General features: G+C 48.7%; 2 protein-coding genes across 9 annotated transcripts; one reads left to right on the top strand and one right to left on the bottom strand.

The window, feature by feature from the left end:
• Window positions 1–30,528: 30,528 nt before the first annotated feature.
• SEPTIN8 (septin 8) lies at window positions 30,529–57,506 on the top strand. Of its 8 annotated transcripts, none has more exons than XM_031010838.3 (10): window positions 30,529–30,819; window positions 42,211–42,331; window positions 43,320–43,515; window positions 43,853–44,033; window positions 45,093–45,254; window positions 45,842–45,938; window positions 46,113–46,281; window positions 46,475–46,607; window positions 46,748–46,938; window positions 56,142–57,506. In XM_031010838.3, the coding sequence occupies exons 1-10, from the start codon at window positions 30,790–30,792 to the stop codon at window positions 56,305–56,307; spliced, it is 1,446 nt and encodes a 481-aa protein (XP_030866698.1). In that variant the 5' UTR covers window positions 30,529–30,789; the 3' UTR covers window positions 56,308–57,506. The 8 variants fall into 8 exon arrangements, with proteins under 8 accessions (XP_030866698.1, XP_030866697.1, XP_030866700.1 ...); XM_031010837.3 differs by having other exon boundaries at window positions 43,847–44,033; window positions 56,145–57,506; XM_031010840.3 differs by lacking the exon at window positions 56,142–57,506 and adding an exon at window positions 49,774–52,323.
• CCNI2 (cyclin I family member 2) lies at window positions 57,261–60,935 on the bottom strand. Its single transcript, XM_055387091.2, has 4 exons — window positions 60,410–60,935; window positions 59,859–59,990; window positions 58,871–58,984; window positions 57,261–57,473 (listed from the first exon to the last, which is right to left on the bottom strand). Exons 1-4 carry the CDS (start codon window positions 60,836–60,838, stop codon window positions 57,261–57,263), a joined length of 888 nt encoding a protein of 295 aa, XP_055243066.1. The 5' UTR covers window positions 60,839–60,935.
• Window positions 60,936–61,145: the final 210 nt, after the last annotated feature.

The raw sequence follows: 61,145 nt of genomic DNA, 5'->3' as shown, positions 1-61,145 counted from the left end.
TTATATTATTATTATTTTTGAGACAAAGTCTCACTCTTGTCCCCCAGGCTGGAGTGCGATGGCACGATCTTGGCTCACTGCAACCTCTGCTTCCTGGGTTCAAGTGATTCTCCTGCCTCAGCCTCCTGAGTAGCTGGGATTACAGATGCCTGCCAATGGTATTTTTGTGTTTTTAGTAGAGACAGGGTTTCACCATGTTGTTCAGGCTGGTCTCAAACTCCTGACCTCAGGTGATCCGCCCATCTTGGCCTCCCAAAGTGCTGGGATTATAGGCGTGAGCCATCGCGCCTGGCCTGTATTCTGTTCTGTTCTATTCCTTATTCCAATCCACACTACCCTCTGAACCCCATGCCTAGGCCCCACCAAGAGCTGTAGCGGATGCTTAATGTTTGTAAATGTCTTCTCCCCTACCATGGCAGAGCAAATCAGTTCCTTCCATTGCGTTTATCCAACGCAGCCTGCCACCTCTGCCCCCTGGTGTCTCACCAATACATCTCATCTGTAAAGAAGAGTTCCTCCGGTCCCAGGAGGCAGGAGCTCCAGGGACTTGAGGGGGATGGGCTGCCCAGCAGTGGCTGTAAAGGGACTTTGCCCAGATATCAAGCTTTTGCGGTCAACTTCCGGAACAAATCGTGCTTTGTTCTTGCTTCCAGCCCAGGGGAAGCAAAAGGGACCTCTCTCATGCCTGCAGCTTGTTAAGCCCACTTCTCTCTAAGGTCAAAAGAACTTTATTTCTAAATCTTGAGTGAAAGTGTCAGCTCACGTGTTTCTGCTGTAGACTGAGTTTTTGACTCTGCAGTTCATTTTTCAGGCTGCTGCTTCTCTGATTGCTCAGACTATTGCTTGGTTGCTAAGTAGGGAGCCACAGACCTGGTCCACGGAGACTTGGAAAGCTGTGTCCTGGCTTCATGAATCTCCAGCAGTTGGTGCCCTTTGCTACCCATCTTTAATCATCCCTTTCAGTCCCTTGCCTTCTCAGGTATGAGGTGTTTTTTGTTTGTGGTTTTTTTGAGACAGAGTCTCGCTCTGTTGCCAGGCCGGAGTGCAGTGGCACAGTCTCAGCTCACTGCAACTTCTGCCTCCTGGGTTCAAGGGATTCTCCTGCCTCAGCCTCCAAGTAGTTAGGACTACAGGCGCGTACTACCATGCCCGGCTAATTTTTTGTATTTTAGTAGAGACGGGGTTTCACCATGTTGGCCAGGATGGTCTTGAACTCCTGACCTCGTGATCCGCCTGCCTCGGCCTCCCAAAGTGCTGGGATTATAGGCGTGAGCCACCATGCCCGGCCTGAGTTTTTATTTAAAAGAGTATACCTGCTCCCCTACCCCTGGGACATTTGGGGGGTCAGTTTTTCTTTTTCTTTCTTTCTTTTTTTTTCTTTTAATGGGCAACACTTCATTCCATAAAATAGAATACGTGTTCCCTGGGGTCAGCTTTTCTTTCATGTGGGACACTGTCTGAATTAGGAAGGGCCTAATCTGAGAGGCCTGCAAAATGCTAGTCTTTTATTGTTGTTGTTGTTGTTGTTTGAGACAGAGTCTTGCTATGTTGCCTGGGCTTGTCTGGAACTGCTGGGCTGAAGTGATCCCCTGCCTCAGCCTTCCAAGTTGCTGAGATGACAGGCAGTTGTCAATGTGCCTGGCTCAAAGTGCTGTTTATTTTTATTTTTATTTTTGTTTTTTATACTTTAAGTTCTAGGGTACATGTGCACAACGTGCAGGTTTGTTACATAGGTATACATGTGTCATGTTGGTTTGCTGCACCCATTAACTCGTCATTTACATTAGGTATTTCTCCTAATGCTATCCCTCCCCCTGTCCCCCACCCTCTGACAGGCCCCGGTATGTGATGATGTTCCCCACCCTGTGTCCAAGTGTTCTCATTGTTCAGTTTCCACCTGTGAGTGAGGACATGTGGTATTTGGTTTTCCGTCCTTGTGATAGTTTGCTCAGAATGATGGTTTCCAGCTTCATCCATGTCCCTGCAAAGGACATGAACGTATCCTTTTTTATGGCTGCATAATATTCCATGGTGTATATATGCCACATTTTCTTAATCCAGTCTATCCTTGTTGGACATTTGGGTTGGTTCCAAGTCTTTGCTATTGTGAATAGTGTCACAATAAACATACATGTGCATGTGTCTTTATAGTAGCATGATTTATAATTCTTTGGGTGTACACCCAGTAATGGGATGGCTGGGTCAAATGGTATTTCTAGTTCTAGATCCCTGAGGAATCGCCACACTGACTTCCACAATGGTTGAACTAGTTTACAGTCCCACCAACAGTGTAAAAGTGTTCCTATTTCTCCACATCCTCTCCAGCATCTGTTGTTTCCTGACTTTTTAATGATCGCCATTCTAACTGGCGTGAGATGGTATCTCATTGTGGTTTTGATTTGCATTTCTCTGATGACCAGTGATGATGAGCATTTTTTCATGTGTCTGTTGGTTGCATAAATGTCTTCTTTTGAGAAGTATCTGTTCATATCCTTTGCTCACTTTTTGATGGGGTTGTTTTTTTCTTGTAAATTAAATTCTTTGTAGATTCTGGATATTAGCCCTTTATCAGATGGGTAGATTGCAAAAATTTTCCCCATTCTGTAGGTTGCCTGTTCACTCTGATGGTAGTTTCTTTTGCCGTGCAGAAGCTCTTTAGTTTAATTAGATCCCATTTGTCTATTTTGGTTTTTGTTGCCATTGCTTTTGGTGTTTTGGACATGAAGTCCTTGCCATGCCTATGTCCTGAATGGTATTGCCTAGATTTTCTTCTAGTGTTTTTATGGTTTTAGGTCTAACATTTAAGTCTTTAATCCATTTTGAATTAGTTTTTGTATAAGGTGTAAGGAAGGGATCCAGTTTCAGCTTTCTACATATGGCTAGCCAGTTTTTCCAGCACCATTTATTAAATAGGGAATCCTTTCCTCATTTCTGGTTTTTGTTAGGTTTGTCAAAAATCAGATGGCTGTAGATGTGTGGTGTTATTTCTGAGGGCTCTGTTCTGTTCCATTGGTCTATATCTCTGTTTTGGTACCAGTACCATGCTGTTTTGGTTACTGTAGCCTTGTAGTATAGTTTGAAGTCAGGTAGCATGATGCCTCCAGCTTTGTTTGTTTTGCTTAGGATTGTCTTGGCAATGTGGGCTCTTTTTTGGTTCCATATGAAGTTCAAAGTACTTTTTTCTAATTCTGTGAAGAAAGTCATTGGTAGCTTGATGGGGATGCCATTGAATCTATAGATTACCTAATATTGATTCTACTATCCATGAGCATGGAATATTCTTCCATTTTTTTGTGTCCTCCTTTATTTCATTGAGCAGTGGTTTGTAGTTCTCCTTGAAAAGGTCCTTCACATCCCTTGTAAGTTGGATTCCTAGATATTTTATTCTCTTTGTAGCAATTGTGAATGGGAGTTCACTCATGATTTGGCTCTCTGTTTGTCTGTTATTGGTGTATAGGAATGCTTGTGATTTTTGCACATTGATTTTGTATCCTGAGACTTTGCTGAAGTTGCTTACCAGTTAAAGGAGATTTTGGGCTGAGATGATGGAGTTTTCTAAATATACAATCATGTCATCTGCAAACAGGGACAATTTCACTTCCTCTTTTCCTAATTGAATACCCTTTATTTCTTTCTCTTGCCTGATGGTCCTGGCCAGAACTTCCAACACTATGTTGAATAGGAGTGGCAAGAGAGGGCATCCCTGTCTTGTGCCAGTTTTCAAAGGGAATGCTTCCAGTTTTTGCCCATTCAGTATGATATTGGCTGTGGGTTTGTCATAAACAGCTCTTATTATTTTGAGATACGTTCCATCAGTACCTAGTTTATTGAGAGTTTTTAGCATGAAGCACTGTTGAATTTTGTCAAAGGCCTTTTCTGCATCTGTTGAGATAATCATGTGGTTTTTGTCGTTGGTTCTGTTTATGTGATGGATTATGTTTATTGATTTGCATATGTTGAACCAGCCTTGCATCCCAGGGATGAAGCCGACTTGATCATGGTGGATAAGCTTTTTGATGTGCTGCTGGATTTGGTTTGCCAGTATTTTATTGAGGATTTTTCGCATCAATATTCATCAGGAATTTTGGTCTAAAATTCTCTTTTTTTGTTGTGTCTCTGCCAGGCTTTGGTATCAGGATGATGCTGAGCCTCATAAAATGAGTTAGGGAGGATTCCCTCTTTTTCTATTGATTGGAATAGTTTCAGAAGGACTGGTACCAGCTCCTCTTTGTACCTCTGGTCCTCAGCAAATGTAAAAGGACAGAAATCGCAACAAACTTCTCTCAGACCACAGTGCAATCAAATTAGAACTCAGGATTAAGAAATTCACTCAAAACCGCACAACTACATGGAAACTGGACAACCTGCTCCTGAATGACTACTGGATAAATAACGAAGTGAAGGCAGAAATAAAGATATTCTTTGAAACCAATGAGAACAAAGACGCAATGTACCAGAATCTTTGGGACACATTTAAAGCAGTGTGTATAGGGAAGTTTATAGCACTAAATGCCCACAAGAGAAAGCAGGAAAGATCTAAAATCGACACCCTAACATCACAATTAGAAGAACTAGAGAAGCAAGAGCAAACAAATTCAAAAGCTAGCAGAAATAACTAAGATCAGAGCAGAACTGAAGAAGATAGAGACACAAAAAACCCTTCAAAAAGCAATGAATCCACGAGTTGGTTTTTTGAAAAGATCAACAAAATTGATAGACCACTAGCAAGACTAATAAAGAAGAAAAGACAGAAGAATCAAATAGACACAATAAAAAATGATAAAAGGGATATCACCACCAATCCCACAGAAAACAAAGTGCTGTTTTAACCATTTCTTTAGTTATGAAATGGAGTCCCTGCTTGGTCAAGGTGGATGAATTAGCAGCTCAGAGGTCAGACTTGTATTCCATGCAGCTTCCCATTGTATTAGTCTGTTATCACTCTGCTGATAAACACATACCCAAGACTGGGTAATTTATAAAGAAAAAGAAGTTTAATGGACTTACAGTTCCACGTGGCTAGGGAGGCCTCACAATCATGGTGGAAGGTAAAAGGCATGTCTCACCTGGAGGCAGGCAAGAGGAAACTTGTGCAAGGAAACACCCCTTTATAAAACTATCAGATCTCGCGAAACTAATTCACAATCACAAAAACAGCACAGGAAAGACCCACTCCCATGATTCAATTACCTCCCACGGGGTGCCTCCCATGACACATGGGAATTTTGGGAGCTACAATTTAAGATGAGATTTGGGTGGGGACACAGCCAAACCATATCACCCATGCAGATGGGCTTGGAGATTACAGCACCAAATGTCTGGAAATGTGAAATCCACCAACAGCATTCCTCGTTGAAACAACCTTGTCCTGGCTTTAGAGATGACAGGTAGAAATAACTCAATTATCCCCTAAACTCTTGTTGTACTAGTGTACCATGTTTGCTTGTCTTTAGAAATGGAATCTTACTATGTTGCCCAGGCTGGGTTTGGAACTCCTGGGCTCAAGTGATTCTCCGGCCTCAGCCTCTCAACTAGCTGGCACTACGGGCATGTGTCACTGCACCAGGCTTAGTATACCATGTTTAATTTGCCCTCTATTTAGCAACTTGGTTAAAGGTAGGAAAAAATCCTTAAACATCAGCTTATCGGGTTTCCTATTCAATGATTCTAAGAGCTAATTCACAGAGAGCTTAAAATAATTTGAAGTAAGCAGTAGTAAAAGACTGAATGTCAGGTGTTGATTGAGAATCTCCTTTCTAGAGGGGAGGTGTTTCGGGGAGGAGTCAAGCTAGGTCTGTGTGGTGGAGGGAGCAGGACATGAGGTGGGCGGCAGGGTGGGTAGGCAGCCAGATGGTCTAGAGATTCTCAGAAGATCTGCTTGCTTGCCACTTTGAGACCATCAGCTATGTAAATATTGGAGAGTTTTATTTATAGCCTTCAGAGGAATAATTTGTGATACTGAACAACGAGCAAGAAACAGGAAGGTGAACTCTACCTTTGAGGGTGTGTGGTCTGGGGAAGAAGTCATTGATAGTACTGATTTTACTTACCTAACTAAGCATCAATGAAATATTGGCAATGCTAAATGAAAACAGGGATGAATACAGGTCTCCTTTCAGCTACCTATTCCCCGGGTGGCCCAAGTTCCAAAGAGTAAGAGTCTATGTCCTCATGAGTTGGGGTATAGCTCTAAATATTTGATAAATATTTACAATGATTAAATGGCAAGAATTTGTCACATAGTAGTGACTGTTGTCACTTTTTTTTTTTTTCCAGAATGAGGTCCCAGGTTACTGTCTATGTACCTTATGTTCAATAACTATTGATAATGACAAAACAGTAACAATTCTTCACATGGCAGTGACTCTCATTGTATCAGAAGGCAGCTAGGCACACCACCGTAACCACTATAACCATTACGCCACCAACGCCACTCTCATCACTTGGATTTTTCCTTTTCAAAGTGGGATCAGAGGTTACTGTCTACATACCTGACTCTCAGCCTAGGGTGAGAGTCAATTAACACCTTGGATATGTTACAGTAGGTTGAAGTGGTTTGAGTCTCATGATTTCAGGAGCTAGAAGTGGGGCCGTGGAGAGGGATGTTTTTCTGGAAGTTTTCAGAATGTAAACTTCTGGTTACCTGTTACCTTCCCAGATGTTGATGAATGGAAGTAAGCATAGCACAGTTAGCCTCACAAACATTTTCACTACTAACCTTTAGGCAGGGAAGGATTCTCCCCTAGAGCCCTCAGAGGGAGTGGGACCCTGTTGACACCTTAATTGGGGACCTCTGGTCTCCACAACTGTAACAGAGTAAGTTTCTGTTGTTTTAAGCTACTCGGTTTGCAGGAATTTATTATGGCAGCTACGGGACTTCAGTTCCAGATAAAAATGGCTGGAGCAAGAGCAAGGAACAGCAACAACAACAAAACACAGATTATGCTGGGGGCACTCAGCAGGAGGAAAGACTCTGCTTCCCCCAGAATAAGTTTCTGTCTCTAAAACACAAGCTCTTGAGCATTTGTTTATTAGTGGTAAGAGGCTAGAGGCTGCAGCTTGGTTATTTATGCATGGCACTGTGTTTCTTCCTCTCTTCTTCCTTCTCCAATCTTTGTCTTCATTAGCAATGATGATAGAATTTCCTGGGCAAAATAATCCTTTATTTTTTAACTGGAAAATTTTGGCAAAATGTCACAATGTTCTAGTGTCCTAAAAGCTGAACATACTGGGGCTTAGGAACTTTCCAGGGGAGAGACAATAAGACCACAGTCTGCACAGAGCCTTCTGTGTGGCTGTGACAGCGAGGACAAAAACAGTCACATTAATGTTGTTCGTTAGGATGGGGCTTTTTTGCTGCTGCTTTTTCGTGGTAGTTTTTCACTATTCAGTCTAAATTTGTAAAGACCATTGTTTGTTTCCATTAAGAGAAACTGTTTATGTCTCAAAGTTAACCCATCCTAGGTACTATTTGTTATTTTCCATTCAGAAGATGTAGTGAGTTAGATGGTAGCCCCCTAAAGATATGTCTATGTCTTAGAACCTGTTAATGTGACCTTATTTGGAAAAAAAGATCTTTGTAGATGTCATTAAATTAAGGATCTTGAGGTAAGAATATCCTAGATTATCCAGGCAGGCCCTAAATCCAATGACAAGTGTCTTATAAGAGACAGAAGAGGAGGGCCAGGCACAGTGGCTCACACCTGTAATCCCAGCACTTTGGGAGGCCGAGGCAGGCAGATTATTTGAGGCCAGGAGTTCGAGACCAGCTTGGCTCACATGGTGGAACCCCATCTCTACTAAGAATACAAAAATTAGCCAGGTGGTAGTGGCGCACGCCTGTAATCCCAGCTACTCAGGAGGCTGAGGTAGGAGAATCGCTTGAGCCTGGGAGGTGGAGGTTGCAGTGAGCCGAGACTGCACCATTGCACTCTAGCCTGGGCGACAGAGTGAGACCCTGTTTCAAAAGAAAAAAAAAAAAAAAGAGAGAAGACACAGTGGGAGAAACGGAGAAGGCCAAATGAAGATGGAGGCAGAGATGGGAGCGATGCTGCCAAGAAAGCCCAGGAACATCTGCAGCCACGTAAACCTGGAAGTATTGAGGAGGGATTCTCCCCCAGAGCCTTCCGAGGGACCGAGACCCTGCTGATACCTTGATGTTGGACTCCTGGCCCCAGAACTGTGAGAGAATAATTTTCTGTTGTATTAAGTTACCCAGTTTTCAGTATTTTGTTATGGCAGCTACAGGAAACAAATACCGAAGGTTAGAAGGAAATGGTTGGTTTACTCAAATCTTGCTGGAATGGAAGATTCTATCCTGAAATATGAGTGGCATTCCTCAGGCCTTTGAACTCAGATGACCTGAGGCTGTGAGGAGATCTGGCCCAGGCATGTCTCAACTAAAGCTATGGCTTTGGCTGCATGTTGGAGAGTCTTGATGTGTGGATCACATTTTAGGAGCAAAACTTCCCTATAGCATAAAGGTATTCAGACTCCAAGGAAGGCTCCTCATTCTACAAGGTATTTTATGTGATAAGACAGGCCAGCAGTCACCTTTTTTTTTTTTTTTTCTGAGGCAGAGTTTCACTTTTGTTGCCCAGGCTGGAATGCAATGGTGCGATCTCAGTTCACTGCAACCTCTGCCTCCCGGGTTCAAACGATTCTCCTGGCTCAGCCTCCTGAGTAGCTGGGACTACAGGTGCATGCCACCACGTCCAGCTAATTTTTTGTGTTTTTAGTAGAGATGGGGGTTTCACCGTGTTGGTCAGACTGGTCTCGAACTCCTGACCTCAGGTGATCCACCTGCCTCAGCCTCCCAGAGTTCTGGGATTACAGGCGTGAGCCACCACACCCGGCCCAGCAGTCGCTTTTTACAGCCCTTGGGAGGGGCGTTTCTTGTTAGTTCCTTTGAAAAACTCCTGGTCCCTGCCTCCTCCTTCACCCATGCACTTTCTGGCACCCCACTACCACTCTGCATGGCCTGCATCTTTCTGGAATCATCTTCCATGTGGCATTCCAGGTAGCCATCACCAAGCTGATAGAGTTGACAAGATGAAACACCTTAGTACTTCCAGTTCAGAGCTAAAAATACAAAGGATAATAGGTGGCAGCTCTTGTTTTCTGTAAAACCATTTCCTGATGGAGAAGATACATATATAAACAGAGATCTGCGGGAAGATGTGCTCATGGATAGACAGTAGGGTTGGTGGGGGTGCAGTGGCTCATTCCTGTAATCCTGGCACTTTGGGAGGCCAAGGCAGGTGGATCACTTGAGGACAGGAGTTCGAGACCAGCCTGGCCAACATGGTGAAAGCTCGTCTCTATTAAAAATATAAAACTTAGCTGGGCGTGGTGGTATGCACCTGTAATCCCAGCTACTTGGGAGGCTGAGGCAGGAGAATTGCTTGAACCTGGGAGGCAGAGGTTGCAGTGAGCTGAGATCACACCACTGTACTCCAGCCTGGGTGACAGAGCAAGACTCTGCCTCAAAAAAAAAAAAAAAAAGAAAAAAAAAAAAAGGATAGATGGGGGATCTTTTAGCTGTCTGGGACACCCAGAGAAGGAGCCCTTTTCCTTGGGAGAGTCTGAAAGCACTTTGAGAAGACATGACCTTGAAGCTGAGACCAGGAGCTCTGCAAGCTGAGATGGGGGAGGAAATCATTCCTGGCAGAGGAGCATAAGCAAAGGCATATAGTGTGTTTGTGGAACAGCGAGAAGTACAGGGTAACAGACCAGGGATGAGGATTGGGGGTGAGTGAGTGCAGAAACAGGTTGAAGAGGGTGGTTGGTGCCAGACCATTAAGGGCCTTACACATCCTTGATGACTCAAGCTGAACGTGTCCCAGCTGAACTGGTTATCTTCTTCCCTAACCCTCCTTTCCCTCCCCCAGGGTTCCCCAGCTCAAAAAAAGGCACCATCACCCACCCAATCTGGGTCTGGCAGAGACCTGGGCATCTGTCATGATTCTTCTTCACCCTCTTTAGTACCTCCTGAATTCCTCCTGCTCTCTCCATTCTTATGCCAGGCCATAATCAACTCAGCCTGGACATCTGCTGCAGTCCTCCCTCCCCTCTCCCTGTTGTACCCAATCTCCTTGCTCCCAGTCTGGCTTGCCTCCACACTCTGTTTTCTGCTTACAGCCGGAGCATTCCATTTAGAAAACAGATTTAACCATATCACTTGGCTGTCTGTGTAAAACTCCGTAAGCTACTTTCAATGGCTCACAATGCCCTCTATGATATAGCTTCTGATCAAAACAATGCATGCACAGAGGAGCTTGGAATGAAAAGTGGTAGTGTCCTGACACTGTGATCCCCACTTCCAGGCTTCCTCCCCTAGGACTTCTTTTGGCCAGTTCTGTGTTTTAGTACTCCTGGTGATGATCTCCATATCCTCCAATAGTAATACTGATGTTTGTTGATTTATCAACCTTGGATAGCCTACTCTAACAAATAAGGGTTTTTGTCTCCCTTTTTTTTTTTTTTTTGAGAAGGGTCTCTCTCTGTCATCCAGGCTGGAGTGCAGTGGTGCAGTCAAGGCTCACTGCAACTTCAAACTCCTGGGCTCAAGTGTTCCTTCCCTGCCTCAGCCTCCCAAGTAGCTGATAGAGGCGCACGTGATGATGCCTGGCTGATTTTTAAAATTTTTTTAGAGATGCTGTCTTGCTGTGTTTTCCAGGCTGGTCTTCTCTGGCCTCAAGTGACCTTCCCACTTTGGCTTCCCAAAGTGTTGGGATTATATGCATGAGCTATCATGCTTGGCTTTGTCTCTCCAGAGGATTCCTGGTTCCTCCTCAGGTCTCTTCTCAAATTTAAAAAAATATACTTAAACCTCAATGTCTGTCTTCATCAGTCTTGAACTTCTGACTTACCATTTTGTAAGATGGAAACTTTAGAGCTCCTACCCTCCCTTCCACCTTCTGTGACCCAACCATTCCTTGTCTATATCTTGGCATACATTATGGAGTTCAATAACATTTACATTTCGTTTAGCTATAGTAAAATCCTCCGTAAGTTCTTCCTAAGTTGATTCCGAAAGAAAAAAAAGTTAACTTTGTAATAACCATGAAAAATGGTGTTGGCTGGGTACGGTGGCTCATGCCTGTAATCCCAGCACTTTGGGAGGCCAAGGCGGTGGATCACTTGAGGTCAAGGGTTCGAGACCAGCCTGGCTAACATGGTGAAACCCCTTCTCTACTAAAAATACAAAAATTAGCAGGGTGTGGTGGTGCATGCCTGCAGTCCCAGCTACTTGGGAGGCTGAGGCAGGAGAATCGCTTGGACCCAGGAGACTGAGGTTGCGGTGAGCTGAGATCGCGCCACTACACTCCAGCCTGGGCAACAGAGCAAGACTCCATCTAAAAAAAAAACAAAGAAAAGAAAATAAAATTGGTGTTTACTCCAACCACCTCTGTGCTGTGTTTCGGTTTGCTTCATGTTTGGGTTTGGCCTTTCTTGTCTATTTTGTTTTTCTGGGAGTGCAATTAATTGCCTTTCTTCTTTTTTTGCATTCTATAAATTTGCCAGGCCATCAGTTGTACTATCTATTCTGTTGAATGCTCTGCCCCAACTCCTCACCTCTCTCCAAGAGCCTTGGAGACAGTCTGGCCGGGTTGCTCTCTTGACTTGCTGCACAGCTCTCAGCTCTCCTCCTGGGATTTCCTATAACTGCTGTCCTGGGTTGGATGCACTGTTTCTGAATGATGTGTCTTTTTCTTTTGCTTTGGTAACTTTAAAGCATGCTATCAAGTAACTTCCTAAGAAAAGGTCCTTAGGGAATAATTTTTTTTAACCTTTTTGTTATAGAAAACTTCAGCCCAGGCACATCCCAGCACTTTGGGAGGCCAAGGCAGGAGGATCTCTTGACCCCAGGAGTTTTTATTTTTTATTTTTTAGACCGAGTTTCGCTCTTGTTGCCCAGGCTGGAATGCAATGGCGTGATCTTGGCTCACCGCAACCTCTGCCTCCCAGGTTCAAGCAATTCTCCCACCTCAGCCTCCCGAGTAGCTGGGATTACAGGTATGCACCAACACACGTGGCTAATTTTGTATTTTTCGTAGAGATGAGGTTTCCCCATGTTGGTCAGGCTGGTCTTGAGCTCCAGACCTCAAGTGATCTGCCTGCCTCAGCCTTCCAAAGTGCTGGGATTACAAGTGTGAGCCACTGCACCTGGCTGAGCCCAGGAGTTTGAGACCAGCCTAGGCAACATAGTGAGACCTCATCTTTACAGATAATTTAAAAATTAGCTGGGCATGGTGGCACGCACCTGTGGTCCCAGCTACTCAGGAGGCTGAGATGGAAGGATGGCTTAAGCCTGGGGGATGGAGGCTAAAGTGAGTCGTGATTGACCACTGCACTCCAGCCTGAGCAACAGAGTGAGACCCTGTCTTGAAAAAAAAAAAAAAAAAGAATTTCAAACATCTATAAAAGGAGATAAAACTATACCGTAATGAACCCTTATATATCTATCCACCATTCCAATAATTATCAACTCTCAGCCAACCTTATTTCACCCACACTCCTAGCCACTGCTCACCTCTCCTGGATTATTTTTCCCCCAGATATCATATCACCAGAAAATATTCAAGTATATGTCCCAGAAAGATAAAGACTCTTATAAAAAAACATAATAAATATACCATTAACACACCTAAAAATTCTCAATGATTTAATGTCATCAAATAACTGATCAGTGTTCAAATTTCCCTGATATATATATAAACATTTGCTTGTGTGAATTGGAGCCAGTTGCAATTGTTCGATATGTCTCTTGAGTCTCTTTTAATTTATGGTTCCTTCATCTCATTTTTTCCCTTGCAGTTTATTTGTTGAAAGAAACTGGGTTTTTTTTGTTTTGTCTTGTAAAGTTTCCCAGAGTCTGGGTTTTGCTGATTGCATTCCTGCTGTGACATATGGCATAGTCCTTTATTCCCTATAGTTCCTGTGAGTTAACAATGAAATCTAGAGTATTGATCAGATTATGTTGTGTTATTTTGGGAGTACCTTCATAGGTAGTATTGTGTGCTCCCAAAAGGATGCACATCATGTCTACTTCTCTCTTTTTTATGATGTGAGCAGCCATTGATTGTCCTTGTATAGATCCATTGTTTTATTAATGATTATGACAAGGTGATGTTCTAGTTATGTTATCACTCATTTATTAGCTGCAGGATTCCTATGTTAGAGAGAAATTTCCCATTATTTACTATTTAGTTATCTTGAAGTCCCTATGGGAAAGGTAGAATAAATGCTTGATTCTTTCCCTTTATTTACCATTTTAAAAAATAATGAGTCCCTATCTCTTCCAAAGGCAAACTGTGAATTTTAAAATTTTTTCTCAATGTTTATCTCTTCTTTTGCTAGTGGAAACATTTTTTAGTTGACTCCAAGCCTCCTGCCTCAACTCTTCTTTGATATCTGAAACTTTAAGATGTCCCACTTCTGTTTTTAATATTTTCCATTGTAGACCTGGAATAAAGTCATTGCTCTCATTTGTTTCTCATTGTTACTGGGTTCGTCATTTTTCTAGGCCTTTTCAGTAGACTGAGCTAGAAATGCATTTCTTTAAAGATAAGATATATCATTAACTCCTACAAAACTTCTAAATCAAATTGAAAACTAAGGAATTTTACTTAACCTCATGGATCTTATTTTTCTTTTCTCTCACACTCAAACATGAGGTAAGCTTTATACCTTTTAAGATGTCTGAGCAGGCTGGGCGCGGTGGCTCACACCTGCAATCCCAACACTCTAGGAGACCAAGCTGGGCGGATCACCTGAGGTCAGGAGTTTGAGACCAGCCTGGTCAACATGGTAAAACCCCATCTCTACTAAAAACACAAAAATTAGCTGGGTGTGGTGGTGAGTGCCTATAGTCCCAGCTGGTTGGGAGGCTGAGGTGGGAGAATCGCTTGAACCGAGGAGGCAGAGGTTGCAGTGAGCCGAGATCACCCCGTTGCACTCAGCCTGGACGACAGAGTGAGACATTGTCTCAAAAATTAAAAAAAAAAAATAATAATAATATAAAATAAAATGTCCGAACATTTCATTATTCTCCCTTATGAATTGATGGCTTGGTGTAGAATTCTGGGTTGAAAATAGTTTTCTCTGGGAACTTTTAAACCGTTGCTCCATTTTCTTCTAAGTAACCAACGTTACTAATGAGAAGTCTAATGCCATTCTGAGTTTTGTTTTTCTTGTATGTGGCCTCCTTTTTTTTGTTTTGTTTATTTCCACTTGAGGGAGCTTTTAGGATCTTCTGTTTATCTTGCAGTTCTGAAATTTCACCATGGCATGTTTAGGTGTGGGTTTCTTAAAAATAACTGTGAGGCCAGGCTGGATACAGTGGTTCATACCTATAATCCTAGCAACTTTGGAGGCTGAGGTGGGAAGATTGCTTGAGCCTGGGAGGCAGTGGTTGCAGTGAGCTGAGATTGCACCACTATACTCCAGCCTGGGCGACAGAGAGAGACTCTGTCTCAAAATAAATACAAATAAATTAAAGAGCATTAACCCTGATCTACTCCTAGTCGGGGAGATATAAGGGAGAATATTCAATATGTGGGCAGTCAATTCACCTCTTTCTGTTCAGTCCCCTTCTGCTGCCGGGTCTCCATGGCATCTGTGGTCTCTGCATGCAGAGGGAGGGGTGTCTGAATGGGTGGATACAGCCTCTCTGTGAGGGTTCTGAGCTCCACCCAATCTGCTTTAACCATGAATAGTCACCTTTCCACTTTCTATCTCCTAGAAACCTGTTGTAATCCTTTATCTTCAGATCTCTTCTCTTCTTTTCTGCACTATTGCAAAAAGGAATATACTTTAGAAGTTTTCCTAGCAATGTCTGTCATGGCATCTTGGAAAGACAGGAGATGATCCTGAGCTGGGAGGCCCTGGCCCTGTCTCTCAGTACTCATCCTCTACCCTTAGCTCTTCTCACTTCCTGGAATGGGTCTCCTTTTCTCTTACATTGGGACCTTCTCAAATTCTGTTCCTTCATCTTGAAATAGTTCTCCTTTCCCACCTCCCATTCCATACAGACTTTGTGCCTGGTTAACGCCTGCTGCAGTCTGTGCCCCTTCTTCAAGGGGTCTCCTCTGAGCCTCCACTAGATCAAGTCCCTCCTTATGTGTGCTTCCATCACATTCTCTACTTTCCACATCACCATGCCTCCAGCTATTGCAGCTACTTGCTCAGTGCCTCTCTGCAGACTCTCAGCACCTTGAAGGCAGGATCTCACCTGCCTTGTTCAGGGCTATACTCCTGATTTGAAGGAACTCTATGTAGTCAGCCAGGAGTCAATCTGTGGCTGACTCAGCTTCTAGGAAGCTCCTGGTGGCAATGTGGGTGATGAACAGGAGAGATCCATGTCAGGGAGACCTCTGAGGAAGTACTGCTGGAGTCCATAGGAGATGAAAAAGTCCTGGATGAGGGTAGTGCCGGGAGGGGTGGGGGAGAGAAGAGAGCCTGGCTCAGGAGATGTTTCTAAGAGCACAATCAGGAGTTGGTGACCCTTCACAGATGGATGAGGGAAAGTGAGTATCCAAAAATGACTCCATAGTTTTTGACTTGTGAGAAGAGGAAAACTGTTTCTGTTTGTCAAGATAGGAAAGATAAAAGAAGGAGAAGGTACAAGCTGAGTTTGGACAAGTTAAGTTTCTAAGGTAAGAGGGGTATTTGTGGATCACCTGAAAAGAAGCTTCCCGTGAGGGTCTGGAGCTCAAGAGAGACATCTGGGCTGGAGCCATGGGGAGTCCTGAGCTTTCAGTTGGTGGCCAACTAGGGGGAAGGTGTAGCAAGGGCCAGAAGGGACAGGAAGAACCCTGAGGAATCCCAGTCCCAAAAAGGCAGGCGAAGGAATATCCATGGAGCGGAGGAGGAAGGAATGGGCCTCTGTAGAGGCAGAAAAGCCAAGGGAGGAAATAATTTCAAGATCTAAGGAAGGGCTAAACTGTGCTATGGCCACCCCTGCGGGACACATGAGGAAGAGCTGTATGTACTGACAAGGAGGAAAGTCCATGCATGAGGTTTTCTAAATAAACCCAGCAACTTCATTCATTTGCCTTATGTTTATTGAGGGCCTTCTAGTGCTGGGCACTGTTCTAGGCCCTGGGGATTTATTAGTGAGCAAAACAGCAAAATCCCTGTCCTCATGGAGCTCACAATATAGTAGGGAAGACAGAAATAAGATAAATGAAATACACGGTACATTAGAAGGTGACAAGTGGTGGCCGGGCACAGTAGCTCACACCTGTCATCCCAGAACTTTGGGAGGCAAAGGCGGGCAGATCACCTGAGGTCAGGAGTTTGCTATCAGCTTGGCCAACATGGCGAAACCCTGTCTCTACTAAAAATACCAAAATTAACTGGGCATGTGATGTGTGCCTGTAATCCCAGCTACTCAGGAGGCTGAGGCAGGAGAATCACTTGAACCGGGGAGGCGAAGGCTGCAGTGAGCCGAGATCGTACCATTGCACTACAGAGCAAGACTCTGTTAAAAAAAAAAAAAAGAAAGAAAAAAGAAAAAAAAGAAGGTGAAAGTGGTAAGGAGAAAAAAATAAAGCAAACAAAAAAGAGATGAAATGCAGGGAGGGTTGAGATTTCACATAGGGTGGCAGGGAAGGCCTCACTGAGAAGGTGACTTTTTTTTTTTTTTTTTGAGACAGGGTCTTGCTCTGTTGCCCAGGCTGGAGTGCGGCGGTACAATTCTAGCTCACTGCAACCTCAACCTCCTGAGTTCAAGCAATCTTCCCACCTCAGCCTCCCGAGTAAGCTGGGACTACAGGTACGTGCCACCATGCCTGGCTAATTTTTCTATTTTTTTTTTTTTTTTAGAGAGGTGGGGTCTCACTGTGTTGCCCAGGCTGGTCTCAAACTCATGGGCTCAAGTGATCACCCACCTTGGCCATCCAAAGTGCTGGGATTATAGATGTGAGCCACTATGCCTCGCCTATAAAATTTTTTTTTAAATTAGCTGAATGTGGTGGCATGCACCTGTGGTCCTAGCTACTCAAGAGGCTGAGGTAGGAGGATTGCTTGAGCCTAGGAGGTCAGGAGATTGAGGCTGAGGCTGCAGTGAGCTATGATTGCCCCACTAAACCATAGCCTGGGTGACAGAGTGAGACCCTGTCTCAAAAAAAAAAAAAAAAAAAGAAAGAAAGAAAGAAAAAAGCCAGGATGAAGAGGTTGTTTGTGGCCTCAACAAAAACAGTTTCCTTGGAGTTGTGGAGACAAAAGAAAACTGACAACTGATAACTGACAAGCATCTTACTTGAGAGAGTTGAAAGTAAATAACTGTTTCGATTAGGACAGGAAAGGGAAGGAGAGATAAGGAGGACCCATCAGGGGAAGAGGCCTCCAGACTTTTTTAGATGGAGGATACTTGATGGTGTTGGCCAGATAAGAGGGTAACTGAAGGAGGAGAGAGAGTTATTAAGATGTGGAAAATAGAAAAAAAAAATCACTAAGACTGTTAAAGGGAATGCCCAGGGAAAGAGTTGGGCACTTCTTGGAGCCCAGAGGGAAGGTTGTCCAGGCAGAGCTGTTGGCACTTGGCTGGGTGAGGGCTGGGGGAAGGGCTTTGGAGGCTGGCCAGTGCCCAGCGGCTTCAGTTACAGAGTAGCCAGCTTGTCCTGGTATCATGACCATCTGTACTTTTCTGAATTCCCACTATACTGTGAGGGCAAGAACCACACCTGATTTATCCCCCTGGTGCTAGCACACAGTAGGTCTTTAATGTTTTTTTGAACCAATAAATAGGTTTTCTTTGTAATAAAAGAGATCAAGGCCGGGTGCAGTGGCTCACACCTCTAATCCCAGCACTTTGGGCGGCTGAGGCAGGAGGATCATTTGAGGTCAGGGGTTCGAGACCAGTCTGGCCAACATGGTGAAATCGCGTCTCTACTAAAAATTAGCTAGGCGTGATGGTGGGTGCCTTTAATCCCAGCTACTCAGGAGGCTGAGGCAGGATAATTGCTTCAACCCAGGAGGCAGAGGGTGCAGTGAGCTGAGATCGTGTCACTGCCCTCCAGCCTGGGCGACAGAGTGAGACTGTCTCAGAAAAAAAAAAAAAAAAAGAGGACAAAGCATCAGCTGAATGTGAAGGGGGCTGGAGGCAGGGGGAGTGGTTAATATTTGGGGCTGCTGCTGTGGAGAAGGGACAGGATGGTGGCCAGAAACAAGTGCAGGATTTCCAGGCAGCTCTGGGAGGCCTGCTGAGCAGGGAAGCATCAGGATGTAGTGCTGTCAGGCACCAGGGCTGGTGATACTTTTTTTTTCTCATGAAACTCTGGGCAGCTCAGGAGCATGCCGAGAAAGCAGATGGGTTTCGTGTAATGTGAGTTGACCTGCTGTCATTCTCTCAGCGGTGGCCTGGAAGAGCTAATGTAGCTCCCCAAGGCCCTGGCTTCATTCCTGGAGAGTGTCTTTGCCTTGGGTGGGCTCATCTTTTGTGTTTGAAACTGCTGCTGACCAGAGCAAATTAGTATTTAAGCCTCAGCCCAAATGTCATCTCCAGGGAAGATCTCCCTCCTCTCATTCTCCCCTGGATCCCTGGCAGGGGGTACCAGGCCAGTGTGCTTCCTGATTTGTGATGGTCTGGGTCCCACCAAGACAGCCTGGGCTGGGGGCGAAGTATTTGCTCGAGCAGAGCACACGCTGGGAGGGTGAGAGCCAGGTTGAGCCATCAGGTATCCACCAGTATGCTTTCAGTAGGATTGCTGAGGCAAGGAGAGCAAGAACAATGGGGATGGCCAAGACACAGGGTTCTGGAGGCCAGCAGAAAACTAAAGGAATGTCACCCTGGGCAGGCAAGGTGAGTGAGGTGAGAACAAGGGAGAACTAGGTAAAAGTTGGCAGTGAGAGACCGGAGCGGGCTGCTGGTACCAGGTGGCTCAGGATTTGGGCTTTGTAACGCTGGTATTTTGCCATTTTATCTTACTCTTAGCATATTTTGCTTGACTGAGGGCAGATTTCTTAAAGGGGTGGTCAAGTTGGTCTGTGTATTATTATAAATAATACTTTTTATGTGTGCTTGCCTGTTGAACTCTGAACTCTGGCAGGCAGCATCCATGCCTTCTTTACCTTCATGCCCATGGCACACTGTAAGCGCTCAGTAAATCTTTGTTGTGTAAATGACCCCAGTGTTCAATTGTTGAGGAACTTCGATAGTCATAACCTGGGCCAGCAGGATCCTGAGAAGTGAGCCAGCCCTTCCCCTCCCCTCCAAGTGGGACTTCACAGATAAGAACAAATTCTACAGGCCCCAAATCCATAATTCATCAGAAAAACAGACACTTTCCTTTATCTAAAATGAACTCAGCCTGCCTGACCTGGAGTCAGAAGGCCAGACTAAGTGAACTCTTGTGCCTTCAGGCACCTACCCAACAGCCATTCTCTTTCTTTTCTAACAGACTCCAGTTTTTTCAGATAGCAATGTGCCCAGCCCTAGAGGCAAATCATTGTTTTGTCATGTGGGAAATTATCTTAATGCAATGTAGCTTCCAAGTACCCTATCAGGTAAGCTGTCTGGAGATCATGAACAGAAAGACTCACAGACCAATTTAAGATACTTAAGTCACCCTGCTTATTGATCCAATTTAAAGCGTACAGTGAGAAGCTAGGGGAAAGAGGTGGGGTAGGTTAACCCAGTTAGGGTATGGGGTAAGCAAGTTGGAGGGAGCACACTGCCTGAATCCTGTGTTCCAGGGTTCACATACTATCCCTCTATATCACCCCCAACCTCTCTCTCTCTCTCTCTCTCTCCCCCCCCCCCCCATTATCTGTCCACACTGACAATGTGATTATAAAAACAAGAAAATAAGAGTTAGCTGGGCGCGGTGGCTCAAACCTGTTATCCCAGCACTTTGGCAGGCCGAGGTGGGAGGACTGCTTGGGCCCAGGAGTTAGAGACCAGCCTAGGCAACATGGTGAAACTTCCTCTCTACCAAAAAGATATAAATTAGCCAGGCCTGGTGCACACACCTGTAGTCCCAGCTACTTGGGAGGCTGAGAAGGGAGGATTGATTAAGCCCAGGAGGTCGAGTCTGCAGCAGTGAGCTGTGATCACATCACTGCACCCCAGCCTGGGTGACTGATGGAGACCCTGTCTGAAAAAAATAAATAAATAAGTAAAGTGAGAAAGATAAAAGAAAACAAGAGTTAAGGTTGAACAAAGGGGCTCAGCAAACAAGGTGCCTAGAGCTAACAGGCTTTATCAAAGAAGCCTAGGGGCAAATACACTGGCTAGACCCATAGCATATAATTTACCTGCCAAGCAGCTGGGAAAGAGTACAGGAGGGACCAGGATGGGATCAAAGTGGGGGTCTCTAAGGGGACCAATTTGAGGATGACAGTTGTCCGTCTGGAATTAGCATGATCCTTGCCTTATAACTGGGGGTTTCCATCCCTTTCTATCTCCAAGTAATACTCTTGTGTGTTCTATCCTTTTAAATCTAAGCCTGACACCCATATGTTTCATGTATTCTATGTCTAGCATGTCTCTCAAGTTACCAACTTACTATCTATTCTTAACACAGCTTTTGAATTTTGCCTACTGTTTTTTGTTTTTTCTTGCCTGCTACAGTAAATTTAAATATTCTCAGTAATACAGCCAACACACATTCCATTAGTCCAGGCCAACCTTTGGCAATCCTTTATATTCTGTGTGGTCAAATGACTCAGTTCTGGTCACTGAGCTCTCAGGGGGCATTTTTAGTGGGGGATCTGGAAAGATTTTCTTCCTTGATGAAAGGAAGAGCAATGCAAGGAAGAAGACCTTTGTCCCCTTTCCTCTCTTCCTATGTCTTCCACATCTGAACCAGTGGCTGGCACATAACAGACACTCAACAAAGTATTTGTTGTGTGAATGATGGATGCTGGTGCCTAGTCTTAACAGCTGTGACATTGAACTTGTGCTTCATCTGCTGATCAAGCTTCATTTCTGGGTCCAGGGTTGGGAAGGTGAAAGCAGGGTGGTGGAAATAAATCTTGTGATGGTAATTTATTATAATAATAATAATAATATTAGCAGCAGTTAACATTTATTGAAAAGCTTCCTCTGTGTCAGAAATAGTTTTAAGCACTTCACATGTAATCTTCACAATAACCATATGAGGTAGAAATTATTATTATCCTCATTTTGCACATGAGGAAACTGAGCACAGAATATAAGTTTACTTACCTGAGATCCCTCAGCTGGCAAGTGATGGCCCTGGAATTAGAATTCAGACAACTGAGTTCAGAGAGCACACCCTTAGACACAGTGCCATTTGTATTAGGGTTCTATTGCTGCCACAAACGTTGTGGCTTAAAACAGCACAAATTCATTGTCTTACAGTTCTGGAGGTCAGCAGTCCCACAGTCTTCCTGGGCTGAGATCGGGGTATTGGCAGGACTATGCTCCTTCTAGAGGCTGTAGGGTAGAATTCGTTTCCTTGCCATTTTCCGTTCTAGAAGCTGCCCAAATTCCTTGGCTGGTGGCTGCATCACTCTGATCTCTGCTTCTCTCATCACATCTCCTTCTCCGACTCTTCTGCTTCCCTATTATAACGCAGCCCTATTACAAGGGCCCTTGGGATTTCACTGGGCCCACCTGAATAATCAGGGATAATCTCTCCATTTAAAAATCCTCAATTCAATCATATTTGCAAAATGCCCTTTGCCATGTAAGGTAAGATATTCACAGGCTGTGGGGATTAGGAAGTGGACGTCTTGTGGGGGGCCACTATTCTGACCACCATACCATCTTGCCTGTGGGTATGGGTCCCATAACCCATACCGCGCTAGGTCCTGGATCAACAAGTCCCAAGTCCTGCAGCAGAAGTTCTGCCATGAATGGAGGTGTATTCCCTTCAACCTTCTTCCACTTCCCCAAAGGCTTCTGCCTGGTTACCACTCCTTCACAATCCAGCCCCCCTGCTCCCCACCCCAGCAGGCAAGGAACACTTAATAAACAGGTGATATGAACCAAGCAGATGAGTGCTGGGCCTTGGCCTCTTGTTCATGAGTTCATCTAGACTGGATTCTGTATGTTAATCAGGTCCTTAGCTTTCTCCATTTTCATTCCCCAGTCAGATGGCCTCAGCCTTGTGGTGTATGTTTTCTTTATTGTGAATTTACCGTCATTTCTACTTCTAATTCAACTTAGAGTAATTTCTCTTAGCTCCCTTGAATCCTTTCTTCCAATCTCCCTGGCCAACCCCTTGGTTCTAGGTAAAACTCTACCTCTCAGCTGTCTGAACTCGGACTCAGTGGTTTCCCTGGATTCCTCCCAGCAGCAGCCTTTTCCAGACCCATTTTGTCTGTATGAATACATTTCCCCCAGAGAGGTGGTTTGTCAGACTTATTTTTAGCTGCGGAAAAACCCTTTGTTGAAATGAAAGCCTTATATATGAAGCAGGCGGAATGGCGCTGTTTGGGGAGGTTGTAGAGCTCCACCAGATGAGTGTTTGTCCCCCATGGCCCCTTTTGACCCAGTTTGAAAAGCATTGCTCTGCAGACCCCTTCGTTTTAAGTCTTGCCTTGCTGATTTGCCTGTCCTTAGTTAACTGTCTCCTTTCCTGATGGCTTCTTCTAGCGCCTTAAACAGCATGAAGCATTCTTTCTCTCTCTCCACTTCCCTCATGCCCTCTGAAGGTCACATTTTTCCGAAAAAGCAAAACACTTTAACTTCCTCATCTCTGCCTAGTGGTGTCACCATGTGGGGCTTCCTCTCACCTGCTTGTATCCCACCTGTTCATGGCTGCAGAGATGGAGACCATGCTGATATGAGCTGGAGCTGGGTGGCCTCTCTGTAATGGGAGCATCTTGAAGTCCTCCACTTCTATAGATTGTAGCTGTTTGGTTACTGGACAGTTGACATATTTTTTTTCCAGATAATTTTTTTTCTTTTTAAGATGGAGTTTCACTCTGTCACCAGGCTGGAGTGCAGTGGCGGGATCCATGCTTACTGCAACCTCCACCTCCCAGGTTCAAGCAATTCTCCTGCCTCAGCCTCCAGAGTAGCTGAGATTACAGGTACACACCACCATGCCCAGCTAATTTTGTATTTTTAGTAGAGATGGGGTTTTGCCATATTGGCCAAGCTGGTCCCGAACTCCCGATCTCAGGTGATCTGCCTACCTCAGCCTCCAGAAGTGCTGGGATTACATCCATGAGCCACCGTGCCTGGCCCCCCTTTTTTTTTTTTTTTTTTTTTAAGAGACGGGGTCTCACCCTGTACCCAGGCTGGAGTGCAGTGGCTTGATCATAGCTCACTTCCGTTTCAATCTCTCAGGCTCAAGTGATTCTCCTGCCTCAGCTTCTTGAGTAGCTGTGGCTACAGGAGTGCACCACTATACCCAGCTAATTTTTAAAATTTTTAGTAGAGATGAGATATCTTTATGTCTTCTGGGCTGGTCTAGAACTCCTGGGCTCAAGCCATCTTTCTGCCTTGGCCTCTGAAAGTGCTAGGATTACAAGTATGAGCCACTGCACCTGGCCCAGAGAATTCTTTTTGGCCACAACTACGTTAAAAGAGCAGAATGCTTCCACCTGGGAGAGGCCCAGGGTTCTAGGGGAGGCCATGGGCAGAATCTTTGAATAAGTTTCGTGGAGCTCCTTGTAAAGCTGCTGTCAATGCCCTGTCCTTAGACCCTCCGGGCCAGGCTTGGAGTGGGGTCTGCTCCCCTGCTGGCAGCTCTGGACCATAGAGTTGCTGCAGGGATCCCTGTGGACTCAGGGACTGGAGACCTGTGGGTGTCTCTGGCCCATTCCCTGAGGGCACCCTGGACCTCATGAAACTTGAGGCTTACATTTCCAGGTCACTCACTTGCTTGTGTCCCTTCTAAGTCCTGTTCTTTTCTCATTCTAAATAAGTAATTACGTCCATATCTAATTTTGTCTTTATAACTGTGTATTCTTTTAAATTAAAAAAAATTTTTTTTGAGACAGGGTCTTGCTTTGCCACCCTGGCTGGAGTGCAGCGGCAAAATCTCAGCTTGCTGCAGCCTGGATCTCCTGGGCTCAAGTGATCCTCCCACCTCAGCCTCCCAAGTAGCTGGGGCTACAGACCTGTGCCACCACACCCGGCTAAGTTTTTAATTTTTCATAGAGATGGGGGTCTCACTATGTCGCCCAGGCTGGTCTCGAACCCCTGGGCTCAAGCAATCCTCCCACCATGGCATCCCAAAGTGCTGGGATTACACATGTGAGCCACCATGCCCTGCCCGTGTATTCTTTTCCTAAAAGAAAGCCTTCCAAATCCCACAAGCTTCAGGCTCCACAAAACCTGGCTGCATCCCTGAGAACCCTGGATTCAGGACTGTCTCAGGGAACTCAGGGACTCGTGGGCTAGGCGTGCCTCTTCTATGAAAAAAGGCAGAGGTTCTCATCTCCAGGGCTTTCCAAGGTGTCCCTGGTGCTCTGTCTCCAGGACATCCATGCTAAATGCTCTGGTAGAAGGCAGGGAGGCATCCTGCAGCATGAGGGTACACTGTGGAATTCCAAGGCACAGGACAGCTATAAACCCATGAGGCCAGGGAAGGGCTGCTTTCTGCTGGCTGTTCCTTCTGTGCCACATGGCTCCCTGTACCCAGCCTCAGTACAAACTCTTGCCAATCTTTCTGGCAGGCATAAGAAAATTGTTCCTTCTCTCTAGGCTAACTTTTCCATCAGGCCAGGACTCCTGATCTAGGCCTCAACCTGGCAGCACTGCCATGAGACTGTAATTCCTCAATCTGGCTTTTAAGAATTCTGGTTTTCAAAATGGGAGAGTTTGCCTGCCAGCTGAGACATCTCGGGACTTTGGAATTCAGTAGGCTCTTCGAGTCTGTTCTTGTTTTGTATTGTTTTGGCAGTCCTTGGGACAAGTCAGACCTCAAAGCCAGAAGTAACATGTGCTGCTTTAAAAATGTGCAGAAAGCCAGGCATGGTGGCTCACGCCTGTAATCCCAGCACTTTGGGAGGCCGAGGTGGGCAGATCACTTGAGATCAGGAGCTCAAGACCAGCCTGGTGAACATGGTGAAACCCCGTCTCTATTAAAAATACAAAAATTAGCTGGGCATGGTGGCGGGTGCCTGTAATCCCAGCTACTTGGGAGGCTGAGGCAGAAGAATTGCTTGAATCTGGGAGGCAGAGGTTGCAGTGAGCCGAGCTCAAGCCACTGCACTCCAGCCTGGGCAACATAGTGAGACTCTGTCTCAATAAATAGATAAATAATAAAAATAAAAATGTGTAGGGACACTGCTGCTTACAGATTATGGATGAATGCTTCCCCACAGAACTTCTCTTTCTCAATTCCTAACAAAATCAAAGAAAGTAAATAAAAAACAAGGGATTAAAATCTATTATCAGCAACCAACACAATAAACTTCCAAATTGACATCTAAAGAAAGACATAGAGGATTCTGGAGTGGCAAGGAATGGCACCACACGTCTCTGCTCCCTACCCTGTCCCGAGTGCCCAGAAATGGACCAAAACCTGAACATTCTTCCTATGGCTCCTGAATCTGAAAGGAAGCAGATGTGAGTCATGCCCTGTCTTCTTCCTCTTCTGAATGAGCTGTATTAAAAAGCATGCCGGGGGGAGATGGGGAAGCAGGGAGCACGAGCCGCCAAGCTGACTTGGCTGATGGAAATAAAGTCTCCAGAACAACACTCCCCATGGGGAAACTGATCCTGAGTTCTGCCCCTTCCTCAGAAAAGGTGTATAGAGTCCTGCTTTCCACCCCAATTAGGTGGCATGAGCCCGTACAGGACATTAAAAAGGCTCGCAGGACAGGAGCATTCTGAGGCATTCCAACAAAGACCGCAGGCTGCTTCAGCTCAGCTGTCCCATCCAGACTGCCAAAAAGTGTAGAGAACCTAAATACTCAGCCTTCTGCTTAGCTCAGAGGGAAAAATAGGGTCTCAAACAGTGGGGAGACGTCAGTAAGCTCTTCTTCCTGCTGCTGTGTTACAGTGGCATAAAGAAGGTCTGGACAGAGCCACCAAACCAGAAAGAAAAGAAATGGATGCAAACACATGGCAGCAAAATATTAATGATAAATATGGGGAAAAACAGAGAGCGAAAGATGAGGGCTCCTCCCCACCCCTAAAAAAATCTTAAGGAATTTCTTGCAACTGCTTCATATTATGAAGTGATTTAAGAATGTGAATTTAATAAAGTGGGGGCTCAACGATAGGATGCTAGAACACAAGAATGGGATGGAAAGGCAACAAGTTGAGGACAAAAACATATTATTATAGACAAACAAATTAGAACTAACAAGAAAGAGAATGGGCCCCATTGAAACTCAAATTACTGAATTAGGGCAGCTAAACTAGGCAAAGAGATTAAAGCAATTAGAATTAGTAGAAATGAAAGACAGACAAAGCTGATCTGATGTAAAAATTAATTAAAATCCCTGAAGAAGGAAAACCAGAAACAGAACCAAAAGAGAATTCCTTTAATGGAGAAACAAACAAGTAAATTTCAAAACTAAAGCTGCAGATTGAAAGAACACACTATATTCCAGAAAAGCTTGATTTGAAATGTTTACTACTAAGACATCTTAGTTAAGTTATTGAACCTAAAAAAAAAGATGAAGAGTGACTTCTTTAGGCATTCAAGCAGAAAAAAATGTCTCCTATAAAGGGGAAAATTCAGGCTGGCCTTAGGCTTCTTCCCAGAAGAAAAAGAGGCAAAACCTACCACATTCAGTGGGAAAGATGAGACTCAAGGATATTATACCCAGCCAAGATATGGTTCCAGTATTGAGGCACAGACAGATACTGTTAAACATCGAAAATACTTCCTGGAAAAACAGCTTAACGATTAATTTAGTCCATGAAGAGATGAACAAAAATAAAGAACTTGCAAATGGAAAAAAAAGCCTTGGTAAGAAGACTAACGATGACCATTGAATTCATTTTAATTCAGAATATTTATCAACTAACTATGAAGTTATGTTTACAAAACAGAATATGAGTGTTATAAACATGGATAATGTAACAATAATATGTAACTAAACTTAGGAAGCAGGTCAGTCAGAGATGGAAAGAATCACGAGAGCTAATTTTTCAAAGCAATGAACACACTGAACACACATACACACATACACACACACTCATATGTCACTGAAATGTGCATTTTAAGAAAATAACTCTAACCTCAGTGTTTTTTACAATTTTTGTTTAACCTCAGAGGTATCTTTTAGGAAGTAATATCTCTTGTGGTCAAGAAACATTCTTTGAAGTTCAACTCTTTCTTCAGTTTCAACTTCTTTGTCTTCTTTTAAATTCAAGTAAAATTAAGTACTTTTAATTTAAATAGCATCTGTATTATGGCCCAGATTCCTATAAAGTATCTCTATTATCTTTCCTCCTATCAGTAAATATACATAGAAAGTTTTCTGGAATTATATAAATGTAGTGTTCATGATGGTGATTTCTGAGTGGTGGGATTGGGATAATTTAAACTTCTCTGTATTGTTCAAATTATTTAAAATGTACATATATCACTTAAAAACATGAAATTTTTCTTTAAAAGGGGTGGAAGGCTAAGAAATTATCTGTGGCTGATTCTGTTGGTGTATGGCTGATTATTTTCTTGCTTGTCATTTTTTATATTTTAACAAAAATTTCATAGTATTAGAAAAAAAGATTTTCAGGCATCTCACTGGAACGGATAGTCCAGAAACAGACTTGGCAGAGATGGCTGCAGCCTCCCAACATCTGCTCTCCTCTAACATTTTATGGACTTTTTAGCTGTGCACATGATAGCCAGAATAAAGACCCCATTTTCCAGCTCTGGCCAATAGCATGTAAGCAGAAGTGCCACATGGCAGCTTCTGGAATCCTCTGAGAGTTGGCTCATTTGCACTGTATTACTATCATTGCCTCTTGCTGCCTGGAATGCAGATATCACCATATTGGACCATGAGAGCAAGACCATGTAAGGCCAAGCAACAAGAAGAAAGTGTGCGTAGAGAGTCACATAAGCCCTGGACTACCTACCTGGACAATGTAAGAAAGGAAGACATTTCTATCTTGTTGAAGCAGCTGAACATAATCCTAACTGATGCACAACCTGCACACACATACAGAAATGTCGTCTGTGATACCATTTGCATTGTACATCAGAGGGGAAAGATGAAACAACTGGTTTGGCATACACATACACAAATTGCCTAGATGTGAAGGAGTTAAAAAAAAGTTTTTAAAGAAAATTTATTCTTTTCTCACAAACACAATATCTTTGTGAAGTTAGGGAAGGGTCTTTATTTTTAGAAGCCAAAGTAAAAATAATAAATAAAATAACAAGTACACTTGACAACATCAAAAATTTAAACTTCTACATGACAAAAGAAAGTATAAACAAAAGTAAAAGACAAGCAAGAGGCCTGGAGGGCAGCATTTCCTGAAGCGAAGTCTTGTCATGTTCAAGTTCAGCGTGGTGCTGGGTATGTATGCAGGGTAGAGACAAGGGGCAACAAAGTGTGGGTAGAGCTGTATATTCCCCTTTCTTTTGCACAGAAAATGCATATTAGCTGATCAGAAGCTCTGAGGACTTCTACAGAACCCTGCCTGTGTATGGAACTCAGCATTCCCCAGTTATTTGATGGTGGGACCAATCTTTTTGTGGTAAAATCTATGAACTAACCTCTAGGTGTATACGAAACACTCAGAAATGCTGCCATAAGAAATAACACTTTGCCATGTGAGAAATGATCGTTATATTCACCTTTTGAGCCCTCATAGATAATTCTCACTCTTTTATAAGTTCCGATCAGCAGCAGCATAAAATGAGAGAAATTTCGGCACTGTGGAATAGGAGGAAATTCTCCTGTTTACTCCTACAGAGTAGAGTGAATATATCCCAAAAGAAGGAAGTCACCTGTACTCTGAGCTTTTCCTTCTGATAGCCACTGGCCGGGACTGTAAGAAGTACATGTTTTGAAATATTTCCGATTATAGATAAAAGACCATTTTAAAGATAATTTAGGGCTAGTCCCAGAGAGTTGTAATGCAGAACTGCCATACGGATGGCAGTTGGTCGTGATTTCTTGTTAGTTATAGGGAAAGAAAAAGGAAACAGTAGATACAGTCTAGGATGATCAATTCAGTATTGACCACACATTCTCTGGGCTCTGACATTAAGGCCCTTGTAGTCTAGAGAGGGAGATTTTATTTAATATTATATTTTAAGTACAACTTAAAGCCCTTTACTTATGTTATTTAATCCTGTAACATAGGTGCTATACTTGTTCTCATTTTTAGGACGAGGGAAGGGAGGCATATTTAAGTAACTTGCCTAGCTAAGGTTAAAAAGCTAGCAGGATTCCACCAGGAAGGTTTGCCATAGATCCAGCTTCCCTAACCACTGCTCTTTATTTCTTGTAGATAACTTTAATATAGCATGGGAAACAGCAACATAGAGAGAGGAGCAAAGTGAAAACATTGTCAGGAAGTTCCAGCGGGAAGTCAGTCCACCTTGGGGACAAGCTACAGTTTGCCTGGGAGAGTGAGGAGGGGAAAGCCAAATCAGGGTGACAAGGTCAAACAGCAGAGAGGGGGCTCCTCTTAAGCCAGGTGTGCTAAGTCGAACGTGGTCTTTAGGCACCTCCAGTCAGCACAAGTTTCTGAGTAGGAGAAACAGGTCAGGTTGCTTCTCAGCATACTGGGGTGAGGGGTGTGTGTGGAGGGTGGACCAACCTGGGATGAGGCCAGTGGGGGGTAGGGGGCAAACCTTGCCACATTCCCAGAAAGAGCAGAGAGAAAGGCAGAGGGAAGAGAAAGAAACGGGGTTTCAGAGGATTTGGGAGCTGCTTTTGTATAGATTGTCAGTGAGAAGGATACAGAACCTCCTGAGGCCTCCGACCCTGGCGTAAGTGTTAATTTTCTGAACGTTTTGAGCAGTGACATTAGCGGAGAGAACGTGCACGCATTGGGAGCGGTCATCCTCTTTGCACAATGATGGGACTCCATTAAGACGTTGTCCCAAGCCCTTGGGACAGGCAGGGTGATGGACACTTGCAATCTGATGCCTTGACCGTCGAGCTCCGCTTTTCTATTGCAGGAATCCCAGCCTAAACTGCGCATCCTGCTCGTTGGTTGCACAAGGAGCCGAAGGCTGGTCCCTTGCTCGGGAAGGCCGCCTGGCCGGACGCGCGGGTCCCGCCGGGGTTCCCGTCCTAGCTCCGGCCGGAGCATCAGGTGGTGCCCAAGGCACCCGCAGACTAGGCTGCCGCGGCCTCTCCCGGATCCGACGGGTCTCCCGCAGCTTGTCCACACTCTGGTTGGTGGTCCCAGCACATTTGCAGGCTCCAGCGGGTGGAGACGGCTTGGTGGGGGAGATCTCTAGGGCGCACGCCGTGCCCCACTTCCCCCTTACGGGAAAGGCTTCCCAGCGCGCGGACCCACGAGACTCTCACCTAGGCTCGGCCCCAGGCTCCAGGGGACACGCAGAGGCCCGCCGGGCACCAGCCCCGAGCCCCCCGACGCTGCCGTCCCGGTCCCCCAACGCGCGGACTACAAGTCCCAGCAGTCCCCGCAGCTGGCACCTCCCGCCTCGCCGCGGAGACCCCCGGCCGTCCAAGCGGCGGGGATCCGGCTGCGCTCGTGGCCGGGCCGGGCGGGGAGGCCGGTCCCGCGGGCGGGGGCAGGGGCGGCTCCGCGGCTTCTCCCGCCGCCGCCGCCAAGGGGAGTTTCCAGGAAGTGGCCATATTGGATCCATTCAGCCGCAGCCGCCCGGGCGGAGCGCGTCCCGCAGCCGGCTGGTCCCTGTCGCTGCCCCTGCGCTCGTCCCAGCCCACCCGCCCGGTGCGGAGCTCGCCATGGCGGCCACCGACCTGGAGCGCTTCTCGGTGAGGGCCCCGCTGGGCCACGGCGCGCGCGGGAGGCGCGGGGCGCAGGAGGGGCCGCCCTGCAGCTGGCGGGGGGCGCGAGGCGGGCTGTCAGCGCCTCACGGCCGGGCCTCGACACCGGGCCAGCTCGAGGACCCCGGCGCGGGCTCTCGGCCGCGCTATCGGGGGGTCCCGGAGCGTCGGGCGGCCTGCCTTGCCGGGCGGCTGGTCGGGGTCGCTTCCTGGGGCGCAGGCAAGGCAAACCCCTTTCGCGGGAAGGAGCGAAGACCCGCCTGGCTCCGGGCAGGTGCGAAGATAGAGTGGCGCCCGCGGGGCCGCAGGTGAGGGTCCGGGACACTCCGGACCCTATCGCCCAGGGCGTTTCTTTCTGCACACTTGGGGAAGAGTCCTAGCCGCACAGGTGCTGCGGGATAGGTACAGCCGGGGAGGATGGAGGCCCCAGGATCCGAGGGAGTCTCCCACACGAGCCCAGGACAGTTGCAGACTTGAGTCCTGAAGACCCTTGGCCTGCTTTTCCTTCCTCCCCCGCTCCCCTCTTCCCCGCTCCCCACGCCGGAATCCTGGGTGCGACTCCAGGCAGGTCAGGCCTCAGTGGTCGGGTCTGCGGCAGCCATTCGCCAGGAGCTGGAGGTATTCCAGACTCAGCCCAGTGGGCGTTTATTTGGGCTCCAGTCCAGGTCCTCAGAAGGTTGACGTCCCTGGTGGTCCCTGCAGGGGTCTCACTGGGCCTGAGCCTGCCGACAGCCAACTTACTAAAGGTTTTCATAATTCACTCGCGGGAGGGAGGCCTTTGGGGGGTTGTATCTGGACATCCCCTGCTGTCTAAGTCTGGATCTGGGTGTGTCTGGGAGGCTAGGCTGTGACAGTGAAGGAAGCTGTGTCCTCTTGCCAGCATGTGAGGCCCTGGTCGGCTGGAAGGGGGAGGAGGGGGAGAAGGAGGAGGAGGAGGAGAGAGGCCCAGGGCTGTTGGAGGGAAGGGGGAATTCTGAATATGTGAACGATAACGAATTGGTTCTGGGGCTAAATAAGGGAGCCAGGACTTATGTAATTAATGCTATAAATACTGTCATCCCAATTTATATATGTAAATTTTCCATTTAATCTGAAAATACATTTCTTATTCTACTTTGGAAATGTGCATGACTAAAGCAGGAGCTCTTGGTTTCATAATTTCTAGACTCGGGTGTTTTATTCCCATTGGAGAGGGGGCCGTATGTCAGTTAAGTAAGTTTAAATACATGAGGAACAGATTCAGAGGCTGGGCTACTCAGAGATTCACTTCGCCCCGTATTATAAATTGGAATTTATGTACCGGAGGAGGGCAGTGCCTGAATCCTAACAGACCTGCTGATTAGCTGGAGGCCAAGAGACCCGTGAGTGCCTGGGTGTCTCTGCATGTGTGTCTGTGTGCATTTTCTGTGCCCAGCTGACCAGAAAGTTATGTCTGGGTCTTGTCTGTGGCCAGAGGTTTAACAGTTGATCTTGCAGGTGGGAGAGGTATGTAGAGAAACCAGAATCAGACAGCCTGATAGGAATCCTAGACACTCCTTGTTGGCCATGTGACCTTGGGCAGGTTATTTAAACCCTTGGTGCTCTCATGCGTATAATGGGATAGAAATATTTCTTCCCTCCTAGGGGTATTGTGAGGATTCAACAAGAGAATCCAGGGGAGGTACTTAGCGCTGTGTCTGGCACCTGGTAAGGACACAATAAATAATATATGCTACCTATTGTCCATGTGGATGTGAGGACTGGCCCCCTATGTAAGAAGGGAGCAGAGGATGCATTTGCCCTGTTCATGGCACTCTCTGTAGAGCTTCCATCCCTGCTCGTCCAGAGATGGTCCTCAGAGGGTTAGCTGAGAGGCCAGGCTGTGGGCTGGTCAAGCCTTCCCCTGGGGTCCTGTGTTTGCTCTCGGACCATTCCTGTGAGGAGTTTTGGTATTAGCTGCGGGGTGGCCAGGGCACAGAGAGGGGACTGACTCAGGCAAGGGCGTAGAGCCTGAGCGCAGGGCCTTGGTTGCTATGCCAGCTTCAGCTGGAGGGATGGACACCTTCCACACCCTCTGCACTTTGGGCTGTCAGCCTCCTGGAAGGGCTTGGATAGGGTTGGATTTGGGTGGAGACCTTGGGTGGAGTTTGGCCTGAATTTAAGTCTGGACTCCATTCACTCTTCCTGGCTTGTCATCTTGGGAAAATCATTTCTGCCTTTATCTTGCTGTAAAATGGGCAGAGCCACACTGGTTCCTCAGAGAGTTTATGGAGGGTTAACTGCAGTCCGTGGCATGTTTGGAAATATGCTGAGGTGTCTCACAAGCCCCAGGATGTGATGGAGCCATGACAGGTCTCACTGTCCCTCTGGCCAGCTCAGTGGTCAGTCTAGCCCTGCAGGCCTGAGAATTGTCCTGACCTGGAGCTTAGACAGCATACAGAGTTGTACTTTGAGATGGATGTGTGCTGGGTTCCTGTGTCCTCACATAGCATGGTGTACACACCACAGGCCAACAGCCTTGGCATCCTGACTGGGCTCTGCTCCACCCTAGATCAGTATTGGGGTAAGGGTTGGCATCCTCTGTGTGTGGGTGTGTGGAGCAGCCCTCTGAGGAGGGTGTGTTGCCCCTTGCCTTCCTCGGGCAGCCAGATTCCTGTCCACTCTTGCTGTGCCCCTCCTCCTAACTGGAACCTTGACTCTGGGGCTCAGCCCTTCCTTCCCCGAGGGCCAGCTCCGGTGTTTTCTCCTGCTAGAATCTCACAGGTTCAGACCCCGTGGTGAGCAACCCTTTAGGGCTTGGGGAAAGTGAAGCTGAGGGGGAGAGGAAGAAACGTGCAGCACGCAGCCTCACACTGGCGTTCTTCCCAGCCAGTCACTTACCCCCATCTCTGCTTTATCCCCAGCACCATCTGTCACTTCCGTTGTCACCCCCGCAATCTTGATACTTCCCCAAGAAGCGGGCTCTTCAGGGAGTACCTAGTCCCTCCTGAAGCAGGAATTGAGAGCCCGCACCCAAGTGGGGTTCAAGGTCTCTGTCAGAGTGATATCTCCCCATCTTGTAAAAACGGCCAGTAGCCTCCTTGGTGAGCCATGCCGAAGAAAAACGGGAGCTGAGCAAGAGATGCCCGTGCAGCTCCCAGGGCACATGTGAGCACCATCTGCAGAGCTGCAGCTCTGCCCTCTCCCCCAGGAGGTGAGTCTGCCTGCCCTCCCTCCCTCTTGGGCATCAGACCATGCTATGTGTGCCCACCTTAGGAAGGTCTGCTTGGGGTCTTGATTGCAGTGGGTCAGAGCTGCGGGGCTGATGGGAAGCATTGGTCATCCCAGGGAGCACATGCTAAAAGACTGACCATGATAGGAACAGAGAGGATGGCAAGGAGGAGACCAAGCTCAGGGCCAAGGAGGAGGGAGACTGGATGGAGCCTGGGAACCCAGGGTCTGACTTGTGTCAAAAACCTTGGATGGCAAGGAGGGCAGTGGGTGCTTTGAGTGCATTATCTTGTTGATGCCAACAGCCCAAGGTTGGGTGAGGATGCAGACTTTGGTCATTGGCTAGCAAAGGTAGGGGGAACAAGATCCAAATTCCAATACCAGAGATGACAGACAGGGTGGATACCTTGGCGTTTTGAGCCCTCGGATGGGCTAGGTGGAAGCATATATTATATTTGGGGCAGTAACTACCACGAATGTCTCTGTGGCTCAAGTCCAGCTACCAGAGGCGAGCAGCTGCAGGATGATAGAGCAAAGGGCCTGAGGGCCAGCTGGCCTCTGTGTGTCCCTTGCAGCCTCCCCAGCCTTCCTGCCTCTGTGCTGCCAGCTTGGGTTTCAGGATCACCAGGCATGGCCCCCAAGGCAAAAGCTTTGCCAGATAACCAGATGCAGTGCTATGCATGCAGGAGGGAGACACATCTGCCTGGGGAGGAGACGCCCTCCCAAGGTCTCCATGCCCTTGTGGTAGAGCTGGGGCACTCTGTTGGCTTCTTTTGGAGCCATCTGAACCTTCAGAGCTCCTGAAAGAACTGGGGCTGGGAAGAGGCAGCGGAGGATGGGGCAGGGGGCATCTTGGCTCTGCGTGCAGTTGCCCTACATGTTCTTGGGGCAAATTAGATATTCTCCTCAGGATACATGGCTTTCAGGTGTTCCCTATCCTAGAGGTCAGATTAGAGGGACAGAACCAGCAGAGGAAGGTACAGGGGCCCATGTCTGCTGGCAGGTGGCTGGCTGTTTTCTGAGGGGGCTCCAGGGCTTGGGCTGCCTGATGCTTGGGGTTCAGGAGGGGCTGTGGGTATGGACCCAAGCCCACTTGCCAGACATGGTTCTTGGGCCTGGGTACAAACCTGACATTCTGCCTGGTGTTGGAGTGAATGGACAAGCAGCAGAGAAGTATAGCAGTGCCACCCCCATACCTCTGCCAACCCGTATTGGTGCCCATGCATTCCTCCGTCCCTTTCCAGCACTGGCATCCATCCTGGGGTTGGACAGAAGGCGGGGCACCTTTGCTGCCCACATTCTCCCTCCAAGGGTTTCATTTGCTGTGAAACAGAGGCTGCCTTCTCCCGCCAGTGATACCCAGACCACTCGTGGCTTTCCCTGTTACAAGGCAGTGGTGGCTGCCACTGGAGTCCCTGAGCTAAGTAAGAAAATATGAATGCCTGGAGTTCTAGTACATTCTGCAGCCCAGAGCGCCTTCCCCATCTCCTCTGTGGTGGGATAGACCACTCCCTCTCAGGCAGCACAATAAAGGCCAAGAATGTGTCTGTCCTAGGCCTGGGGGTTGGGGTGGCGAGTACTGGCCCAGCTACCAGTAACTGTGCTCTTAGCTTCCTGGAAATCTGATTTTGATGGGAAAAGCTTGAAACACACTATCCCAAATTAATAAGCTCCAGCCTGGCTGGCTGTGTGCAGAAAGGAAAGACAGTGCCTCTTAGTGAGACAGAGAAACAGAGAGAATGGAGTATTGGGGTCAGGGGATGGTTTTGCTCCCAAAATTCCTTCTCTTCCCAGGATGGGTGGAGTAGGACTGGCTTTGTGAGGATGATTGGCTTCCTGTTACCTTGACTGCCATCATGTTGGGACCATGGAGGGTGATCCTTGCTTGAATCTTCTCTCAAGTTTTCTGTTGTCACTGTAGGAGAAAGATGCTTTGGCTCCCAGGTGTCCTCTTGATTTGGGACAGGTATATCCTGCCTCTATTCTTCCTTCCTGGCCCCGGGTAGCAGCATCCCACCCCCACCCTCCCACATATGTCTCCTTGGTTATTTCCCGTAACCTCTGACCTAGGCTTAGAGGCTTGCTGTGGAATCCTGGGACCAGAGCCGAAGCCTTTCCTGGGAAAATTCCTAGGATTCCTCTCAGGCTCAAGGACAGTTGTGCTTATGACCGCGACCACGGGTTCTGGCTAGGGGCCTCTGCTCTGGCTATTTAAGGCCCAGGCTCCTGGGAGGAGCTGGAGCCGGGGCTAGCATAGTTTGTGCCAGAAACATGGGTGGAGAAAGCTTCCAGTGGTCCATTGACTCCTGGGTCCATTGCTCAGTTACTTAATAGGGCCACCCCCAGGGCTGGAGCTCCCCTGGGGAGTGGGCTTCCTGTCTGCCTGACTGGGTGTACAGGTGAGTGGGTGCTAGGCATGGGAGCCCAGAGGAAGAAAAGCATCCAAAGTCCAAGGCACTGGAGAACTCTGGAAGGCCTGAGGTCTGGGGGCTGCTCTTTGTCCATTACTCAGTAGCCAATCCACTTATGGCGGGGTATCCTTTCTACTCCCACTGCAACAACCAGCCTAGTTTGGGGGTTTGGATCACAGGGGTCTTTATTTACCCACAGCTTCCCCGGCTCTGTTGGTTTAGAGATTCAGTAGATTTCCAGTTCCTTCTGGATAAAAAACCTGTTTTTGTGTGTGGGCAACCATGAGATGCAGTTTCTTCCCAGATCCCACCTTGTTTCATGGTAAAAGGGACAGCTTCTCTTGGCTGGTGATGAGGGCTGCTCTAGGAGGCTCAGACAGAGCATTTCCTATCAGGAAAAGGGCGTCCTAGTTATCCACTGGGCTGCGTAACAAAATGCTGTTCTCTACTTTGTCTTGGACGGCTGGGCATGGAGGCATGCAGCAGGCCTGAGAAGTTATTATTTTGGTTGTTGTCTTTGATGTGCCAAAGAAATGATGACACAGAAGCCTGGGGCCTGGCTCAGGAGCCAAAAGCTTGTTAGTGATTAGAGAGGGGATAACGGCCCCATGGAGTTTCTCATTGCATATGTAGAGCTCAGAGCTGCCAACTCTCTCTATCCTGGGACTTTGAAGACATATACAACGCTCACCCCTGTGTGAGCACCTCAGGGAGCTGGGTGTGTGGAATGAGCCAGAGGCTTTGGGTCCACCTCTCTCTGGGGTCCAAGTTAAGTTGTCCTGCCTGAAGACTCCTCCCCACAGAGCAGTCTGCCATGGGGCTTCCTGACTTGAGAATGGAGCCTGGCTGCAGGGTCCGTCCAGCTCACCCTCCCACCAGAGCCAGCTTACAGACCAGCAGGCCTTTGGCCCACGCCAGCCCCCTGACATGTTGTATTGGGCCCTCATGGTATTCTCAGTTTGTATTGGTTGTCAATCTTTAAAAATTACAGAATTTCACATAAAAATATAGATTTCTGGGCCAGGCATGGTGGCTCACACCTGTAATCCCAGCACTTTGGGAGGCCAACGCAGGTGGATCACTTGAGGTCAGGAGTTCAAGACCGACCTGGCCAACATAGTGAAACCCCGTCTCTACTAAAAATACAAAAATCAGCCAGGCGTGGTGGTTGCGTGCCTGTAATCCCAGCTACTGGGGAGTCTGAGGCATGAGAATTGCTTGTACCTAGGAGGCGGAGGTTACAGTGAGCTGAGATCACACCACTCCAGCCTGGGTGACAGAGCCAGACTGTGTCTCAAAAAATACATACATACATATATATATATGTGTGTGTATATATATATAGAGAGAGAGATTTTTGGGTTCTCTTTAAAAATGGGAAGATTTGGCAACACTAGATCTGTGTTCCCACAGTTGGCTGGCGTTGTGGAACTGCGGCCACCATGGATTGAGCATAAGCACAGGCTCTCCAGTTCTCTGCCATTCCCACCTCTCCCCGGGAACCCCCACGCTTGGCCAAGTTAGCGGCTGTCTTTCATCCAGCAGGCAGGGAGTGATGTGACTAGAAGTGTGGGTTTCACAGTCATGTTGTCTCCATTCAGATCCTGGCTTTGCTCTCCTGAGCACTGTGGTCTTGGGCAAATTACACACTCTCTTGATGCCTCTATTGTCTCATCTAGACAATGGGGAGGCTGCTACGGCCTATGTCATAGGGCTGATGTGTGGACTAAATTAGATTAAATTAGGGTTGCGCAAAGCAAGCATGCAATACATGTTAGTTATGTCTGTTGTTGTTGCCATTGTTATTAAGGTGCTGCTCCCCTTCACCTATATATGTTACCTGCCTGGCTTCTAAAGGCATTTGAGTTTAGGCTTAGCCCTCTGAGGTCAAGGATCTGATGTCCTCATCTTTTCATTGGCAGCCATCTCAGTTCCTGGCACACAGCAGACATGTCCAGTGCGTGTGTGTTGAGTGACTGAATGAATGAGTTGGAAGCCTGCTAAGAACAGGGGAGGCAATGTAGCAGAGTGGTTTGGGACAAGAGCTTGGTCTGTTCTCAGGTTCCTGCTCTGCCCTGGTTAGTTCCCTAGCTTCTGTGTGCTTCAGTTTCCTCCCCTGTAAAATGGGGATAATCATGGAGTCTGTCATCCACAGTGAGGAAGGACCAAGTGAGAGCCTGGGTGTAAATCACTTGGCTTAGTTCACACATGGTGGTCCTCAGTGAGGTGTTGGTATCATCCCAGACGTCCATTCCTTCCTTTGGTTGTGAATACTGAGATGTTTTACCTTCCACACTGTCCCTCCTTTCCTGGCTCTCCTCGCTTTCTCCCTGTTCCTCTGCATCCAAAGAGTTTTACTTTGGATCCTATGGCACTGAAGATGTTTCAGTTGCAAGTAATAGATAATACCACTCAACTAGCCTCAGCAATAAAGAGGATATGGCCAGGGGGAAGGGGAAAAGCCCAGAGATAGGGCAGACTCTGGCTCCCTCTTTTCTCTGTGATTTTCTTGGCTCTGCCATCCTGTGAGTAGACTGCAGCCTTAGGCTAGCTCCCCTAATGGTCTCAAGATGGTCATAAAGGCTCAACCTGCATCACTTGCCTGTACCTGCACCGATCATGGCATCACGCTGATGGGCTCCCACCCTGGGAGTTGGAGCTGTGGTCTCACCCACCAAATTGCAGGGCTGGTAGCCACTGGGACACCTGACTTTATTTCTGAGTCATGGTAGCTGAGATGTGCAGGAGGTACTTCAGGGACTGCTGGTTCCTCCTAGGCTGTAACCCCACTCAGGTTGGTAGAGATGCCTGGAGCAGGCACCCTGGAGTGAGCAATGCAACTTAGATCACATGTCGATGCCAAATCTATGATCAGGGAGTTGGCATTAGTGAGAGTTACCCCTCGGTAAAGCCTGGAGGTCAGATCAGTCTCCTGGGACCAGGTAACAACACTGCCTCCATCAGGGCCAGTGGCCATTCTGTGTGTGTACGTGTGTGTGTGTATGCATGCTCCATAGACTCATACCCCTGACTGGTCCCCGGGGCTCCTAAACAGGTATTGCCCCAGATGTGTGGCCCCTGCAATAACAGAGTGTAGCCTGGGCAACAACTTAGGGATGATGACCTCCCTGTACCCCACACTTCCACAGAGAGAGCCAAGCTGTGTGAGAGGAGGCCACTCTGCAGTTGCTGTGTGTGGATAGGTGGTTTATGTGAGACCCACCCCAACAACCCCCAGTGCTACACTTAGCCTCTGGAGCCTAGAACTGTAAGAAAGTGGGGGAAAACAGGAATGGAATGGCCTCTGCTTCTCAGTAAGTGCTCTGCGGCTGCATGTGTGTGTGTGTGTGTGTGTGTGTGTGTGGTTTCCAGACACAGCTGACTTGGTGGGGTTTGGCGGCAGACTACAGGATGTTGGATTGCATCCTGATTGTGTCACCCCTTGGAAGAAGAGGATGAATAAACACATAGCCTTCTCTGCAAGCACAGCACGCCTTAAATTTTGGAGATTTTCAGTCTTGCCTGAAAAGAAAAAAGCTCTAGACCGACTGTTGTGTCCTCCATTTGATCCTCAAGCTGCCACAAGGAGGTGGAACAGAGACTAAATAATGAAGCCCTGTGTAAGGTGGGCAGGTGCTCTGATGCCATAGCAGTTGGAGGCTGTGTTCAGTAACTTATAAATGGTAGCATTGTCCAGCATGTTGGGCATAGTAATGGGAGGGAAGGAAGAATAGAAAACCTGACCTCCCCAACCCGCAGCCAACATCTAAAAGCTTATAGAATAGGTGGAGAATCAAGACGCATTAAAAAAGGATAACCAGTAGTACTAGGAAACAGGATAACTGCCAAGTGAGGGGTCTGGAACGTAAGTGCTTGGGGGCCAGGTGAGAGTGGGTGCCAAGGAAAAAGTAGAGTAGCTGTAGAGCCCAGGGGAGGGGCAGAGTTTGAAAAGAGAGCTCAGAGTTACCAGCTGGGCTGGAACCAGGCCAGTGAGGAAGGCCTGGAACACCATGCTAAGGGCTTTGGACCTGACCCAGCACCTCCTAGGCTTCATTAACTACTTTTATGTGGGCACCAATGAGAGGAAACTGCCTTTGGGACCTCCTTTTCCAATTATGTTTGCAGCCCTAAGGAGATCTGGGCTTGAGTGGGGAGATTGGGACATGATGCTTTGGGGCTAGGTGATGGGGAGAAAGGGTCAGCTATAAGAAAAGAGGCTCCGTTGAGAGAGAGTCATGGGAGAAAGCAGGTTTAGGGGTAGCCCTGACTTGTTTGAGGGGATGGTACAACTGCCCAGAGGGGCCATGTGGGGTCTAGGTTGCCAGCACCCACACTTGGGAGTCATTGATGCAAGGCTGCTGTGGGGAGGTAGACATCAGTTGTGCAGAAGGTTGGGTTTGAGTGCCAAGGTTCTCTGGTTGGGAGGGAAGGATGGCCAGAGGGGTTCAGGCCAAGGCAGTGGGCTGCGGCACAGGTCAGATGCTCAGGTGCTGAGGAGATGCTTCTGTGGGGCAGGAGTCAGGGCCCCGTCCGTTCCTGACCCCGAGCCTGTATCCACATCTGCACAAGGGCTGCCACTGGCCCTATCTCCTGGGCTGTCCTTAGCTGGACCTGCTTCACCACCCTGCGGCTATGGGCGGGAGAGACTCTGAATCTGCTGCCCCTTCCTCTCCTTCCTCTTTCTAGCTGTCTCAGGGCAGTAGGGCTCAGGAATGGAGGAGGCATGACTCTGCACAACATGGAGCTGCCTAAGGTCTGCCCTCCAGAGGGGCTGAGCCTGGGAACCTTCCCTCGGGCAGCATTTTACCCCATTCCAGGGAGTCAGAGAAACCAGCCACACAAGTTGGAGTGTGACCATGACCCTCTGCTTTGGGTCCTCGTGGTTTCTTTTTATAGAGCGGTGGGCCAGCTCCAGTGGCCCCAGCTCACTCAGGGCCTGCCGCTCAGCTCTCTGCTAAGGCCAGGCCTCCACATTCTTGCCCGGAACCTTTTGTCTAGACAACCAGGGCTGAGATGGGGGTGGAAGGGTGGCAGGAGTCAGGAGCCAGGATCTGGGGGTCTCTAGAGAATACCACTGAGGCAGAAGGGAGGAGGCCTCAGAGTCTCAGTCCCTTTGGAACCCACCCCTGAGCCCCACGGGGGGGTTGTGTGAGTGAGGGCCGGCTCCTTTAGCAGGGTCCATGCATGAGTCCCACACGTGGGTGTGTGAGGAGCAGGGGTGAACATGGAGGGCCACGAGCCCAGCTGATAGAGAAGGCTCCTCTGAGGGAGCATGCTTGTGAGGGGGTTGGACCAGACGTGGCCCTGCTTGAGTCCTGCCTCAGTGGGAGGGCTTGGGAGGACTAGGCAGGGGCAGCATCCCCCCTCTCCTAGAGCTGGCTGCAGGAACAGACACACTTTCCAATCTGGTCCTCTGGGACCATCTGGGGCCTCCTCCTGAGTAGGAAAACAGGTGGGCCCTTATGGGTAGCAACCACAGCCCCTGGGGCCACCTATGCCAGGAGACATGGAGCCCTCAGCCCAGGCATCCCTGGCCATCCCAGGTGGAGCAAAGCTACAGAGTGGAAGGGCCTTTCCCCCTGGGGGCATCGGGCTCCCTCTGGGGAAACTTGGCCTGGGGTTGGTGCTCGGGTTTACTCAGGGTGTGTCTGAGATTTGTTGAGAATTCAGACATCGGGTGGGGCTGCTTCACTGTTTTAACTCAGATTTAGCGCCCGCCCCGCAGCTTGACCTTTCTTCCCCAGTGGGCTCATGTCTTGCTTTATTTCTCTCTTGGCAGAATGCAGAGCCAGAGCCCCGGAGCCTCTCCCTGGGCGGCCATGTGGGTTTCGACAGCCTCCCCGACCAGCTGGTCAGCAAGTCGGTCACTCAGGGCTTCAGCTTCAACATCCTCTGTGTGGGTGAGTGTCAGGGCCTGGCCTCAGACAGAGGGTGGGTGAGAACCTCCTGGGAGAGGGGGTGCTTCTGGCCCCCAGTTGAGCTGCAAGGGGGCTTCCCAGGCAGAGTGAAACTTTGGAGGTGTCAGGACGAGGATTTGGTTGGTGTCTCTGCCAGAGTCAAGGATAGAGTTAGAGCCAGGGCCTGACGCAGCATTGTCATGAAGAGTAAACCGGATCGGGCACATGAAAGTGCTTTGTAAACTGTGGGTGTTTATCACAGAGATTTAGGTTCATTTATTCATTTGTTTGTTCATTTAAAAAACATGTACTCATTTACTGCTTCCCACCCTGTGTCAAGGATGTTATGGTAAACAGCTCTGCCCCTCATCACCATATCCTATGGTAAGTGCTCCAGCACGCATGTGAACAAATACAGCCCCAAGCAGAGAGGCTCTTGGAGGTTCCCTGGGACTCCCAGAAGGACACAAAGTGCTCTTCTGGTCCCTCTGCAGGTGCCCTTCGGGAAGCAGCCCATCCTGAGTTCCCCCAGCTAAAGCCATGTGGAGCTAGGGCTGTCCGGGGTGCATGGGTTGAGCCACTGGTGGCTTTAGACCCTGGCCCTCTTGGTCCCATGACCACCCTGGTCCCGGGAGGGGTGTTGTGTAGAGCAGGTTATGTGTGAGGTGATTGGGTCTGCAGTGGTGTCTACACAGCTGCCTGGCTCTGCCTCTTCCCTGCTCCCTGAGGAAATACATCACATATCACACACAGCTATGTCTTCTGTCCAAGTCCACCTTTTGGCTCTTCCTTCCACAGGTTATTTCTGAGGCCACAGGAAAAGATAGTTCCTGGGGAATGGGGGTGATGAGGGATGGGGTGGGCGGCCTGCCCCTTTCTCTTATCCAGGGGCCATGGATGCCTGAGCCCTGCCTGGCCTAGCCACCAGTCAAGGACAGCCCATTTCCAGCCTATGACACCCACTTCTTCCCCTCCTGTCCTCACCGCCCAGGGGAGACCGGCATTGGCAAATCCACACTGATGAACACACTCTTCAACACGACCTTCGAGACTGAGGAAGCCAGTCACCATGAGGCATGCGTGCGCCTGCGGCCCCAGACCTACGACCTCCAGGAGAGCAACGTGCAGCTCAAGCTGACCATTGTGGATGCCGTGGGCTTTGGGGATCAGATCAATAAGGATGAGAGGCAAGAGGCGGGAAGGGCGGCCCCACCCAGCCTCCTCCCACCCCACCTACATTGGCCCCCATACCAGTAGCCCAGCCCTCACACTGCAGGGGGCCAGGGAGGGCCTCTTGGGGAATATCTGAGGCTCTGTGGTCACCAACAGACCAGTTACTCCTTTAGGTGTCTGGAGAAGGGGTCAGCTGCCTGTATCCAGTCAGGGATCTCAGGCAGAAGCTGTTCCCAGAAAGAAAAGGCCAGGGGGCAGCCTGGCTTGGCCCCGAGCCCTGAGCCCCCCAAGCCCCAAGCCCCTGATCTCAGCTGGCAGCCTCCTGGGTGATGGAGCTGTCTGTAGTTACAGGCCCATAGTTGACTACATCGATGCGCAGTTTGAAAATTATCTGCAGGAGGAGCTGAAGATCCGCCGCTCGCTCTTCGACTACCATGACACAAGGATCCACGTTTGCCTCTACTTCATCACGCCCACAGGGCACTCCCTGAAGTCTCTAGATCTAGTGACCATGAAGAAACTAGACAGCAAGGTATCCCTGTCCCCACCTGCTGTCACAGGCTCCATAGTCTTCTGCTGCGATGCGATGTGGTGGCTGCCTCATGCCTGAACACCATGGTCCTCAGGGACCTGGTCGGGGGCTTGTGGGTGGCCCCCCATTGGCTCGGTCCTCTCTCTGTCTTGCGTCTGTCCCTCCTGCTCCAGTGGCCCCCAATGCTCTGGGCTCGTTCTCCAGAGTCCTGTGCCCTGGGTCTGACCCTGAGCCCCTTGCTTGCAGCTGAATCATTCTCATTCTCAGCCCCTCCCGCTCCCGATAGTGTTTGTTCCCCTTCACTCCAGGGAACCTCCCTTCCCATCTCAGCCTCTTCTCTGCTCATTTTCTATCTCTCAATTCCTAATTTCTAGCTCCTCCTTTCACTTCCCCCTTCCTCCCTGACATAAATGTCCTTTGGCTCCTTCTGAGCCCATCAGGGAGAGGAGAGTTAAGGCCCAGAATTGGGATGTGAATGAGGGGTGGGTACTGTAGGGGTAGAGAAGGGAGGCAGCTTCATGGGAAGGACTGGAAGTGCTGTGCATCTTGAAGGGCATGTGACCCCACATCCCTTGTCAGCTCTCACGTGACTGCCCTCCCATCTCAGGAGTTCATTTTTATTGTGAAAAATGGGATAGCCTGGGCCTGGGAGATTTTGGGATCTTCTTATGGCTACTGCTGATGGGTCCTTTTACCTGCTTAGTGGGGAGCATAGCCCCCCACCACTCCTTCTGTCAGGCCCCAGGCCAATTAGGACCTTCAAAGGATTCTGGGTCAAAACTGGGTATGCCTAGGGGGACCAGTTTTGGGGCTGGATGGCGATTTGCGGGAACCAGAGCTGTAAGAAGCATTGCAGCCAATTGTTGAAACTCATCAGAATGGCCACAGGTGGCTGGGTTTGCACTATGGCTGCCCGTGGGAGTGGCTCCATCTCTCTGGCCTCCTTCCCCCTGCCCAGGGATATGGCCTGGGCATGGCTATCCATATGCTGGGCATGGCATGGGAACCACTGCTCAAAAGAGCCAACCAGCCTGCTGTCCCCTCCCCTGATCCTGGCAGGTGAACATTATTCCCATCATCGCCAAGGCTGACACCATCTCCAAGAGCGAGCTCCACAAGTTCAAGATCAAGATCATGGGCGAGTTGGTCAGCAACGGGGTCCAGATCTACCAGTTTCCCACGGATGACGAGGCTGTTGCAGAGATTAACGCAGTCATGAATGTGAGCGTTGGGCGAGGGCCTCAGGGCCCTGGGGCCAGAGGGCAAGGAGCCGGCACAGATCTGACACAGCCCCAGGAGACTCTTGTTCCCCAGGATTCCAGCCTTAGCTTCTCCAGGACAGAAGGGTGGGCATCTGGAGCTGGCCAGTCCTACATCTGTGGGCAGGGGACAGGAGGAATCTGATAGTGGGCCTACACTGGGGACCCCAGGTTTGGGTGTCATAAGATCTGGACTCATGGAGGAGCCTGGAAATGGAAGGAGTTGAGCAGGCTTAAGGGTTTGGGAACCTGGAAGGGAGCCAGGCTCACAGGTCCTTTCAGGGAGCTCTAATGGCCCCTGGGAGGCCCGAGTGCTGAAAGAACAGCCTGGAGAATCAGGAGCACCAGGGAGGGGGCTGAGGGTTCAGCCCACTCCCCTGTTTGGAGTTCTGGGACATTTCTCCAGAAGAGAGTCAGGAAGTAAGCATCTGGCCCTGGAGCCTTTGTTCAGGTCTGGCTGCCCCTCCCTAGGACCCAGGGGCAGGGAGGGAGAGTCTGCCATTAGTCTGTGTCAGCTCAGGGCTTACGCATACCCGGGCCCCTTTCCAGGCACATCTGCCCTTTGCCGTGGTGGGCAGCACCGAGGAGGTGAAGGTGGGGAACAAGCTGGTCCGAGCACGGCAGTACCCCTGGGGAGTGGTGCAGGGTGAGTGTGGACGGGAAATGCATCCTGGGGGGTAGAACTGAGTTCCCTGGCCTGCCCTGCTGCCTGTAGTACCCTGTGCTGTTTCCTCCTCATGCCCACCTGCGTGCCTACCCTGACTCTGGAGTGTGCCCGCCTGCATGCCTGCCTGATACCCCACCGGCCCTCTGCTTTCAGTGGAGAATGAGAATCACTGCGACTTCGTGAAGCTGCGGGAGATGTTGATCCGGGTGAACATGGAAGACCTCCGCGAGCAGACCCACAGCCGGCACTACGAGCTCTACCGGCGCTGCAAGTTGGAGGAGATGGGCTTTCAGGACAGCGATGGTGACAGCCAGCCCTTCAGGTGACAGCCTGAGCCAGAGTGAGCCTGTCTTCACAGCTGTGGCCAGACACACCACCCTGGCATCTGTTCCCTGAGGGACCCCAGCATCCTCTTACTCCTCGCGCCCACATGATTCTACTTCTCTGGCTCTGCCCTGCCCTACCCCATTCCGTCATAATCCCATCCTTGGCCTCTCTTCTCTGGGTCTCCACAGCCTACAAGAGACATACGAGGCCAAGAGGAAGGAGTTCCTAAGTGAGCTGCAGAGGAAGGAGGAAGAGATGAGGCAGATGTTTGTCAACAAAGTGAAGGAGACAGAGCTGGAGCTGAAGGAGAAGGAAAGGGAGGTATGTGCCAGGCTGGGGGCTGGGATGGGGAAGCTGAGGGAGGGAAGGCCTGGCTGAGGGTAGAGGTGGGGGTGCCTTCCTGGCCCAGGCTCAAGCCCTCCTCTTGCTCCCCGCATCTTCTGCCCCCTTTCTGATGCCAGCTCCATGAGAAGTTTGAGCACCTGAAGCGGGTCCACCAGGAGGAGAAGCGCAAGGTGGAGGAAAAGCGCCGGGAACTGGAGGAGGAGACCAACGCCTTCAATCGCCGGAAGGCTGCGGTGGAGGCCCTGCAGTCGCAGGCCTTGCACGCCACCTCGCAGCAGCCCCTGAGGAAGGACAAGGACAAGAAGAAGTAGGTGGCAGGCCGCGCCTGCGCTGGCTCCTCTTGCTCCTGTGGGCTCTTGCTTTCGTTCTTGTCCCTCACCTCCCTTCTCGCTCTCTTGCTCGCCCTCTCTTACCCCTTTCCTGTTTGGTTTTCCCTCATCTTCAGTGGCTCTCCCCCCAGCTTTCTTGGTTGCCTTTCTTTTTCTTTCACTAGTGATCCAGTGTCTCGCCGTCTGGATTGCTCTGATACTCATGCAGTCTCGCTTGCACAGGCAATCTTGTGCTCCCCCTCCCTCTCCCTTCTCCCTTTTTCTCTCCTTCTCTTCCCCCTTCTTCCTCTTCCCCCAACTTTCTTGCTTCCCCATTCGCTCTCCCATAGCCCCCTTGGCAGCTGTGGCCCTGCTGCAGCGTGGTGAAGGTGGGGCTGCATGGGCGAGGAGCAGCGTGGAGAGGGCGAAGCTGCAGGGCTCTGGGAATGCTGGGAATGGTCTTTCAGGCCAGGGGCGGGACAGGACCTGGGAATGTCAGCATCTCCAGCCAGATTCCAAAAGCCGTGGTGGTTTCTGCTTGGACAGCTGTGGCGCATCCCTCCTCAGTCTGTGGGGCAGTGGTGTGGAGCCCACATTGGCTGGCAGGTGGTGATGGAGAACTGCGGGCACTCGCGCCAGCCAACACTGGCCTCCTGGAGACTGGTCACCACACAGCTGTTCTGAAGGGCCCGCAGGGCTTAAGGGAGGAAAGCGGCTTCCCACAGGGGCTCTGTGGGTTCTTTTGGGGAGAAGAGCTGCCCCTCAAGTAGAGGCTGGAGTTGTTCCTGCAGAGTGGAGAGAGGAGAGAAAGACTGGATGGCAGGGAGGCCTTTCCCAGCACCAGGAGTGCAATCAACGGAGTAGTCAGGTGGGGACAACTCTGAGTCACTTCTCCCTGGCGATCTTCATAGCCTGTTTCCACACCCTTAGCTGGAGTCCAGATGTCCTGGCTTCTGGGGCTCACCCTCCCCCACCCACCTCATTCACAGCCATGCTATGTCACACTGTGGGGATCCCATCCATCCCTGCTTCTCCCTGCCCCGGCCTATCTTGGGTACCATCCTTCTCTTGCCAACCTAGGAACTAAGCAGGTGAACCCAACCTGGCCGTCATTCTCGGGATCCATTTCCTCCTGGGATATTTGGGGATGTGTATGCCCAGGCCCTTCCTTCCTTGGTGGCAATGGAGCCTAGCCGTTAGGGCCATGAAGTGCATAGTTAGCTGTGGCCCTGGGCTGTTGCTTCTGGTGTTAGCCCTGCCCCCGCCCCACCCCCAATATGGCATTTCCTAACCACATGTGCACGCACACTGTCTTTCTCTCCTGTCCCATCTCACATACACAGTCTCAGGCACATATCTGCCAGCACACAGTACACACATGCACAGAGGCACACAAACACATACCAAGGAAAAAAAAACTCAAAAGGGCTTCTTGCCGGGGGAAACAGGGGGACAGAACCAGGCATTTCAGAACTGGTTGCCAAGTCTCACTCCTAAGGTCTGTCCTCTGCTTCAGGACAGACCCTCTTCCTTTTTGTAGACTCTCTCATCCCGATGCCCAGTGGCCCCACCCCAGCTGACAGTGCTGGGACAGATGTGCCCCTTCCTGTCCCCAGGGAGGACCCCAGCCCCACACTCCCCTCAGCCATGAATTTCCCCTCTGCTCTGCGTTTGCCTCCAGCCCCGCTCCCACGCCCATCTTTCGGCTTGGTGAGCGTGGGGGCTCTGTGAGTTGGAACCTGTGTAGATTTCAAGCTGGCAACTCAGAAATCGGGATTTTCCTGGGACGGGGCAGGAGTCTGTGACCCAGGTACTGGCACCCAAAGTGACTTTGCCCTGCTTCCTGCCATCTTGTTAAAGAAAAGGTAGCCAGGATTCCCTAGGAAATAAGCTGTGGAGAAACCACTCAGCAACTGCAGACAGGGGTCTGTGGCCAGTTCAGGGTCTGAGGGCCGGTGAAGGTGTGTGCAGGCAGGCTGAAAGGACACCAGCACAGCCCTCGGGGTGGGGGCTTGTCACTGGTGTCTGGTCTCCCTGCTTTTCCCATGTGGCCTGGGCTCCATGATACGTTCTCCAGGCCTGGGCCTGGAAAACAGGTCTTTCCTGTTTTCTGGACCTGCTAGAAAGCTTCAGTCAGTTTGGTCCCTGGGAGAGAAAACGCTCTTCCCATGACGGCTCTGTGGAGGCCAGGAATGGGGTAGGTGGGGTGACTGGGAGTACTCCTTCCTGCCGCCCTGGTCAAGGGACTAGTGTGAGTTGGGAGTGCATTTTTGGAATGGGGGCAGGGGTGTTTTTCATGACCATTTATTTGAGTGGTTTTGATTGGTTATGCATACTCTTTAAATTTGAATCCAAATTTTTTGCAAAATTACTTCCCAATCAGATCTTGACCCTTAGCCTGGGACACCACAAACTGAGGTGAATTCTCTGCTTTGCTCGTCACAAATGCCAAACTGACTGCCCTTTCACGGTGTCCATCTTGCTGTCTTTTGCTTCTGTTTGATTTGGTCTGCATATCTTTTAATGTGTCTGTTTTTGTTTTGTTTGTTTTATTTTTATTTTTCAGTTAACGCACGCACAGACTTACATGTCAAGAGTGGACTTTAGACTTTCATGTGTTAAGTTGCTTGAGTTACACCTTGTGACCCTTCTCCCATAACATGGTGTGAGGACGGACTGGGAGCTGGTACAGACTCCAGTGTTTACAGCCTTGCTTTCCCCCAACCGACCCTGGCCCCAGGCTGCCCCGGGCCTGGCGGGCCACCCCTCTCTATGCAAACACGTAAAAGCCATGAATGCTGGAATCCAAAACTGACGAGGTTTATTTTTTTCAGAGCCAGTGGCTGGTCTTCCATTTACAGTGTCACTATTCCCTGACGGAGCTGTTATGTGCCGCTCTAGCGAAGGCCCCAGCCGGGATGCTAGGCCTAATTGTTCAGCGTGGAGATGGCAACTCACGTGGTGCCCTAGGTGCAGCTGCGTGGTCTGGTATACATGCTGCAAAATTCACCCAGTTCCCCTCATTTTAATTTTTCTAACCTACAGCTTAATTTTAATAACTTTAAAACACCTCTAAATATTTATTTTGGCACCAGCGTCAAGACAAATAATATCCTCTCCCATTATTTTCATAAGTAACACAGATTCCCTGATTTTTAAAAACTAAAAATACGGCTAAACCTTTCTTATGTATAAAGTATGCCTATCATATACAGGGAGAGGTGGGTAATAAACTTCCTGTAATGACAGTGTTTGGCATTTCTTTACGGATGGAATTGGAACATGAACAAGACCATGTCCAGCGTTTTTACTGTGAATGTAAATGGAACAGCAGCCCAAAGCTGTTGTCTGTGCCCCAGAGGTGCTACCTGTAGACAGGGACCAACTCCATGTGTGTGTGTTAAGTGTTTGACTCCAATTAAGACTCCCAAGCGAATCCTGCATATTCCAAATGTAAAGAGTACTCAGTGGGAAAAAGGTTGTTACCTCAAAGTCATTGCTTCTTTCCTGGCTGGGTCACAGGGTGAAGAGATGAAGGTGTCTGATGTATATAGACAATTAGGGAAAAATGAGCGGCAAAGGAGCTTTCCCCTTCAGCTGCACTCTAAAGGGGAACATTTTAAGGAAGTACTAGCAGCTTTGATTCTTCTATGCTCCTGTTGGTTTACAAGCCACCAAGAATGTCAGTGTTGAGAATATGGCCTGGTAAAATGGGAGATGTAAAATGACTAAATGAAAGGAAGGGTAGTTTTAATGTTGAAGCACTGTGCTGGGCACTGGAGCTACCCAGAGGAATGCACAACGCTCCCCTCAAGGAGCTCACAGTCTAGCCTACTCCCTGGCTGGAAGCCTCAGGAAGATGTGCTAATTTATTGTGGAATTGGTAGTTTGCTTTTCATGCCCCTGTCTTCCTTCTCATGACCATTTCCCCCTTTCTGTCTGGCTTGCATTATTGATTTCCAGGACCAAGTCCTGGCTTCCTCCTGCCTTCCTGAGATGATGTTCTGCTCAGGGAGAAGCGGAGGGGTGAGCTGTGTGTGTCCACCGAGGCACGGTCAGGAAGAGGCAGCCTTTACCTGTGAGGGGCTCCATGCTCCAGCAGCAGAGCAGGTTCTAGTGACAATTCAACTTTTTATGCTATGACCAGGGGTGGATCTAAATTTTATGGGGCTGAAAGCTTGAATTATTTAGAAAGACTTCTTTAAGAAAAACAATGTTAATATAAAATTAGGTACAGGGTCTTGGAAGGGGCCCTGAAGATTAAGCTTCCTTAGCGTCACAATAAGTCCATATCTGGTTGCAATTGAAAACTGATGCTTCAGTGAGGGTATCTAAAAAGGTAAACTGGCATATCCAGGGCAAATGTGGGCTGCCAATGGCTCATCTCTAGGGTAATTTTATGTCTGAAAGTGTATGCAGTTGGGTCAGAGTATGACCTTTAAGATAGCCTCTCTCAGCTAACATATTTATGAAGATGAGGCCTGGTGACCCAGCAGGTTCATTGGATACATAAGAAATGAGAATTCCTGGTTCATGGGCCAACCTAGGACTCTGGAGTATGCAGACTTGGCCATTTGTCCATTGTGGCCTGCGGGTCGCACCCCGGGCATACTGAAAGGCCATACTCGTGGCTGGCTGCCTGCGGGCCTAAGCCTTCCCAGGATCTTCAGGGACACTTGACAGACTTGTGTTTTCTGGTCTGAGCTGCCTCCACAAGTCCCTCCAGCAAGCCTCACTGCACCTCTCCCCTGCTGTTTGTGTTTGGAATTTTGTCTTCTTTAGCTGAGACCAAATTAAACCTTGGTGCATAAAGTGGGCTTAAAACTTGCCACTGTTTAGTAAGTTAGCCCCCATAGAATGTGACCCTGTCTGCAGAGTCTCATTTACCCCTCTTTTTCTCATTGTCATTTGTTGGCGTTATTAGGGCTGTCTTACAGAATCATGTTGGCATTTACTATCATGTCTTTCATAAACCATGTTTGTTTGAGGTAGAAGAATCACCATATAATTTGTTGCCCAAACTGGGACTATTGAGAGAGAAAGGGGATGCTATTAATTACACCAGATCAAAAGGCATAAACCAGACCTGTCCCAGGCCAATGTGGAATATGGTCTTTCTAGTTGTGGGTACCCTGATCTAGGTGGTTTGTAATTGTGCATACTGACTGCGTATGTTTGTGTATGTCTAAATGTGGGCTCCCTGTTAAGTGGGGCTCATGGATACGAGGCCCGAGGAAGTGTGGCTTGCTAGTCTGTTACGTTAACATGCTTTTCTAAAATTGCTTCACGTGTTAATTCATTTACTCCTGCATTCATTGACTGTTTTTGTTCTTTTCCATTCACTTTGTACTTATTTTTTTCATTAAATTTTGCATTTATTTTGAGTTTTTGTGGTGTCTTTTTTGGGCAGTAGCTTTTCTGATTTAACAAGTTTTCTGAGCCCATTAATCTGCTACAACTGTGGTAAAATACAGCTTGTCTGTTCTTTGAATTTTGTGGAGGTTGATCTACTTCTGTAGGAATTGTTTTAATAGGAAACCCTGCTACAGGCATCTGTGAAAGGCTCTTGCATAGGTGGGGGATGGAGGGAAGAGTCACAGGAAAATTACAGGAAGGTAAAGGGGCAGCCTGTGGTCCACGAATCTTTATTGGTTAACTGGGTGCAGGACATGAGAAAAGGGGCACCTGCCCTTGAGGAGTGTTCCTCCTTAGCAAAAAGGCTTGCCATGGGACTACTAATATTCGAGTGCCAGGACTGCTCGGAACCACATTACATGCATTAACTCCTCTAATCCTCATCCCAATCCTATGATTAGGGACCATTCATCCCCATTTTATAGCTGAAGCACAGAGGTTTAAGTAATTACCCAAGGTTACAATGGCAAGTAACTGGAGAAGTTGAGATTTGAACGCTGGTAGTCTGTACCCTTAAATCCTGAGCTACACCTGCTCCTTGGCATCTCAATGGAATGATGGAAGAGTAGTGAAAGTGTGGCTAGTGTTAAAGTACGCAGCCTGATGGTGTGGGCTGGTGGACCTGAGACTGTTTTTTAGAGGTAGAAAGCCCTAGGGGACAGGCAAAAGTGGCTGAGGAAGAGCAGACTGGTGAAAAGAAGTGATAAAAAGTACGTGGGTTTGTTTTTTAAGGAGCTTTCTCCATTGAGCACTAGGTAGGTTTGGGAAGACCAAAATGAGAAAATGGGGACCCCTGCAGGGAGAGTGGTATGAACACATCCCTAATGCAGGCATAGCTCAGCTCTACTTGTGGGAAGGCAGGCAGCAGGGAGGCAAAGTAAAGTATTCAAGCTTTGAAGGACAGAGACTCTCCAGGAAGCCAGGGGGAGGAGGGCCTCCTAGGTGGTGGAAACATCATCAAATGACTTGGCTCATTCATTTCAGGGAAGTACTGTTTGGACAAGTTTAAGACAGGTCTATGATGCTCCCCCTGCCCTGTTCCTCCCTGAGCCCACCTACCTTTCTTTCTGCCATAGCATCTGCCTCTGAGCTTTTTCCATCTCCATTTTCTTCAGCCTCATTCCTTCACCAATCCCTGCCTTTCAATAGGTGGGGTCAAAAGGAAAATGGATTGTATCCATATTTCTCCCTGAGAAATGTTTCCCAATCTCTGAGTTGAGGTGGGATAGGAGTTCCTAATGTCAGAAAAGAATATTAGAGGGAAGTAGGATGGGACCTGGGGCCCCACGGCAAGCTTGAAAAGCACATCAGATTTTTAAAAATCCTCAAGTGGGACTTCGGCAATACAAAAGTGAGCGTCCCTATAGAAGAGTTCTATCATTTATAGAAAGCCAGAGCAGAAGGTTGTCTCTTACCCCAGTCCTAGGACTCACATGTCTACCCTCTGCTTTCTCCAAGAGGTTTGAGTTGGATCAGCTCTCAGAATCTAGCTCACATCCATAGCCACCTGGTTAAGCAGCAGATGTCTTCCAGCAGTTCCCCTAAAGCCTGGGATGCCTAAACTGGTATGGGCCCTCAGGATGTCCTTCTGCCTCATGCACTGTGGTCCCACTTACACTGGAAGGAAGGGGGCAGAGGGCACTCACGGCCACCACTGGAAGCTGTGAGCAGCATGGCCTCAGCATCTCCATCTGTAAAATGGGTTCTGGACTAGAGGAGAGTTCTTGATATGACCTAGGAGATAGTGTTCCAAATGTATCTGACTCTCGCAAGGCTAAATGCATGGTAGCTCAAAATAAGACTCATACAGGATCGGAAGCAATTAAAGTGTAATTTTAACGAAAGCACCAACAAGCAAAAGTGTGTCAAGAAAAAATACAGATGTATACTAACTCTATAATATAGACAATTATAGTATATCTGGCCCTTGACCACTTTGCACCTAGTAAATCTTTCCCCTCCCACCCCATGGCTTAGCACATTTACACAAACACACCCAAAAAAAAAAAAAAAAAAAAAAAAAAACCATAGTTCACAGTGGAAGACTTCACAAACCACCTCTGAATGTGTGGCTCAGTCATTCATGCCCCCAACACAACTTACACAGCCCCAGCTGGCATCTTTGTCAGCTGCACTCCCCTGCTTAGAGAATGGCTCTGTGGTAGCACAGCATGAGAGAGGCAGCTGGCTCCTCCTCCTGGCAGCACTGTGGCTGGAGCAGAACCTGCTCATCCCAACAGAAAGCATTCAGAGCTGTGCCTCCCATCACAGGTGTTAGCCTATAATACCCATTCATTAGCACAAAATCCCTCTAGTTAAACTAATAACTGAAACCACTTTGCTTAAGAGTAACAAAGGAAAGATATGCCTAAAGCTTGCTCAAGTTACATTAAACAAAGCATACTTTATAATCCAGTCCTTGTAAAGGGAAGACATAAGTCATAGCCATGGTTGGGTAAATGCATCTGCAGAGACTGTCCCATGTGAGGAGTGGCAGGCAGAGTAGTTGGGACTGGAAGCACCACATATGTGTTTGGGATAAGCCTGGGAAGTTGGAAGGACCTGGCCAGCTCTGGCAGGTAGAGCAGCAAGAACTGGTCAGAACCAGCCTCAGCCCTTCAGCCCTGAGCCAGGCCTGCCTCTTGGTTTCATATTCCAGCGCTCCCAGGGGCCAATGCCAACCCTTGCTGGAGAAGGAGGGTAAAACAAGCTGCCATTTGAACATTCATTCATACTCCCTGGCTTCAGGCCCAGAGGAGAAAAAGGGAAGACAGGGTCATGGTCTATCAGACCACCCTGACCTCTACTGACCTCAGCCTGCCTTTCCCCTCTCCCCTTTATTTTTTTCCAAGGGCTCAGTTGGGAACTTTTTCTCAGTTGCTCTTCCAGAGCCACCTTCCCTTTTTACAGGATTCATAACAAGCCAAAGAACTCATGGTAGTCCAAGCAAGGAGGTTTCACATTATGCTCTGAAAGCCCCGGGGTGGAGGCAGAGGGGCTAGTTGGCAGGTGACACAAAGTTGTCTGTGCAGGAGGATGACTGAAAACTTCTCAGTTGCTGCGTTACAAGTTCCTTGCAGCAGCTGTACTGCGTATCACTAACCTGTATTAGAATAGAGTGGCCATCTTCAAGCAGAACCATCATACATTCTAAGAAATTGGCAATTGAGTGCCAAAATGTTAGCATGTAGCAAGTTCAGGAAGGTCCAACCACCCAACTAAGGACCACTAATCCTACCATCTCGGGGACATCCATTTCCAACCTCAGTAAAGTTGTCATTAGTCTAACTATGCATTCCATCCTAACCTATCTGTTCTGAGGGATTCTGACACACCCCTCTCCTCCTTGTGCCCCCACAATGCTTGCCTCATGGTACCCCTGTACCTAGTACCACACACTCATACAAAGGAGAGGTGAAGGAGTTTAGAATTTATGCTCCTCAGTATTAAGCTCAGGGTTGCCTCCTCCTAAGCCAGACATACCCCTGACTCCCCACAGTCCTCTTGGCTACAAGGGCTCCCATTGAGATAAAGATTCTCTCACTCTCAGAGACCACCCCCATTGGTCCAGTGAAGAGAACACATGTCCCATCTCAAGTGCATAGAGCATGACCAAGTGTGGAAAGCCTAGCCTTTGGGCAGACTCTTTCCAGGGTTATGGCCAGAACATTTTCCAGAGGCTACAAGGGCAAAGGGTACCCCTTTGGGGTCAGAGTGCATCAGCTAAAGGGGCAAAACACAGAGCCTGGTCTGGGGCAAAGTTGATGTCTACCTGTGCTTTCTTTAGCAGATCAGATATAGGAGCACACCAGCCGGGCATGAGCCTCTCCAGCTCTAAGGTGATGATGACCAAGGCCAGTGTGGAGCCCTTGAACTGCAGCAGCTGGTGGCCCGCCATACAGTGCTGCAGCTGCCTGGTCAGGGATGCGACGTGGAGGGAAGGATTCCTCTGAGGCAGCAGCTCCAACACATGGGGCCAGCTCAGGACCACCAGGGCATGGAACTGGAGACCATGGTTTTTAATGTTAGAACAGAAAACCCCATACTTTTCCTATATCAATGACCAAAAGTGCAAACAATTTAAATTTCCATCAGGGAACATCAAATGTTGCCCAACCCTTTTCATTCCTATCCATGGCTCCGTAAGGGGCTTGAGGCTTAATGCCCATCCTGTGGCCAAGCTGAGCTTCCACTCCGGGACAAAAAAAAAAAAAAAAAAAAAGTCTGCTTTGTGACATCATCGTTATGAGCGGAAAGTACCTAGATGACAATGTTTCCATTCTGAAAAAATAGAAACATACTATTCAAGACCAAGGTAGCAGAAAAGTTACTTGTATCTGCTTATCATAAGACGAAACTCTGCAACTTGGCAACGGTGGCCAGTTTTCATAATGAAACAGTCTTTAGTAATTTAATCTTCATGCTTCATAACAAACCAAAACCCCATGAGATTTCCACATTGCATAATTTTGCCTTACTAACAGAATCATATCCTTAAGGATGACCATCATTCCCCCAACTAAAACAAATACAAACTAATGTATGATATTTTTTTAAGTGCCAGATCAATATGGTCTAAAGCTTCAATAAGGATTGTGTGTAGGTGAATAAAGACAGCTAAGTGAATGTGTGTAAAGTGTAGCAAAAGCAGACAGATATTTATGTACAGTATTCATAGAATGGAAAGTTAAATATTTTTGCAGTGTGTATTTAAAAGAGAAACTCACCATAATAGTGCCGTCTAAAAATCTTTGTAAAGTTAATTTAATGTCCTTTAGAAGTGGGAGTCTAGTGGAACTGTGTTGGATTTAAGATACCTTTTCACTCTTCCGTATGTCATGAGCCTTGTGGGTCACCTCACTGTGGTGCATGTGCAAGGGCGTGTGCACGCCTGTGCTTTGCCATCCTATGTTGTAAACAGCTGTTCCAAAGGCACAAACGAGTTTAGGGTAGACTCTGTAAACACCTCCTTACTCACTATAGTCAAGAAGTCCAGCGGCGTCCCAATATAGAGGTCCCAGTGCAGTCTGTCCAGAATAGCCAGCTCCATCCTCAGCAGCTCATTCGGGGAATAGTCAGAGCCATAGTGCTTTGTGAAGTCTTTTACTTGTGGAATAAACTGTAAAAAGAAAATAAAGAGGCCAAAGCCCTACATCATGTCATAGTAGCTTTTGTTTTCTTACCCATGGGGACTAGGCATTCATGACCTTAGTGGAGTTGTCTTCCTGTGGCCTGCCACAGAAAATGCTTCTGAAAGAAATACTAAACCAGATCTTGGCTATCTGTCAAATCCTCAGGTAGTTCTGTAGTGAACATCACATGGTCCCCCTCTGAAACCGGGTCTTGATCCCCCAGCTGCATGCTAGCTCATACCCAAAGGTGCTTTGGAGGCTGGGGCTGTGCCATCTCCCCTGTTCAGCTGCAAGAACTCACCCCAAGCTTTCCAGGAGCCATGGGTTCTGCCTCTCCCTATTCCTGATCCCTACCATGGGTACTGGGCATAGAGAAAAAAACTATGCTTTTGAGCTTCCTAGTCTGTACCAGACACATTGATAAAACCTCTTATGGGTTTTTTAGCATCGCAACTGCAAACACATTCCCTTCAACCTTGATTGAAGGTTGTTCAGTTCTGGAAAAACTATGGCTTTTCCCACAGAGGGACTAATGAGGCTTGTCTATGAGTAAACATTTGAGTACCAAGTACATTAAAGGCTTGATCCTATGTTTTTAGATAAACAGAAGTATTACTATAACCTCCAGAAAAAGGGTCACTTGATTTTTAGTTGGACAAAAGCAACTTGGGCATTAATTCTATTCTAATAAACAGGAGTTTAAAACATTTTTATTGAAGGTTTGGAACTGGACACACAACTTCTTCCCTGCCTCCTCAGACCCAGAGATCAGCTAAGGGTGACCCCCGTGGCAATGGCAGTGATTTCACCATCCCCAAACTGGGAGAAGTTGGAGGGAGGTAGGAAAGCTTGGAAAGGGTATTAGGAGATGATCTCCTCCTGAACAGATGCCACAGTGAAATTCAGCCATCCAGCCATGCCTGAAGTGCTCATGGGCCCCCTTGTACTTTACCCCCAGCACATGGCCCTACTGTCCCTCTCAGGGGTCCCAGAGTTCCCAAGGACCAGCTTCATTGACACAGCCAAGTCCTCAAGTCTCAAGCAGCTTTCTTAGACGTAAGAAAGCTGGGGTGGATGTTAAGTCACATGGTTTGGGAGGCCTTTTTCCTTGCTCAACAGCAGATGCCCCTGTTTAGAGAGAGGTAGCATCTGTCATCAACCAGTGAGGCCAGATGTATCTGTCAAGAGTTCAGGTCTCTAGGTTTGGTGGGCCAGGACAGTTCAGCTGCTCTACTTGTTCATCTGTGGGGTCTCAAAGCCTGACAAGCCGATGGAAGGGATAGCAGAGATGCCGGCAAGTTGGTGACTTTTCCAAAACATCCACCATACCTAAGGGCACAGACCTATCAGGAAACTGGAGTCCTCCAATGTTACACCCCTATACCTCAAGTGCAGCCCAGTGTGGACTTCCAAGGATGCATACCTCCTCTTCTTCATTAACTTTTGCAGCAAGTCTCAAGGAAGTAATTGTGGCGCAATGCAGGTATTTCTCTTTTACCTGCAGTATGGAACAAACACATTTGAGCAGAATATGAATGCCAGAAACAAACTGAAAAGCATCTGTGTTTGTTTTCTTTTATATACTTTTTTGACATGGAGTCTCACTCTGTTGCCCAGGCTTGAGTGCAGTGGCATGATCTTGGCTCACTGCAACCTCCACCTCCTGATTTTGAGCGATTCTCCTGTCACAGCCTCCTGAGTAGCTAGGACTATAGGGGCGGGCCACCACACCTGCCTAATTTTTGTATTTTTAGTAGAGACAGGGTTTCACCATGTTGGCCAGGATGGTCTCCAACTCCTGACCTCAAGTGATCCACACCCCTTGGCCTCCCAAATTGCTGGGATTACAGGCATGAGCCATTGCGCCCAGCCGTTTGTTTTAATAAGCTTTTTTTCCCCCCATTTTTAAAAGGCTCAATTTCTCCACAAGACAGAATGTTAGTGCCGTTTTTAGATCTGACCAACGAAGATGCTCCTGATTTCAGAACTGCAGATGACTGGGCAGTATTCCTTCATTTCGGGACTGACTGGAGGTGGGAAATATGGCACCTTCTCAGGGAACCCAGTCTCATCCTGGCCTCAAGCTGCCCTCGACAGGTTGAGACAAGCACATCCTACCTCATTACACAGGAAGCCCTTTCCCAGCTAGGTCCTCTCACGCTCCCCAAGTCCAATCCTGATGACCACATGACCCTGAGACAGCCAGTGTAGGATGTGGAGAGGTTCCAACACCAGCTCTTCCACTCGGAGCAAGTTAGTTTATACACCTTGGTTTTGAGCATCTGGAAACCCTCACCTCTCAAGCAGGAATGGGGAGCAAAGGTTAGTTTCTTCTCTCACCATCTGCCACCGTCCCTCAGAGGCCTCCCTACCTTCACTGAAATCAGGAGGCGGCCGAAGATGGTGAGGGCCAGGTTAAAAGTGGACTGGGAGAAGTAAAAGGTGTTCTGAAGCCGCAGGAGCCACAGCACGACTTCCTCGAAGGCGACGCAGATTTCATCCTGCTAGGAAGAAGAGCAGGTGGGGCGAGGAAGGTCGCTAGCGGCCACTCCTGGTCCCCCAGCAGCAGGAGCCTCCTGCTTAAGGTGCGGCGGGTAGGGCAGTGAGAAGTCCCTTCCCCTGCATACCCGCTGGGAGTAAGTGCCCCCCGGCGCAGCGGCTCACCCATCACCCCCACCCCTCGCGCCCGCTTTTCGTCGTAGGCTGAGTTCCTTGATTCAAACAGGCCCTCTTCCGAAGGCCCTGCTAGCAAGACGCCCTCCTAGAGAGAAGCTGGTGGATGCAGCCTCGTGCCTCTCGTGAGGGGCCACACCTGGGGAAGGGCCTGGCCTCCAGTTGCAGAACACCCGAGCGCGGGTGCAGGTGGAGGCCACATCCGCCTGCCGTGCACGCGCGAGGAGGGCCACGCGGCAGGGACGGGTACCTGGGGTTTGCCGCCCCGCCACAGGCGCGCCTCGCGGTCCTGGGCCAGCTGCAGGTGGCAGAGCAGCTGGCGCTCGTCCAGGTCGCCTTCCAGGTTGCGCGGCTTGCGGGACTGTGGAGCCGGCCGCGGAGCTTGCTCTGGGGCGGCGGCGGGAACCGGGTCTGCGGTTTTCCCGGCTGGCGCCGTACCGCGCCGGGACCGCACGGGGACTGCTGCGGACGCGGCGTGGAGGGAGGCCGCTCCGGGCTGGCGGGTCCCAGGGCACCTGCTCCGGTTGCTCCGGGGCAGAGGGGCCTCCCCCGGAGACGGCGGGAGAGGAACACCCAGGGCTGTTTCCTCCAGACCGGCGTCGGGACGCCCGCCTGGGCTCTGGACGGCGCTGACCTCTGAGCTCGACGGCTGCGGCGGGAGCTGAGCGCCCGAGGCCATGTCGTGAGCGGGATCCTAAGTCTGAGTTGCCGCTTAACCCGGCATTTTATAACCCAGCTCCCGGAACACTGCAGCCTGGGGCGCCGCCGGGGGAGGTGGGGAGGCGGGCTCGGCGGGCCCCACCCACAACGCTCGCGGTGGAGCTACCTCTGGCGCACCGGGCCGCGCCTCGCCTCTTGGGCACTCGCCCCGCGGGTGGGCGGCGCGCACCCAGGATGCGGCAGGACTGGGCGCGCACAGGCGGGTGGCGGACCCCCACCCTTCCCTCCATCCCCGCTGCTGCCTAGCGCACGCCTCTTCCCCCCTG

Source organism: Gorilla gorilla, chromosome 4 (genome assembly GCF_029281585.2).
Source record: "Gorilla gorilla gorilla isolate KB3781 chromosome 4, NHGRI_mGorGor1-v2.1_pri, whole genome shotgun sequence".
NCBI lineage: Eukaryota > Metazoa > Chordata > Mammalia > Primates > Hominidae > Gorilla > Gorilla gorilla.
The sequence above is the reverse complement of the archived record's forward strand: the minus strand, read 5'-3'. Positions and strand labels throughout refer to the sequence as shown.

Excerpts from the sequence above, each read along its gene's own strand:
- SEPTIN8 (XM_031010836.3), top strand. The coding sequence starts at position 30,790 with ATGGCGGCCACCGACCTGGAGCGCTTCTCG. Across the intron at positions 45,255-45,841 it reads AGATTAACGCAGTCATGAAT|GCACATCTGCCCTTTGCCGT; the intron begins GTGAGCGTTGGG and ends GCCCCTTTCCAG. Across the intron at positions 46,282-46,474 it reads GGTGACAGCCAGCCCTTCAG|CCTACAAGAGACATACGAGG; the intron begins GTGACAGCCTGA and ends GGGTCTCCACAG.
- CCNI2 (XM_055387091.2), bottom strand. The coding sequence starts at position 60,838 with ATGGCCTCGGGCGCTCAGCTCCCGCCGCAGCCGTCGAGCTCAGAGGTC. Across the intron at positions 58,985-59,858 it reads GCCTCCTGATTTCAGTGAAG|GTAAAAGAGAAATACCTGCA; the intron begins GTAGGGAGGCCT and ends TCCATACTGCAG. Across the intron at positions 57,474-58,870 it reads CACACTGGGCTGCACTTGAG|TTTATTCCACAAGTAAAAGA; the intron begins GTATAGGGGTGT and ends TTCTTTTTACAG.